Source organism: Benincasa hispida, chromosome 10 (assembly GCF_027475165.1).
Source record: "Benincasa hispida cultivar pf3 chromosome 10, pf3_genome.v1.1, whole genome shotgun sequence".
Taxonomy (NCBI): domain Eukaryota; kingdom Viridiplantae; phylum Streptophyta; class Magnoliopsida; order Cucurbitales; family Cucurbitaceae; genus Benincasa; species Benincasa hispida.
Window position 1 is genome coordinate 25,608,670 of NC_143487.1, and position 72,089 is coordinate 25,680,758.

The following is a 72,089-nucleotide window of genomic DNA, read 5'->3' on the forward strand; positions in this document are numbered from 1 at the left end:
ACTCAAATCCTATGAGATTAAGATATACACCTTAGGTCAAGTCAATTTCTCTATAAATTTAGCATTATAGCTCCATAGGAGGAAACTGAAACTTTTAACTTCTTTTCCATTACAAAGTTTCTATTCTGATTTTGGTCTCGGAGTCATTTTTTTAGGTCTTCTCTTCCCCAAATTATAAATTTATCATACGTTGCTATCACATAAAGTTCAAGTGCGTTTTCCTCTATCCAAATTTCGACATTAATAGTTGACACTGTCTGTGAGAAGAAAATGTTCTACTGATAATTAGCATACCTTGCAAAATATGAGTAAGAGGAAGGATGATAGGATTTATTTTTATTTTAATTTAAATTTTAAAATTAAAGGATGAAGTTATAACTCCCTCCTCTTAATTATCTCTCCACGAATCGTGATAGAGGAGGTTACATATTATTCATCTTCTTCCTCTGTCTTTTAAAAGTTGTAACATAAGTTCTCTCTGTGATTTTGCAAAAAGAATACACAGAAGAAAATTTTCTCTCTCCAAAAACCTCTAACCTTTTGATTTGTGATTGATTATGACTGGAGAAGAGACTTTCGTGAAGAAGTTGTTCTTCAAGGGTAAATTAATCTCTAACCCTTCTTCCTCCTTTTTATCTATCAGTATGCTGAAAATTATTTGTATATGCATAATTATATGTTTACTGTATTTAATTCTGTGAAAAAAAAAAACTGGGGATGATCCTGTTTCTACAATGGACCTCACGGTTCCTTCAATTGGTATCAAAGCCATGTTCTTGGTCCCAATTTTAATTTTCAGACTTCAAATTTCAGTTTAATGGTGGGTTGCATTCAGTAATTGTTGTTCATGTTGATGAATGATGTGCATGTATGGAATGTATGTGGTTGAATTCATGGATAATTTTGGGATTGGTCTGTAGTTTTTACTGCTTTAATTTTACATATTTGGTTTGTAAGGGCCCTTTGTTTTTGGACATTAATTGCAATCGAGTCTATATTATTAAAGTCTTGAGTCATTCATGTTGATTTCGGCAAGTTTCTAGAGAAAACAAGGCTCAAATCAGAGTAGAAACAATAAAGGTTGCTTTTGTAGAGTAGGCGACTATACGTTGCAACACTGCGATGAGGTAGACGAATCATCTTTCGGTTCGATTCGTGGCTCAGTTGGTTCGCGTCTAGTTCATTTGGTTTGAGTGGTTTGTGGGCGATTTGGGTTTTGGGCTATCCGATTCGTGCGATTCAAGGTTTGATTCACCTGTTTTGAACCGGTTAAGCTATTTTTAATGTAATAGTTAGTTTTTTTATTAATTAAATTAATATAAATGTTTTATATTAATTTAATTAATGGTTTAGGAGTCTAATGTCGGTCCATAAATTGCTGTTTAAATTATGCATTTGATATATGGTTTAATTTTAATTATATATGTCATAATGTATACCATATATTAAAATCCCACCATAGGTTATGCATTATTCATACAATATTTATATTATAAATGTTATAATATATAATTGCATGATTAAATTTTATAGCATGCTCATACATCATATAATATAAGTGTTATAATATATGTTTACAAGCATTTAATAACATAACCATGCATCATTTATATTATAAGAGTTATAATATATAGTTTGGAAGTATGGATGTATGTATGTTATTAATTCTTTCATTACTTTAGTATATATAAATGTTATGTAGGTTAAGTAATGAAATGGGAATTGCATGAAACATGACACTACTTTAGATAATTTTATAATTGTTATAATTTTGTTAAGTATGTCATTCAATGCAATGTATGATTTTAATTTTTTTTATAATTGTTATAATTAAATGAAATTAGAAATTAAAATCAATAATTCAAAATTGCATACAAACTTATGTTCAAATTAATTTTAAAATAGTTTTAAAATATGATTCGCATACACCTAAGATCACAAAATTTCTAATGAGATTAGAAATTAGTTTAATCTTTTAATCAATTTAATAGGATTAAATTGGTGTTAATTAAAAGATTAAATTTTTAGCAAACGTATCTAAGGGACATTTTGTCTAAGGCTAGCTCTGTCTGGGCTGGGTATTTAAGTTGTCGAAAATGGAACACTCCTACCTAGGAATTGAACTGAAAAAATGAAAATGAATTAGCAGTAATACAGAAATTGGATTACTTGACATTTTTCTAATGTCAAGTAAAGGGTATACATGACGCTTAGAAAAATGTCGAGTATTTGAGTGTCAAGTATAATGTGATAACTTGATTCCTAAAAAACATCAAGACAAATATTTCTTGATATAATTTCCGTCTCAAGAAAGATAATCTTGACAAGTTTATTGATTCTTGACATTGATTACGTATCATATATAATAACTCTTGACGTTTTTTATTTGTCAAATGTATGTCTTTTTATTTTTTATTTTCAAACTAAATACCCAATTGATATTCTCATTTTCTGCCTTGTATTCCAACAATACAATTACATCAACTAAATAAACATTATACATTTAAGATCTATCACCTCAATATATTCACTAAAAATTCCGTATGTTCAAATTACAACAATATTCTATTTCACATGTACATGCCTAAAATAAAATCTCAACTATTGTTTTTGTATACAAAACTCAACTTTCAACAAACACAAAAGTGACAAATGGTTTAATAAGTAACCTCTCAACAAAGTATATTAAATCTATACATTGAGCTTGGAAGTCTAAAGATCGAGAGCTAACATCAAATTTCAAAATATAGAAATAAGTGTTAAAATATAAATGACAAAAAGTCACGCACAAGGAAAAATGTAAATGATTGTCTAATTTGAGAAAATATAATAAAGAGGAAGAAGATTATCGACAACTAAAGCATACGCTAAAATTTAAAATAGAAGAATGCAGATAACTTTCCCCTAACTGTCGCAACTTTCACAACTTTCAAGCGAAAGCGACTTGAAACAGTTGTAATTCCTCTAAAAAGGCAATCAAAGTGCATCTTTAATAGAAAATTGATATAGGAATCAATGAGTACAAGAGAATATTAAAAGCCCAATCTTATCTACAAGCAATAAAAAATTTCTATGTATGCAACACTCATTTGTTAATCTTGCTAAAACTTAATCAAATACATAGAAATTTTACCCAATCATAATAAAAAAAAAATGAGTTTCCAAGAGTTGAGAATATAATTCAAACACTTACAATCAAATCAACTAAACTATGAAATCCAATGTCATACTCTAAAAGCATTTTTCAATACTTAGTGGCTAGCAATCTTTCATAGTAAAAACTGTTAGAAATAGAATTTTTTAAATCAAATTTTATAAAAATTTTGGCAAAGTTTCCCCTAAAATTTTGATAAACTACACCTGAAAAAGGAAAATACACTCCCAAAATATTTATTTAAAATCAATAACCAAGTGTGTCTCACCAGATACTCTTCAACAAAATCCAGATCACCAGATTAGAAACACATCATTAGAATCAAATAAAAGAAAACGTGCAAGTTTTCATTTACAAATAACTTGAATTCAAGGCTAGCCACTCTAGTTACAAATTTTTAAAAAATATATATGATAGAAAAATAACAAATACTAAAATTACAAATAATAAAAAAAAAAAGCTTCTCCTGTAAAAGTCTAGAATTATAATCTATAATCATAAATCCAAATTTAAGTTCAACCTCTAGGACCTAATTTCATTCACCAAAATAACCAATTAACTTCCAATAGATTACCTAAAGTGTGGCTTGATTCGAATGTCACTTCAAAATTAAAGTAAGTAATCTAATCTACGAAAAGTTCAATAATAATGGTTACAAACCCAAATTCCAGTAACTATGTAATAATTCTGAAAGAATTTCAAGGCCTCAATACCTATCAAAAGGTCCAAACATCATTAATTTTGTCAGACAGTATCTCCAATCCCTTGAAATCTTTGAATTGAACATCAAAAATTGAAAATAACTCAATTATTAAATCAATATTTTAATGGCTAACAAAGAACTATTAATACTAACCTCCAAACTTACTAAAACCTTGCCATCAACCTGTTGGACAACATATTAATTTTCTCCAAATATTGAATCTAAAGCCGAATTAAAAAGAGCATCAATCAATTTGCGTAAAAAACTTATGTGTATTAAAAAAATTGCAAAAAACCCAGTAAAGTAATCAAAGCTCACCAAACTTATCAAAACCTACCCAGTAAAATAATCAAAGCTCACCAAACTTACCAAAACCTTACCCAAAAATACAAGATTTCAGCGAGATAGAGTATAGATCTGGCAAGATAGAGTGAAGCCCCCGGTTGAACAAATCTGTTACAAAGCTGGATCTCGACGAAGACGTGGAAAACCTTGACGATGATGAGCGAATCTGACTGGACCGACTTGACTGGCGTCGAAACCAGTAGTAAACGATTGTAGATCTGGCGGCGAAACCCGAGAGGGAGAAGGACTGTAGTATTGTTGCATGTGAGTGGCCGATGACAATGAGATCTCCTGGATCGAGCTAAGAAGGGAAGTCGATTGGACGACAGCAATGAGAGAGAGACGATCGACAAAGTTGCTTCGCGTGAGGGAAACAAGAGATTGGATGAGGGAGGGAGAGATTGGGTGTAAATGAGAGATCGGGAAGGGGATTTTGGAGGCGGGCATTTGAGATAATTTTTAGGGTTGCTCTAGGGTATTTAACCGTTTTACTTCTTTAAAATATTAGGTCAATTATTCTTGGCATTTTATTCGTGTCAAGTAAGAGCTTATTATACTTGACACAAAAAACGGGCAAGTTATGGTTCACACGAAAATATCCGAAACATTCCGTCAATCTCGACCTTTATAACCATTTTACTTGACATTTTCTTTTCTAACAAGTCATTACTTGATGTTTTTTTTCCAAAGAAAAGTCAAGTAAATAAAAACTACAAGTGTCAATAATGTAGATTTTGTAGTAGTATAGATTGGTTTGCTACAAGCATGCAATTGTTGATTAAAGTTTAATAAAATGTTAAATGAACATTAGCCAAATTTGTTTAACTATCCAAAGTAAGTGTTACTTTTGGGCAAATTTAAACAATCACTAGTAAAATAAGTAGTCGTATTTTTTCTATGTTAAATTAACCTTAGGTAAAACACTCGGTGGGAGGAAAATGAGGTATATGATACTTCATTTTTCATTTTCACGTTACTCCTTCAAAGTTCATCGTGAGATCTATACTCGACCTCATGGCACCTTTGCTTGTGTCCGCCTACAGGTGGTGTTTGTATAGGTTAATACCAATGTGTTTATAGTAAGTGGGAGCCAGATGTATGTCAACACATCCCACGGTCTCTCTCTTATATCTCATAGACCTAGACTTTCTAGATGACTCTAAAAAACTTTAACCAGAGAGCCTTTGCAAATGGATCAACAACATTGTACTCCAGACAATCTATGTGACGATCAGGTCTCTTAATTACCCAATCTCCCTAATGATACTTGTGCTCTATGTGTTTACCTTTTTTATGACTCCTAGGTTTCTTAGAATTTTCCACAACACCACTATTATCACAATAAAGTGTGACGAGCAATGACATATTTGGAATGACTTCCAAATCGGTAAGGAACTTTTTTAGCCAAATAGCCTCTTTAACTGCTTCACAAGTAGCTATATATTTATCTTCCATAGTGGAGTCTGCGATGCATCCTTACTTGATGCTTCGCCAAACTATAGCTTCTCTGTTGAGAGTGAACACTGATCCTGATGTGAATTTCCTAGAATGCTTATCAATCTAAAAATTAGAATTAGTGTATCCTGTAAGGATCAAATCCTTAGTCTCATAAACAAGCATATATCCTCTTGTTCTCTGTAGATACTTGAGGATTGTTTTGATCATTGTCCAGTTATCTAATCCTAAATTGGATTGATATCTACTGATAATCCCTACTGTATAAAAAATGTCAACATAACATTGCATATATAAAGCTGCCAATAACCGATGCATAGGAAACTCATCTCATTTCCTCAACTTCTTAAGGAGTCTTAGGATACTGTTCCTTAAACAAAACAATTCCATGCCTAAAAAGTAATAAACTCTTTTTGGAATTATACATCAAATATTAGACAAGCATCTCATTAATATACGATGCCTTAGACAAGGCTAGCGTTTTATTCTTACGATTCCCACGTTGGGTTGTATGTCCTAAAACTCGGAATGTGTAAAGTTAAACATTTTCTATTATCAATGAAGGTGTTATTTAACATTTCTTCAATAAAGTTATTACTGAATTTGTAAATTGCACTTGTAAAGACTAAATCCAATAAACTAAGATCCATGACTATATATGAATATTTGAACTTTATGTGGAGACATAAAAGTGGATCATGTTCAAGTAAATAGTAAAAATGATCTATAGTATACAAATAAGGTTGGGTGCCTTATTCTGGTAACACTATCGGATACGACCCACTCTGTAGTTGTTAAATTTTTTTGTAAAGTGTTACAAATGAAGTGATCCTAATTCGTTCATGTATTGACATGAGGAGTGGGGGCATCCTATGCAATGAGTTTGCGTAAGATCGGACCAAGAAATAAGTCATTCTTACTTTATAACGTTGTTTACTGTTTAAGACTGACTATTTCACTTAGATGACCTAGTTAACTTGATCTTATTCCTAAGCTAACTATGAACTCTTGTTTATTCGGGATTATCCTTAGATTTGTATAGGTAAGGGTTGACTCAACAGTACTGGCTCAATAAGCCTCTAATTTCAACGGTAAAACTGGGTAGATAGCTAGGGACATAGGATGCAAGATGGAATTCACATCTACTCGATTTAGGGATAGGAGGAAGGTTGTACTCTTAAGTGCTGAATCCAGGTCTTGAACAAGGGCCTCACCCTCTCATTGGCCTGAGAGGAATTCGGTTTAGTGATTGAATCACAAACCAATTGTTCATTAGAGAATCAATGGAACTTAAGAGGCAAGACGTAATTTCGGGGGTAAAGCAACATTTGACTCGCTCATTATTACGAACAACTTGAGAAAGGTCAACTTACTGATTATGGTTAAATCAAGTTGACACAAATATATCTTCAGTGAGGAGAGTGCAACATCGAGCTATAGTGGTGTGACTTGATAGTTAGCGAATATTGATAGTCTAAAGAGTTTTAGTCAATTAATCTCAAATCGTTGGAGTTCATGATTTGTAGGTCCATAAGGTCCCTCTACTAGCTCATAAAACATGAACACCTTGAATTAGTAAATTGAGTGAATTTGGAGTGATATCAACTTGAAGTGTTCATATTGAATTTCAATTTGAAATGTTCAAATTGAATTTAGGGTTTGAATTTGAATAGTTCAAATTCAAATTAGGGTTTGTATAATTATATTCGGTATAATCAAATAACGTTTAATTTATCGAAATTGAACGAAATTGGAGAGTTTATAATATTTAAATATTGATTTAAATATTAATTACATGAATAGGATTAATGTTTAAAATTGGGTGTATGATTAATTTAATATTTGATATTAAATTACTATTTAATTAATTAAATTTGTTTAATTAATTAAAAATCAAAATTAATTTTCATTTTTATTTCAATTTCAGAAATTGAAATATTAGTTTTGATTTTAATTAATTTTGAATTAATTAAAATTAAAGATTGAAAATGGAAATTAGAATTTTGAACTTGGTAGTGGATTTTTCAACTTTTTTGTGAAGTAAGGAGGTATTTCTCCTAAATTAACACACCTTACCCATTAATTCCATGCATTTGAAGTGACATCGGTTGGTCTCTTGAGTGCCTGCATAAAAGGGAATGATAAAATTCTTCAATTTGGAGATTGAAGAAAAAAAGCTGCTGAAAACTAGTTTATGTAGAAACGTTTTTTTCTCTCTCTCTTCAAACCCACACCAAAACCTTCACAAATTTAGTCCAATTGTGAGTTCCACCACTAAAATTCAAGGTTGAGAATAGTAAAGAAGATCTCTTAGTGATCCACGACTTCAATTGGAGAATATTGTAGCTCAAATTCGTGTTTGAAGAAGATCTTCAAAGGTATGTATTGAAAATTTCTTAATACCTTATGTACATACTTATTTTGATGTCAAAATTAAGGAATTAGAATGCTTAATGATCTTGTTTTCTTCCACTGCTTGTTTTCGATTTCCAACATCCTGATGATCTGGATCCCTGGAACAAACTGCACCTCACCCAAATCTTTCATTTGGAACTGGGTGACTAACAATTCCTTTACATTTGTAAGAAAATCTACATTATTCCCAATGAGTAGGATATCATCCATATACAACACAATGAAAGCTATTGAGTTGTTGATGATTTTCTTTTAAACACAAGACTCATCAACATTTTGATCAAAGCCATATGATTTGATCGAGTATCAAATCTTATATTCCAAGATCGAGATGTTTGTTTCAGTTCATAAATGGATCGATTAAGCTTACAAACCTTTTGCTTTTGACCTTCTTTAATGAATCCCTCTGGTTGATTCATATAGATGGTCTCTTCAAGATTACCATTTAAAAAGACAGTCTTGGCATCCATTTACCATATTTCATAGTCATAATATGTGGCTATGTACAAGAAAATTCGAATAGACTTTAACATGATCATAGGCGAGAAAGTTTCTTCATAGTTCACTCCCTCAACCTAGGTATAAACCTTTGCCACTAGTCTAACTTTAAAGGTATGTACCTTTCCATCTACACATCTCTTTCTCTTGTAGGTTTACTTGCAACCTATAGGTTTTACCCCATCCAGTTGATCTACAAGCTCCCAGACGGAATTGGACTACATACACTCCATTTCTTGATTCATGGTTTTAATCCATTCATCCTTGTCCACATCTTCCATTGCTTTTTTGTAAGACAATGGATCCTCGATCCCATCATTAGATAGGATGTTTTGGGCTTCCGTTAAACCCACGTAGAAAACAGGTGAGTTCACAACCCTCCCACTACACCGAGGCAATCTCAATTCTTGAGATGGATTAGTTTGACTAGATGAATCGACATCAACAACCCTTGTTGATGTACTAGCCTCTTCAACAACTCTTGTTGAAGTTTCAATAGTATATTCAGAAATATTTCTTAAAACGATTTTGCTTCGTGGTTTGTGGTCTTCCTCCAAGAAGGTAGTGTTTGTTGATACAAACACTTTATTTTCATTTGGAGCAAAGAAGTACCCACCTCTTGTTTCCTTAGGGTAACCTACAAATAGACATATTTTCAAATGAGGTTTTAACTTTTTGGGATTTATCATGAGCACATGAGAAGGGCATCTCCAAATCCTGAAGTAGTGTAAACTACCTTTACGACCTCTTTATAACTCAAAAGGTGTTTTAGAAACACTATTTGATGGGATGTTGTTCAAGATGTAAATATCAGTTTTCACTCCCCATAATGAATTACAAAGTTGAACATAACTCATAATAGACCTAACCATGTCCAACAGGGTTCTATTTCTCCTTTCCAATATACTATTCTGCTGAGGTGTACCAGTAGCTGATAGTTGGGAAGTAATTCCATGTTCTATCAAATAATTCTTGAATCTTTAGTCCATATACTCTCCACCACGATCAGATCATAGTGTTTTTATCTTTTTACTTAACAAGTTTTCAACCTCAGTCTTGTATTCTTTGAACTTTTCAAGTGCTTAAGACTTGTGTTGCATTAGGTATAGATACCCATATCTTGAATAATCATCTATAAAAGAGATTAAATATTTGTACCATCATCTTGCTTTTACATTCATTGGATCATAGAGATCTGAATGTATAAGCTCCAAGGTCTCTTTGGCTCTATAACCTTTTCTAATAAAAGGTTGTTTTATCATCTTTTCTTCAAGGCATAGCTCACATATAGGTAAAAAAAATTTCTTCTAAACTATTTAGAAGTCCATTTTTAACCAATCTCTTAATCCCATTGAGATTAATGTGACTTAACCTTAGATGCTAAAGATGAGCATTTTCTTTAGAAGAAACTCTTGGTATCTTAGTAGTTGTTATCGTTCTAAACATTTCAGTATTTAGGACAACCTTTGTAACTAACGACCTTACTAAATATAAGTTATTTTCTTTTAAAGCAAATCTGATCTCCATTATGTTCTTAAAAATAAACACTTTATTACCAGAGAAGGAGAGAAGAATAATTTTGCTTAATCAAATAAGAAATAGAGATTAAGTTCCTTTTCATATTAGGAACTACATATACGCCATCTAATAACATATATCGTTTATTGTCTAAAAAAAAACTTAAACCTACCTACGACAACAACTAAAATGACCTAACCAATACTGACTCGAAGAGTTATCTCTCTAGCTTCCAATTGTCTCCAGGAATTAAATCCCTGCTAAGAAGAACATATGTGATTAGTAGCCCTTAAATCAACTACCCAGTCAAAATCATCATTATTTATAAGCACGACTTCAAGACAAGTAAATCATATTTATTGTCACTGGATCTCTTCCTTTCCTGGATAGTAATGGGATCAGCTTGAAAACCTTTATTATGAACTCTAAGTTTTTCCTTTGAGGTCAAACCTCTTTGATAAACTTCACCAGAGTTAGTAACATTTGTCTCCTTTATTAGTCCCTTAACATTAAATATGGATGGAAGTTCAAATAGAGAGCTGACATTATTGGTTTCGTTGATAACTACCCCATCCTACTTGAATTGTGAGGACACTCCCTCAAATAATTCTTGCATTGATTGCATGATCTGAAGTGTAGTGACCATGCTCTCAAATATTTTGGCTAAGACATCGGGTATGCTCGCCAAAATGTGAACTCGAGCCTTATGATTGGCCTTCGTCCACTTTTCATATGCATCATGAAAATTTTGTGTTGCATTATGGGTTGAAACTGGAGGACATTCCTCAGTCAAGACGAAGTTAAGGTCGTTAACCACAAAAATAGTTCTAATCGATTGTTTCCATGTTGTGTAATTAATCTCGGTCAATTTTTCAACTTTAAGAAGGTTCATTGTAGCGCTAGTCATTTTTGTTGATACAAAACAAATTACTTATTATAGACACTTATGTAAAAATTCATTTTAATCCATCAGCTTAGCAAAAGAAATAATGAACCCCAATCATCATTTTTATTTTCAATGACGCTTCAGTGATTTAGGACAAAAGCCACCGAAGGGTGGTCAGTCACTCCTTCACTGAATTGAGACACTCTCAACCAATCATTACACCAGAATAACTCTTATTCCTATAATGATTAGTCACCATTGATTTGGTCAAGAAATCATTAACTTGCCTAACAATTTCTTGTAAGTGTCCCTCCATTTTAGACCCTAAAGTTCTGTCCCAATGAGCTAACCGAAAGAAAAAATTGATTGGGGTAAAAACTAAAGCGATCCTATACATTTTTGGAGTTTGCCCTGATCCTAATGCACAAACCATCCGAAGGGGGACGCTTCTAGGGCGCCATGAGGCCATGCAAGAAGGTCTCACGATGCAAACCAATGAAGAAGATCATAGGACATGTTGACACACATCCCTCTCCCACTTACTATTAGTACTCTTTACTTATTATCAGTACTCTTTCCACTCACCTTGATATTGACTCATGCAAACATCATCCGAAGGGGATGCTTCCAAGGCACCTCGAGGCTAAGCATGATTTTCATGGTGTGAACATTTAGAGATAACATGGGTGGAAAAATTGACATATCATATATATCTTTTCTCTCCCACTGGGTATTTAAAAGAAAAAAAACTAGGGTTTCTTACTTAGATAAATTCGGCTAATTAATTTATCTAAGTGATTTTTAACTTTGCCCAAAGTAATTATTACATTGGATGGTTTAACAATAATGATTCTTGTTTATTAAACACTTTAATAAACCCTAATGATGTTAGGGATGTCGTAAAACTCGTAGCTTGTAAACATTAAACACATTCTATTCACAATAAAGCTATAATTAAAATTTCTATCAATAATGGTATTATTGAATTACGTTCTTTTATGAATCCAATAAACTACATGGCTATAATATGATTACTTAAAATTTATGTAGAGACATAAAAAAGGATCGAGTTTTAGTATATAACCAAAAAGGTCTATAAGTATATGGATAGAATTGGGGTACCATATCTTGAGAACACTATGGATGCGACCCTCTTTGTACATTGCTATAAACAATGTGATCCCAAAATTATTCATGTGGAGACACGTTAGTGGGGGCATCTTATGCAAAAGACGTTTGCATAAGACCGAGCCATGGAATAGTCACTTTTCTTTATAACAACCGTTCACTATTAAAACTGTCTTTTCAAATTCGATGACCTAAGGTAACTCGATCTTAATCCTGAGCTAACTATGAACTCTGTCTATTCGAGATTGCCCTTTAATCTACATAGGTGAGAGTGGTTCAACATTACCGCTTAATAAGCCTCCCATTTTAGGGATAAGACTAAATAGATAGCTGGGAAGTAGTTTTGCAAGATGAAATTCATTTCTACCCGTCTTAGAGTCAGCAAATGGGTTGTTCCCTTTAAGTACTTGATGTATTGAGGAGCAAGATGTATTAGAGGAAATCTATAGGTCCATTAGGTTCCTCTACTAGCTCATGAAAGAATTAAACCTTAGAATAGCGTGTTGAGAGAATTTGAAATATTCAAACACGGTTTAGGGTTCGGAGAATTATATTTGATATAATTAATATTTAATCAACGAATTAAATATTTCGGTTTTAAAGAGTTGCCAATATCTAAATATGATTTAAATATTTGATGAGATGTTATATATAATATTTAATATTGAATTAAATCAATTAAATTAGTTTAATTAATTATCCAAAATTTGAATTTATGAAAAAAAAATTATTATTATTATTATGAATTTTGTTAATTGTTTTTTGAACTTATGAAATTCAAATTTATCAAATTTATTTAATTAAAAATTGGAATCGAAATTTGAAATTTCAGTTTATAAATAAATTTTATATAATCAATATTCATAAAATTAATTAATAATAGAAATTTAATGGAAAGTGGGTTTATCCCACAAATTCCATTAAATTTTACTCCTCATGCCACTTTCCTTATTGGAATTTGAAGTGGCAACTTCAAATGTGATCTCATCTACATGATTTAGTACTATATAATGAAAGTGTGAGATCAGATTAAACTCTCTCTTGCAAGTTGAAATCAAAATTCTAAAAAGAAAAAAAGCCTGTTTTTTCCACTAGTTCAACTCTAAAAAATCCATGTTAATCTTCTCTCAATTTGAGTTAAGCTTGTTTTTTCTACTAGTTCAACTCTAAAAAACCCAGGTTAATCTTGAGTATAGTAGAGAAGATTTTGATGGTTGTCTACTGTTGAGATTGAAAAGATTCAAATATTTTTGTGGACTCTACAAAGGTTATTTATAAAGTCTATTTCTGGTTTTTCATTGAACATGCATGCTTTTCCTTCTAAATTGATGTAAAAATATTGTAGGTTGGGGTATTCCTTCAACTTAAAACATGCGCTTCATGTCAACTTCATCAAACCATTCATTGCATGCTTATAAAATATTGTCCTAATTCACCTTCCAATTCAATTTCCAAGTAGGAGTGTTTGGTTTCCGTCAACTTAAATACCCCAACCTAGACAAAACATTCCTAAGACAGAGGTCCCTTATAGGCGATTATTTTATAATTTAATATTTTATGAAATTCATTTTAATTCGATTAAAATGAATTTAAATATTAATCTATTTGTAATCTCATTAGAAACGCTTTTAACATAAGTCTAAGGGTGTGTTTGAGAATGATTTTGGCATGAAAATCAGTTTTTTCCTTATCAAAATCATTTTTCTACATAAACTTGATCACCTTAAAAAGTTTGGAACCAAACATAAATTTGATTGTTTATCAATTTTATAAAATCAATTATTCCAAAATCACTTTTTTTAAAATCACTACTCTAACAATCACTCCCAAACACATCCTAAGTGAATTAATTTTAAACCTTTTAAAATTAATTTGAACCTATGTTTGCATGCAACTTTTGATTATAGATTTTAATCTAATTCATTATACTTATAACCATTGTGAAATAATGAAAAAGAAAATCTATAATTTGCATCTATTGACATTGATCAAATATAACAATTAAATTTATCTAAGTAATGTCATGCTCAATGCAAAGTTTATTTTCATCTACAAAAATAACACTTATAATTATCATTCATGAAAATAAACATACATATTCATCATTCTACCATATATTATAACAATTACAACATTGTATGATGCATAAACATGTTTAATATCAATAATATAACACTTATATTATACTATTGACACTTCATTACACATGCATTTATAATATAACTCTTATATTAAAAAATACGTGGGCATGCTTAATCAATCATACAATCAAATAATATAACACTTATATTAAAATGATTTATCCTAAGGTGAGATTTTAAATCAATATGACATACAATATGCAACATATAAATCATACAATTTAAACATACATCTCATGCAGATTATATTATATAAAAGGCATTAATAGACTGATATTTGACGCCCTGACAAAATAACTAACTTAATATAATCGAATTATACTAATTTAATTATAAACAAATAAAATCTAAAAATCTAGATTTTAGGAAATTCTAAATAAAAAAAAACCTAAACCAGTACTCAAAATAACGAAACCATTCTGAACAAATTAAACCGTTCTGAACAAATTGACCAAATTGTAGTATGATCCAACGGTTAGAAATCTAGCCATTAACAAATTTGTAAAAGCTGTCCCTGAAAAATCAAATTGCACCACATTGTTTATCCCCATTTTTTTTTGTTTTGCCTTTGTTTTCTCGGGTTCTTTTCACATCAACTTCTTGTTGAAAACAAGATGGACTTACAAACTCTATTTACAATAAAAAGAATTTCCAAGAAACGAATCCTTACATGATCAAGTAAAACGAATCTATGTGCTAAATATCAAAAACGTTTATTAAGCAAAAAATACTTAAATAAAATTTACATTACTCATCTCATGATCTCATGAAAACAGTACACAAAAGCACCTACCATTACCATGTTCTCTATTTCTTATTTCTTTAAAAAAAAAAAAATAAAAAATGCAAGAATTGGCTATGATACCAATTGAAGGGATCAAATCCCGTGGAAGCGTGTAATTGGGGTGCAATTTCGAAATCGATTTTATGAAGAAAAAAAACAACAAATAAATCACCGTGAATAGAGGATAAACAACAATATTAAGCATGCTATTGCAAGAGGAATAGAAGGGAAAAAGCAACAAATATTTGTTGAATCCCAATCTTCATAATTTTCTCTCTGTCTTCTCACGAACAAGAAATGTGGTCTCTAGCACCTTGGAGGAGGAAGAGGTAGAGAAAAAAATGTTGAGAGAATAGAGAGAAATATTTTGGTGGAGGCTAGGGTTTTTCATACAAAATGAACCCTTGCCCTAAATGGGCCATAATGATGAATTTATATGAGAAGAGTCAACCCATTCTCCAAGTTTTTCATTTTCCACAATTCCCTTTATTTAAGTAATTGACTTACAAATCAAATAACCATATATTAAACATAATTTAATATATAGTTAATTAATTAACATAAATATCACATATTTATACTAACCTCCAATCTCCATCATTTCTCAATCAATTAATTAACCATAATTAATCAATTAAATAATTATATTAAATCATATTTAATATAGAGTTCTTCAACATATAAATATCACATATTTATCTGTGTACATCTCTTTATGAATCCAATTCATATAAATCTAATATTTGAATCTTATTCAAATATATCTTTCTTACATAATTTGGATGATAGATCACATCTATAATTAACAATTATTTATTAATCTCATTAATATAAAATTTTCTCAATTGATTTGAACCACTCAAATCATTTCTCATTATTATCCTTTATGGACCTACAGATTATAAGCTCCAATAATATGAGTTAATTAATTAAACTCTTTAATTAAATTAATCAGTATTTATTAGCTACCGTCACTCCAGTAAAGACCGATAGTTGCATTCATCACATTGCAAATATATTTATGTGTCCATGGATATAACCAATTAAAAGTAAGTCGACCCTTTATAAATTGCTCATAACTACAACTTGGTCAAATTGCCTTTTTACCCATGTGGCATCTAACCTTAGTACCACTAATTCTCTAATGAACAAACAACTTATAGTCCAACTATAAACTAACACCTTTCCAAAATCTAGAATCAGCTATCAAGGGAGCAATTAATTTACTTTCCCTAAGATTGTGAAAGAGTGAATTCTATCTTGTATAATAGCTCCCTACTCGGACAAGTCCCAAAATGGTAGGCTTGTTGAGTCGGCTAATATAGTCACTCTCACCCATACAAATCAAAGGATTATTCTCATAAACAGGAGTTGATAACTCATGCAGGATTAAATTAAGTCACATATGGTCACCCTAGTGAAATGTAAGTCTCATCTAGAAACGGTGTTATATAGAGACTATTTATTTCGTAGTCCGGTCTTATACAAACTTTTTGTATAAAATACCTTGCTCACATGTGTCTACATGAATGATCAAGATCAGATTATTTGTAACACTTTACAACAATTATCGCAACTACGGGTCGTATTCATAGTGTCACCAAGATAAGGTATTCAGGCTTATCCATCTACTACAGACCATTTAGGTTATTACTTAAATATGATCCACCTCTATATCAACCACATACATGTTTTAAGTTTCATAAAATAACCTTGGTTCTTCGTTTATTAGATTGAATTAATGTAGTCTAAACGTTAATAAAATACCTATTATTTTATTAAATATATAATTTATTTTTACAAACTACAAGATATATCTTCGTTTATTGGATTGAATTAATGTAGTCTAAACGTTAATAAAATACCTATTATTTTATTAAATATATAATTTTTTTTACAAACTACAAGATATATGAGATTTAGGACACCAAATCCAACATATTCATCATTCTAGAACTAAGCATATTGATATTAGGCATTATTTTATTAGAGAGCATGTGCAAAATGGTAATATAACTCTTGAATTTATAAGCTTTAATAATCAATTAGCATATATTGTTGCCAAGCCTGTGAATGAAGGAAGTTTTTGCAAAAATTGACTTGAGCTTGGTATTATTCGTTGTGATGCATCATGATTTCCTATCATATTATTATATAATGCATAGAGGGAGAATTGGAATCTTTGTATATGTCATATTTTTAGGGGAACACTTATATGTATATTTTTCTTTTTTGATGATTCCAAAGGAGGAGAAATATAAGAAAAATATGTTGTGATTATTTCTATTGAATGTATTATTTAGGGAAAAAATTAATTAAAGAGAAGAAGTTAATTCTTTTGAATGAATTTCAAGCATGATCTTTTGTGGTGATATATATACTTGATATTAAAATTACTTGTTAATCACATGTGTTGCTATGGTTATGTGTATTTCAAGTTATTTTTCTTCTATGTTTTGTCATCATAAAAAAACAGATATTGTTGGCTTTTGATCCTTAGTCTCAAATTAATTAATTAATTAATATTTTGATGATAACAAATCTGATTTTGTTTAATAATTATTTTATTATTTTGAATGGTCCATAGCGTAGAGCTCGAAAATGATCTTGAATCATCAAAATAGGAGTTCAGATGAAAAAGATATAGTAAAAAGAAGGAAAAAATACCCGAGATGTAATGTGCGGGCCAAATCATGATCAATTAAAAAAATGCCACTTGGAGCAATGGAGGAGTGATACGTGGTACTTTCGATTTTTGGATTGTTTAGAAAGAAAATGAATTTTAAAAAATAAATAAATTTAATATCATTTTATATTTTAATTAAAGACTAATTTTGAACACTTTTTTTCTTTTATATTGACTTTTTAAAAAAGTAAATTACATGAAATTAATTGCAAAATTAATTGCTCATATTTGTATATTTTGATTGGTAGTTCTTAAATTTATACATTCATTATCAATCTTGTTATAAAATCAAATTGAGTGATTTAGAGTAGTATTATTAACTTTTTGATTATTTTGAGTTTAATTTATATACATGAATTTATTGTTTAAATTATTTAATAGCAAAAATTTTGTTAATTTTTTTAATTGGGTCCACTTTGTTAAAAAGTTTTAATTAGTTTGATTAACCCTATCACCTCTCTAGGTCAGACCGATCCTAATTGTTTTATATCTTTTGAATTTCTAGTTCAAAGTGATCTGTATGATGATCAAAATGAGACAATACTTATGCAATTTGTCAAAAAAAATTTTCCAATATTGGAAAATTTGTCTCATTAATGATAAATATATCACCCGTTAGGGATTCAAAGTTAATTAATTTGAAATCAATTTCAACATAGATTGATAATCTCTTTTGAGGACTTATTTTATTTGCTCTATCATCTTAATTGTTATCTTGGAACAATTTAAACATTCATTACACATCTTACACATGAAAATATATTTGGCTTCGAGCTATAAGCTCATAACATAATTAATTTATTAACTTTAGGTGCATTGAATTAAAATTAACTTTAGGAAGAGTAATTAACTGCGTAACGTGTCGGAGAGAATTCAATCAAATATATATAATTACTATATATAAATTTTTAAATTTCACAAAATCCACATGAGAATAAACTAAATATTCAACAATAAAATAAGTTTCAATATTAGCATTTCAAACAAAAATTTAACTAATTCAACTCTCATGTTAGTTTAAGGATAAAGGTGTTCCGTTGCTATGAGCATAAATAGCTCAGCCTAGCCAGAAAAATTATTAGACAGAGTTTCCTAATTTTTTTTATTAATTTCTATTCATTAATCTTTTAATTAATGTTAATTAATAGATTAATGAATCTAAGTGAATTATTAAATTATATTTTTAAATTTGTTTAAAAAATAATTCATTTATGAAATAAACATTAATATCTTAAATCTTAAACCTTTCAAATTAAAATTAAAGATAATTCTGCTTATTTATTTACATCTTTGAGAGTTAAAATATAATATTAGTAGAAGAGAATCTTAACAAATAAAATATCATATAATATTTATAGGAGAGAATCTTATCTTTATCTAAAATAAACTCAAATCTTATCAAGAAATATACAATCTCAAATAAATATCCTAATTTAAGTTTTCATATATGACAACTATATTTAAAGATATAGAAAATATAAATTAATTAACAGAATATCTTAAAAATATCTTAATCAAATCTTTCAAATATAAGATTAAATTTAAAAACAAGATACTTGACTTGCCATGTATGGTAGATTTTAATATTTTATACGACAATTTTAAACATGACATACATAATTGATAGTCCTATAACTAAAATTTTAAACCTTCAAATCGTTTGGATTATTTAAAAAAATTTAGACTTTTCTCAACTTATAAACCATTGCTTCTAACTTTAGGTTTAAAACCGACGGCTTGATTTGAGCTAACTAAACTTTAATCTATAAAATAGCTTTTCACATGTATTTTAGTTAGTTTTTATAAAATTGTTTAAATAAAAATGAATTTTTTGATAAACATTTTTTTTTTCAAATCAATCCAAATAAATTAACTTTCAAGGCCAGCCAGATACATATCCACGTGAATACCACATTTCAAAATTAGTTGTTATTTTGTTCACAAGTTTTGTTTAATAGGTTTTTACCCACACAACCATATGTCTCAATTTTGACACAATTGCAGAGTATGGATTGTAAACCCAAATTATGACTTGTATCAAATTCAAATATTTATAACACAAAATAAATTTATCAATTTGGAAATCTCATCAAATTAGGATTTTTTTTAATTTAAATTATAATCTTAGTCAAATTTAAATCAAAATATAAGATAAATAAATCTTGAATTTGATTCAGCTAGAACTAAATTGATTCTGACATCTAAACCGGAAATGGAATAAAATCTGACATTTATCTTAAATTAAATTTGGACCTATTGGAGTCATCTATTCCAAATTAAGAAAATTTGTTAGATTTCTATCTTCAATCAAATTTTGGCTAAAAAAATCCCATCAAAATCTTAGTGAACTGAAAAAAAGAAATAGTTCTTTAAAAAAAGAAAATTAAAAAAAGTACAAAAAAAAAAAAAAACCGAAAAACTAGAAATCAGATTTTTTTTTTATTGAAACATAACATTTAATGGTATACGTTAGAAAAAAAAAATATTAAGAACATACAAATTTCAAAACTCCGTTAACTTCCACTAGGTACTAATATATAAAGTTAGAAAATGCTTAAATCTGAATATTGTTCAATTACAATCTCTAATTTTAAAAATTGTCCGTTTTAGTAATTATTTGATTTGTTTTGATTCATGTTGTTAAGATTATGTTAATTTTTAATTTGTTTAAAGATAAAATTGTATCTCACATGAGTTGAAGGTAAAATAAAATATCAACAATTAATGTGTCAAAATAATAAACAACCAAAATCTTGGGTGCAAAATGACTTTAGATATTCTACAGAAAATTGCTTTAGCATCTAATTCAAAATTGAAACATTACAAATTTTTTTTTATCTTGACTAACTTATTTGGCAGACTAATCCTAAAAAAATACAACTGAATAAAATCTTAATAGTAGAGATCAAAATAAATTATTTTTAAAGATTTAGGGACTAAAATGGAAGTTTTTGAAAATTTAAGAATTAAAATAGTTTTTTTATCTTGACTAACTTATTTGGCAGACTAATCCTAACAAAATACAAGTGAATAAAATCTTAATAGTAGAGATCAAAATAAATTATTTTTAAAGATTTAGGGACTAAAATGGAAGTTTTTGAAAATTTAAGAATTAAAATAGAATAAGATTTAAAGTGTAGATATAAAAAATAGAATTTAAACTGTGAAATTAATTAGTATTAAGATAATAAGAGGTATAATGGAATATTATTGGAATATGAAGAGTGAAAGGAAATAACTACCTGAAACGACATCCTCAATTTTGGCTAAGAGATTCAGTAATTGTTTGAAAATTTCAAACCCTATAAATCTTAGTCCTCACTCCCTCTCAATCAATTAATTAAAATTAATTAATAACTGATTCTTCTTCTTAATTAATTAACCTCAATCCAATCCCCTTCTCCTTCTTAACGACAATGGAGACCAGATCCGCCAGAAGACGGAGGCTCTCCAATACCAACTCCGATCTCCATAATCAAACCGGCGTTGATTACATCAGCCACCTCCCCGACGCCCTCCTCCACCACATTCTCTGTTCTTTGCCGATCAAAACCGCCGCCCAATCCACCACTCTCTCCTCCCGCTGGCGCTCTCTCTGGTTCACTCTCCCCGACCTCGACTTCTCAACATCTTCAATTTCCGATCACTACCCTTCTGACCTCACCATCACCCGCATTCTCAATTCCCGTCCCCACCATTCCAACGTCCGTCTCCTCCGCTTCTCCGCCACTTTAAGCTTCTCCCGTCTCAACGCCCTCTTCCGCACCGCCATTCGCCACCAAATCCAAGAACTCCACCTCCTCGTCACCACCAACGATTACTTCAACTTCCCTCGATGCGTCATCGCCAGCGACTCTTTAAAAGTTTTCAACCTACGATCGATTCATCCCGGTTTCCGCCTCCCTCCGCCCTCCGTCATGGGTTCTGGGTTCCGATCGTTGAATTCCCTTTCGCTTGCTCGAATGGTTTTCCATGATCGGCCGTCATTGTTGGATTTGTTCACGGAAACGTCTTTCCCTGTTCTGAAGAAACTGAATTTAGAGAGATGTTTTGGACTTGAACATTTGAGTGTTAAGTGCCCTGTTCTCGAGGATTTCAGTCTCCAGTGGTGCTTTCAGCTTCAGGGGTTAGATGTTTTTGGAGCAAAATTACAGAGCATCCATGTTTCTGATTGTTTTGATGCTTACACTACTCCCACTTTGGTTAAAATCGTTGCTCCTAATCTCAATACTATGATTTGGGTTTACAATGCCTTAAACGATGAAATCAATATCCATCAATTTACCTCTCCTCTCAATCGAGCCTCTCTGGGTTTACTTCCTCACCATTTTGTTACCAGCAAGCTTCACTCTGTTTCTGCTCTTCTCTCTGCAATTTCCCCTGTTCATTCTTTAACGCTTGATACTTTCTGCATCGATGTAAGTTCCATTTGATCATCTCTTCACTTCATTTGTTCTTTATTCGATATATTTTGGTTTAATTGTAATATGCTTTGCAGATTGTATCCAGCCCTAGTTACTTCGCATATTTTTTCCCTCCATTCAGCAATGTGAACTGTTTGGAACTGAGTACAGCCTTCAGAAAACAGAATGGTTTAGGCTTAGCTAATATATTCAGATCTTGTCCTGTTCTTCAAACTCTCACAATCAAAATCGTCAACGGTGGCAACATCGGAAGGAAGGTAGTAATATTAATTAACCAAGTTCAAACATTATTATTGCTGTTGTTCATGATTCTTCAAATCTTATGTTATACTTATTATGGTTTGTGTTTAGGATTGGCGTAGGGATAAATGGGAAAGGAGTGGTTCAGAGGAAGAACGATTCTGGGAAACTCAAATTGAGCCTCTGAAATCCTTTCTTCTTCATCTTAAGATTGTGAAAATTGAAGGGTTCATGGACTGCTTGAGTGAAGTGAGCCTCACCCAGTTTTTGCTAAAGCATGGCTCTGCATTGCAACAACTCACCCTTTTGACGACCAAAACCAAACATAGAGATTCCCTTATTAGACGACGAGAAATCAAGTCTCAAATCATGGCTTTCCCTCGAGCTTCTTCTCTTGTTAAACTTCATTATTGTTGACATTCATCACAACCCGATTTTGACATTTTCATCATCTTCTTGTAAAAAGAACCTCACAATTTTATTCATTCTTTTTCCTTTCACATACATTACATTACTATCTTAATATTAATGTCTATATTGAATGACTTTCATTTTTTAAGTACTTAAAAAGGTTATCTAAACAAGTCTTTTAACTTCACTCTTCATAGTGGACTATTCTTTTCAACTAGGATTCCAGTTGGGACATTCGACGCACGAGTTCAAAAGCTTGAGAATTGCCGCTTGTGTCACACAGCGAGGGGTTTTGTATTGGTTTATAGCATAGTCCATGAGTTTGTCGAAAGTCCCATTCTCAAACGATCTTTATCTTCAACGGACCAGTTGATTTAATTAAGACTCTTACTTCACGATTCACGTCGTTGAAAGATTCTTCCATTGTTAGGCAACATTGTTCAAACACCGAAGGAGGAATAGTGGTGGTTTCCTTTAGGCTGATTTCCCAATATATCACATAGTGGCCTGGAATTGTATGAATATCAGGGTAGCTTGTATACTCATGGACAAAACCGCCATATGGTATTAGGTTTTTAGAACCTTCCATTACTGCATTCTGAAGCTCAACTTCCTCTACCTTGTCCATATCAATGCTAAGAATGATGTTTCTCCTGCATACGAAGTTGAATTGCGGGGCATTGTTCTTGAATCCCGATACTTGAAGAATGTCGCCCACTCGGTATCGATAAAGCCCTACAAAATACGATAAAAGATCTATAAATAAATGAATTAATAAAAGCACTTTTTTTAAACATTTAGAGTCTACCTGCATACGTTGTGATAACGAGCTTGCATTCTTTTCCTAATTGGACATCTCAACCAATTGTTGTCATTCACAAGTGGATGAATTGGGAAATCCATGAGCCGCAGTAGTTGTCCTATCAAGAGGTATGAATTCAAAATATGCCATGTAGGGAATAAGGGTGTAAGAGACTAGATTTGGGTTACACAAGGGGTTTAGATTAAGACCAAAGTTGCACTCTGAAGAAGCATACATAGAACAAACAATAGGGAGGGAATTAGTATAGTAATCTAAAGTTGGGATGTATTGTGACATAGTACCTGTCACAATAACATCAATATACTTCGTATTTGGCCACAACCTAGTTATTATACCTCCCCAACTTTCCTTTCTACACTCAGATTCAATAAAATCAGGTTTAAGAATGTTCATCACAGATCCTCTCGCCAATGGGTCAGTGATTTTAGAGTTATTTATAGTTCCTGTTCTGATATCAGTAACCAAAAGGGGCCAATGAGTTTGAAGGAATTTGATGGCACGAATGAAGCCAGATGCAAAACTAGCACCAACTCGAATGACTTGGTTGCTCAAACACAGACCACAAAGTAACTGAGAATACATGCTTTGGTATGAGTCGGTGCAAGGAATTGTTTGATTAGGGCTGGTGTAATCACTGTAGGGATCATATGGGCGGTTTATAAAGGAAGGTTGTTTGAAGATGCTAGTAAGAACAGGACGTGCAAGTAAGCCTCCAGGAGTTTTAGACTCTGATTGTGCAAACAAAAAGTACATTCCTTTCCCTTTGTCTAATCCTTTAATAAATCGGTTCATCACAGGCTTGAAAAGGAATAAAAGAAGAAATCTTCTCTTCATATCTTCTTCGGTTGTTGGTATTAACTTCCTCTCTCCCCCTGATGTTCCTGAACTATAATTGGAAAAAAGAGAACATACCATAATATATATTAAACGGTTAATCATGAATCATAATCTACTTAATTACCTGTTAATATTATTTAATTAACAAGGCATTCCAACATGATCAGACTCTTCAGGCTTCTTTATGATATATATATATAAGTGAACAACAAAAAGTTGGAGGAGACAATATTATGTGTGTATCTATGAACTTAATGGTTTGAAAGAAATAACAATGTTTCAAAAGTTAATTCTGAGTGTATAATTGAAACCAACCGAGTATTTTTCTGAATGATTGGAATCTATTATTATTATTATTATAGACTCACCTGATAAAGAATTCGGAAATGGGTTGGGAGCATAGTATAGGAGAAGCATCACCATTTGCAATTCGATCAATGTATGGTTTTAAATCTTCATAAGAGACAAGGGGAATGGTGTTCTTGAAGGTCTTCCTATCCGTACATCCATTAAGGCCATGTCGCTTAAGGTACTCGACATCGGCGTTGCGAGATAGAATTTCAGTAAGAACTCTTCCCTGAACTTGATCGGCATGAGTTGTAACTTCTTCAATATGCTGTAATATTGACTGCTCATCTTTGGAGGTTAAGTTGTTTGAAACCTCTGTCCGCATCTCTTTCACTGAGGAAGAGGATAAGAGGATAGTGATGCAAAGGCAAATTTATGAAGCTATAAAGCAATTTTTTTTTGTGTAATTATGAATGTGTGGTGAAAGGGATCTTAAGCTATGTATATATCCACACAAGGAAATCAGGTTTGCTTGTAGAAACATTACAACTTGTTTAAGTCCAAATGTAAGGCATGTTTAAGGAAAAAGGGAAAAAAAAAAAAACCTAACCTTTTTGGTATATGCCTATTTCTCATTAATTTTGATCTTCTTGTTATTTTAGTTTAATTATAAGTTTAGTTTAGTTCTTGAACTTTCGATCGGTAAGTTTGATATATCATGTCAATAAGTACCTAAATTTTTTATTGTTAGATAACTTGAGATTTCATATCAAAATCTAATGATAACGAGAAGAGTAACTTTCTATCTTATAAACATCATAAACAGTAATTTATTGAGATAGGAGTCTCATTGAGAATATTCTTTTTGCTGAAAACATTGATAATATTGTACCATTTTGTAATATTTTTTTAGAGTAGAACAAATCTATTCATGCCATCGTATTTTTGACCTCTTCTTTACTCTAAAAAGATATTATTTTATTCTATCCTATTTGCCCTTTTTTTTTTTTTTTTTCTATCCTACCATTGCATACATTAAGTATTTATGGAATCTATTGTCAAACTTAAATTTTGATTTATTGAGAATTGAAATTAGATTTGAATGCAATTAGTTGGAAAAGTTATGTAGGGAAAAAAACGTGGCTAATAAGAAGCACATTATCCAAACAACTATGAGTGAACACTATTAAACATTCGAAAAAAAAAAGAAAAAAATGTCGATGGCATCTCTAAGTCACCAAAATGAATATTAAGACGAGAAAAAAACTAAGGGATGATTGATTGCTAATAATAACCACATATTCATGCAACTATGAGGGGACACCATTAAATATTAAAATTTAGAAAACAAGGAAAAAAAAAAAAAAGAAGATGTCGATGGCATCTCTAAGGAGTAATCAAAATGAATATTAGGACAAAAAAAAAAAAAGAAAAAAGAAAAAAAGAAACAAAGGGATGATTCACGAGAAGGACAAGAAAAGAAAGACAATGGGAAATTAACAAAAATAGGACAAATTTAGGGCTTAAAAGAGTTTTGGGATGACTTCTTAAAATAAAGAGTTTTGGGATAAATAGACATGAAATGTCTAAATTGTCCCTGAGTTAAACAATCCTAGTGCAATATTTATACATAAAAATTTGTAAACTTTTATTTTATTTATTTATTTTTTTATTGAGTTCACACATCAAAATGAGAGTTAAGAATATTTAGACGGAAAGTATGTAACATATAATAAAAAAGAAAAGAAAACCATAAAATGATAATTTTTTTCCTAGAACATTTTCTAACAAGAATTAATGCAAAATGAAGATTTGCTCTTTGATGATCCTTCGAATTTGAAGAAATTGAAAGTGAAATCATTGAAAAAATGTGGTGACGTTACATTAGTTGCTAAGATGATGGGGGAGATTCAACTAAAAAAACCATGATAGAATAAAAAATATAGAACAACAATGGGAGAGGAAGAAAAAGAAGAAGATGAATGAAATTCATGGAGAAAACTTAGGAATAAAAAGTTTTGATCTCTCTTTGGTTTCTCATTTTATTTAACCATATTTTTACAAGAAACGTAATAGGTTAATTGTTGAACATTAACCAAAAAAGAAAGAAAGGAAAAAAAAAACTTTAAAAATTAAAAGAAAAAATTGCAATTCATATTTTGTTCAAACAAAAATGGGTAGAATTATTGAATAAAAAAATTCCAAACAAAAATAGTAATTATAAAAGAAGATTATTTAGAGTTCAAAAAACTACATTAGATACACTTGTCATATAAATTCAACTCTGCATCTTAAACACAGATATATGTGAAGGAACTAGTGAAGGTCTTTGAGTAGAAGCATGCGATCGAGCCAAATACCCAAAATTTACAGAATATAAATTTGATAGCAAAAATATACAAATTATGCATTTAAAAGAAAATTGCAGCATGCTTTAAAACAGAGATTACATAAAAGAAAAAGGATTTAAGAAACCTTACCCTTGAAGAACTATTCTTCATGAGATTTCTTCTCTGAATCTTGTCACGAACAATTCGAATCCTCTAACCGTCAATGAGGACACCATCATGAATGTTTTCTCTATATTCTCTGGATGAGAATCCAGTAGTTTTGTGGGCTCTGGCTATTTTGGAAGAGAGGATTTTGAGAGTGTTGAGAGGAAGAGATGATATTCCAATTTTCTCACATAACGTTTTTGTGCATCTCTCTTGTGAAAACCACACCAGGAAGAAGAAGAACAACTACTCTTTTCTTCCCCACTACCACGTTTTTAGAGAGAAAATAGGGGAGAGGGATTTAGAACTCCCTCCTACAATAATTTTTAAAAAATAAAATAAAATAAAATAATTTATTTTCATAAATAAATTTAATATATATATTTATATGATAACTACCTTATCATATAATATATATTAAACTATATATTATATCAAATATAACACACAACCTATAGTTTTTATATTGTATCAAATACAATATAACCTATAGTTTCTATTATCTCATCAATGACATTTAATATAAATCTCATTTATATTAAATTTAATTATGTAAATCAAATTCATATAATAAATTTTATATTATAATGTATCAAAATACATTATAGTAATTATATCATATATAATTAGATTAAATTAATTATATCACATATAATTAATTCTCTCATTTAATTTAAACACTTTAAATTAATCCAAAAATTGATTCTCATTAATTCCCGTTGAACTACAAAGGGTACCACATGGACCTATAGCTTGAAGCTCCAACGATATGTGAATAATTAATTAAACTTCTTTTGTTAAATTATTCACCATCCGTTAACTGTCGGTCACTCTACTAAAGACAGACAACTATACTCTTCGCACTACAGATATATTTCTGTATTCATTGGATATAACCAGTCAACAGTACGATGACCCTTTACAAATTGTTCGTAAGTACAACTGAGCCAAAATTATCGTTTCGCCCCTGTAGTTAAGCTCCTTAAGTACCACTGATCCCTCTAATGAACAATAAATCATAGTCCAACTATGACCAAACCTCTCTCGAACCAGAAGAGGGTGTGATGCCACATTGTTCAAGCCCCAAAACTAGCCTTTAAGAGAGCAATTTATCTACTTACCCCGATGTTGGGGAAGAAGTGAATTTCTTCTTGTGTAGCTCTGTTCCCAACTCCTTAATCAGACGAATCCCCAAAATGGTAGGCTTGTTGAATCGACGATCTGGCCACTCTCACCCATACAAATCAAAGGATCGCTTTCATAGACAGAAGTTCACAACTCGCGTAGGATTTAGGTCATGTTACCTATGGTCATCCTAGTGAAATGAAAGTCACTATTATGAATGGCGTTATATAATGAGACTAAACATTTTGTGGTCCGATCTTATACAAACTCCTTTGTATGGAATATCCGCTCACATGTCTCCACATGAATGATCAGGATCAGATCATTTGTAGCACCTTACAACAATTGTAATATCTACAAAGTAGGCCATACTCGTAGTGTCAATAGGATAGAGTATCCAGCCTTATCCATCTACTATAGTACATGTTTAAACTACAAAGATAACCTTAGATGTTAGTTTATTGGTTTGTGGTTAATGCAACTAATTTTGAACTACAAAGATAACCTTGGATGTTAGTACATGTTTAAACTACAAAGATAACCTTGGATGTTAGTTTATTGGTTTGTGGTTAATGCAACTAATTTTGAAATAAAACATAATATATTTTATTACATAAATAAAATGTTTGTACATTACAATTACAAACTATGGGATCCTACGAGATTTAGGGTATTAACCGCAACAATATGAACTTTATGATAGGGTAAAGATGCAAAATACGGAAGCTAACAAAATCATTAAGCACTCTAATTACTCTTAATTTGAGTAAAAAACATTCTAAAAAACAGTTTTACAGAATAGGGTTTGAGAAATGTACAACCTTTGTCGATTTCTTCTTAGTTCTTGTTGAACTCCACAAATTCGATATCCAAATCCTTAGTACACCACCAAGAGGAGCTTTTCTACTATTCTCAGTTTTGGAATGAATGGTGGAAACTCAGAATTGAGAGGAATTGAGAGGGTTTGAGAGAGCTTGAAAGCAACAACTATTTCTACTTGAAATTTTCAGAATATTAGATTGCATCAATGCAATCTTATAAAATTTGGAGTATTTATCAAGATAAATCATGCAAGCACTCCCTTATTCAGCTAACTGAAATATAGAAAAATCCACTAGAAAACCTCAATGTTGGATTTTTTCACTCAAATTAAAAATCAATATTAATTTATATATTTTTAAATCTAATTAATTTTACTTTAAAATTAATTTAGATAAAAAAATAAAATCCAATTCTAAAATTGAATTTTATAAATTAGAATTGATTTATTAATTAACTATATATTTTTAATTAATTAAATAATAATTTAATATCAAATATTAAATTAATAAAATACCTAATTCAAACATGAATCCCTATTTATGTAATCAATATTTAAATATTTTAAACTCTTCAGTTTCAGTTATTTTAACAAAATTAAATGTTTAATTATATCAAATACAATACCACTATAGCTCGATAGTTGCACTCTCCTCACTGTACATTTAAATCTGTTCACTTGATTTAACCATAATCAGTATGTCGATTCTTCACAGGTCGTTTGTATTTACAACTAGGTCAAAAATATTATTTCACCCCTATAAATACATCTTGCTTCTTAAGCTCTCATTGATCCTCTATTGAATAATTGATTTATAGTCAAACTAATAAACTATGTCCCTATTAGCCATGAGAGGGTAGGGTCCCTTTGTTCAAGACCAAGAATCAGTGCTTAATGGAACGACCTATCTACTAACCCTAAAACGGGTAGGAGTGAATTTCATCTTGCAAGACTATATCCCCATCTATCTATCTAGTCTTATCCCTAAAATAGGAGGCTTGTTGAGCAGTGCTGTTGAACTACTATCACCTATGCAGATAAAAAGATAATCTCGAATAAACAGAAGTTCATAGTTAGTTCAAGATTAAGATCGAGTTATTCTAGGTTATCAAATTGAAATAGTCAGTTTTAACAATAAACGGTTGTTATAAAGAAAAGTGACTATTTCGTGGTCTAGTCTTATGCAAAACTCTTTTGCATAGGATACCTCCACTCATATATCTCTACATGAACAATTTCGGGATCACATCGTTTGTATCAGTATGCAAAGTAGTCCACATCCATCGTGTCCCTAGGATGAGGTAGTCAATCTCATCCATATACTTATAGACCTTTTTGGCTATGTACTATAATTTGATCCTCTTTTATGTCTCTACATAAAGTTAAAGTATTCATACTATAGCTATAGATTCGTTTATTGGACTTTATTACATAATAAAATTTTAGTAACACTTTTGTTGAATAAATGCTTCAACAATATTTTTATTAATAAATAGAATATGTTTCCATGATTATGAACTACGAGTTTTAGGACATTTCTAACAATCTCCTACTTGGACTAAAACTCCAGTGGGTTACATATATATACAAATATACAAATGTTAAGAAAAAGAAAAAATACAAAAAAAAAAAGGGCATCTATATACCCTTGACATTCTCCCACTTGCCCTAGATTTATGAAGCTTGTAGTCCTAGTCCGACCAGGTGACCCTCGAACACTTTAGTCGTGAAGGCCTTCGTAAATTGATCAACAAGATTATTTTCAGAGGCTATTTTTATGACTATCATGTCTCCTCTACGTACTTTCGCTCGATGTGTTTTTTGTGTTTGTGGCTCCTAGATTCATTTGAGTTAGCAACTACTCCACCGTTATCACAATACAGGGTGATCGATAGATGCATATTTTGAACCAATTTCAAATCCATCAGGAACTTTCTAAGCCATACTGCTTCTTTAGTTGCTTCACATGCAGCTACATATTTAGCCTCTATCATAGAATAAGCAATACAACTCTGTTTTATGCTTCTTCACGCTATTGCTCCTCCGTTAAGAGTGAATATTGATCCTGAAGTAGATTTCCTAGAATCTACATCAATCTGAAATTCATAATCAATGTATCCTGTAAGGATCAATCCTTAGGATCATACACGAGCATATAGTCCCTCGTTCTTCAAAGATACTTGTGGATGTTCTTAACAGCAGTTTAATGGTTATGTCCAGGGTAGGAATGAAACCTGTTGACGATTCCAACTACAAAGCATATGTCGGGACGTGTACATAACATAACGTACATCAAGCTCCTGACCACTAATGCATAAGGAATTCTTTTTATTTCTTCAACTTCTTAAGGTGTCTTAGGACACTGTTCCTCAGACAAATGAATTCCGTATCTAAAAGGTAGCACACCCTTTTTTGGAATTTTTCATGTTATATCTTGACAATATCTTGTCAATATAAGATGCTTGAGATAATGCTAGTCTTATGTTCTTGCGATTCTGAACAATTTGAATTCCAAGGACATATTGAACATCTTTCACATCTTTCATTTGATATTGCGATGCTAGCCATCTCTTTATGTCAGCAAGGAATCCTGTCTCATTCTCAATGAGCAGGATATCATTAACATAAATGACCAAGAAGGCTATTGACTATCTTCTTGTAAACACAAGGTTCGTCAACATTCTGTTCAAAGCTATAAGATTTGATCACAATGTCAAACCTTATATTCTAGGTTCGAGATGCCTGTTTAATCCATAAATGGATCTATCAAGCTTGCGAACTTTTTACTCTTGATCCCATGTAAATACTTTCATCGATATGACCATTCAAAAAGGCTATCTTGACATCCATTTGCTAGATTTCATAATCATAGAAAGTAGCAATGGATAAAAGTATTCTAATGGATTTAATCATGGCAACAGGAGAGAAAGTTTCTTCATAGTCTACCCCCTCTCTTTGGCTAAAAGCTTTTGCCACGAGTCTGACTTTATAGGTTTGCACTTTACCAGTTTGGTCTCATTTTCTCTTGTAGATCCACTTGCAACCAATAGGTTTTACTCCATCTGGTTGATCTACAAGTTCCCGAACAAAATTGAAGTACATCGATTCCATTTCTAGGTCCATGGCTTCTATCCATCGATCTCTATCTACATCTTCCATTGCCCGTTTTAAGGTCAATGGATCCTTTAAGCCATCATCAGGTATAATGATATGAGTTTCTGTTAAACCTATATAACGGTCAGGCTGTTAAACAACCCTCCCACTACGTCGAGACATTCTCATCTCATGAGAAGAATGTGATGGAGTAACAACTCTTGTTGAAGGACTAGTTTGATCAATAACTCTAGTTGATTTATCTATAGATTCTTTAGACATCTCATCTAATACTAGTTTACTGCGAGGTTGATGATTTTTTATGTGATCCTCTTCTAAGAATGTAGCATTTGTTGATACAAATAACTTATTTTCTTGAGGATCATAAAATCGCCCACCTTTTGTTTCTTTAGGGTATCCTACAAATAGACATATCTTTGAACGTTGTTCCAACTTTTTAGGTTTTTGCACCAACACGTTTGCCGAGCATCCTTAAATTCTAAAGTGACATGAACTACCTTTACGTCCTCTCTATAACTCATACGGTGTTTTTGAAATACTTTTTGAGGGAACCATGTTCAGTATATGTATGATAGCTTGTACTGCATACCCCCAAAAGGATAGAGGTAACTTAGTATAACTTATCATTGAACGAACCATGTCTAACAAGGTTCAATTTTTCCTTTTTGCTACACCATTCTGCTGTGGTGTATCAGATGCTGTGAGTTGGGATTGAATTCCATTTTCTACTAAATAGTTATGGAATTATAAATCCATATACTTACCACCCTAATATGATCGAAGTGTTTTTATCCTTTTATCGAACAGGTTCTCAACCTAAGTCTTATATTCTTTGAACTTTTCAAGAGTTTTAGACTTATGATACATTAAGTAAACATAATCATATCTAGAATAATCATCAATGAAATTGGCATAATATCCAGATCCTCCCCGAGCTTTAATCGAACCACATAGGTCTGAATGTATAAGTTCTAAAGGTTCTTTGGCCCTAAGACATTTTTCTGAAAAAGTTATTTTAGTCATTTTTCCATCAAGACATGATTCACATGAAGGTAAAGATCTATCTTCTAACTGATTTAGATGACCACTTTTAACCAATCTCTCAATCCTATTGAGATTTATATGACCAAGTCTCAAGTGCCAAAGATAGGCGTTAGAAGAAACATTTCTTTTCTTATTTTGAGTTTCTATCATTTTAAACATCTCTATATTTAAAATGACTTTTGCCTCAGTTGGTTTTAACATATACAAGTTATTTTTAAGTTTAGTTGTACACATTTGAACACCTTTTGAACTAATGAACACTTCATTTACATTAAAAGTGACGTTATACATATGTTCCAGCAAACAAAACACAGAGATTAAATTCCCTTTCATTTTAGGTACAAAATATACATTTTCAAGTAAAATGTAAGAATCTCCAAAAAAATAACTTGGTGTCTACCACTTCTTCTACTGAAAGGACTTCACATGTTCCCACTTTGAAATTCATTTTGTTTCCCGATAGCTACTTTCAGGAACTAGTTTCCTGTAAGAAAGTGCAAATATGATTAGTGGCGCCTGAATCCAGTATCCAGGTTAAGTGAGAACTTTACACTAAACATGTTTCTATTACAAAAATTAATTTTACCTTGATTTGCCTTATCAGCTTTCTTTTTTGCAAGATACTTAAGGCAATTGTGTTTCTAATGCCTTCGATGTTGCAATGGAAATATTTTCCTTTTATAACTTTCATCTTGCTTTTAGTAGCAGGAGATTGTTTCTTCCCTTTTTCCTTTTTCTTCATCTAGATACCTTTATCCACTTCTTTTCAGAAGGTTTTGAACTAGATGAAGCACCCTTTTGAAGTTTTCTTTAGGAAACAACATTTGCTTCACTTTCTTTATTTTACATTAAAGATTGGTAAGTCTGGAGTTCATTTAGAAGAGTTATCAAGTTGTAATTAATCTTATTCATTACAACATTTGTACGAAAGGTTAGAAAACTCTCCAGAAGAGATTCCATTATCATACTCATTTGGCTCTTCTCGTCTATGACAACCTCATTTGTCTTTGCTATATTGAAGTGGACCATCATGTCTAGGACATGTTCTTTAATAGAGGTCCCCTCATTCATACGTGAATTATAAACGTATTTAATAGCATCGTGTCGTGCTGATGAGGACGGTTTTCCAAACACCCCTTGCAATGACTCCATGATCTCTCTTGCAGTGACCATGGTTTCATGCTTTTTGGTAAGCACATCAGATATGCTTGCCAAAATATAGGCTCTGGCTTTTTCATTAGCCCGGACCTATCTGTTATAGATATCCCAGGTTGCGTTAGGATTGGGAAAAGGAGGACATTCCTTCGTTAAAATGAATCTCAGATCATTAACTACTGGTATTGTGTTTATGTTCAACTTCCAATTTGAGTAACACTCTCCATTGAATTTATTGAAGGCTAAGAGTTGTATAATCGAATTTGACATGCTGAAACATAAACAAATTCTATGAGTAAAGTGCATCTAAATCCAATTTTAGCAGAAGTAATAAAGTATCCATATTTCTATATTTATTTGCAACGATACATTAGTGGGTCAGAATAGATGCTATCGATGGGAAGTCAAATATTCCTTCATTAAAGTAAGACATTCTTGACCAAATACTATATTCAGAATAACTCTTATTCCTATAGTCATTTAGTTACCGTTTTCGGTCAAGAACTTACTAACACTTAGTAACTCTTGTAAGTGTGACCCTCTATTTTCAGATTTCATAGAATGGTAATATTCCCTCGAATAGGAAGACAATGTTCAAGTCAAAACTAAGAAACCTATTCATTTATGAAGTTTGGGTTGTTCCAAATCCTATGTTACAACCCTTCGAGGGGATCACCGTAAAAGACTAGTTAGTGCCGCCTAAAAATGACAGCAGGCGCAACATAAAAATCTCACGGTTCAGACTAATGGAAGAGACTGTAAGATATGTTGACACATTTCTTGCACCCACTTACTATGAACTACTTCCCCTATTCACCTTGATATTGACCCATGTAAACACTTTCCGAATGGAGCAGTCGTGATAAAAGCGACACGAAGCCGAGCATGGATCTAACAATATAAAGACTTAAGGATACGAGAGCTAAAAATAATATATCGTACATATTATAAAACTCCCATTGAAGTGTTCTAATTATTTGGGTATCTCTTGTGCTTAGGTATATTTCGGCTAAAAAACATCCTAAGTCTATGTGGTTTATCCAAGTATAACATTTATATTTGGATTTAACCTACGATGTCTAAGTGATAAAACCTTTTTATTACCTCAAACCGCTCACACATGCTCATAAAATCGGTTAAGAACACTCAGTAATTCGGCTAAAATCCCCTAGTAGGAGGTGTTTCATAAACCGTCAACTTAAGTACCTTCAGCCTTAGACAGGATTATAGACCGATTAAGTTTGTAACAGGGTTTTATAAGATAATGGCCTATTTTAACTATTAAATCAGGTGGTTATTATACCTAAGTGAGCATGCATCTTATCTTTGTTATAGATTTTAAATGTCTAATTCATTTTATAACTCTTATAAAAATATAGACATACTATAACATAAACTTAAGCATTCCACACATTAATATAATAATTATATTAATCTTATGAATCCCTACTCATGCATACCATATACATTATAACCAATTTATAACATATATCAATGCATGAAACATGCTTTCCTATAGTGGGATTTTAAATCTACATGGCAAACAATATGAAAATACATGTTTAATTTAAACATAACATACAACACATGCATAAAATATTTAAACAACACTGATATGGACCAACTTTGGCATCCTAAGCAAGCAATAAACTATTTTATTACAAAATTAAACCAAAAAGAAGTTGAGGAAGCCTTTGGACCATTCGAATCGACCCGAACCACCCGAACTGACCCTCCAAAGTTTAAAAATGGCTGTACCGGTCCAAAATGTGGTTGAATCGGACCCAAGGAAGCCAAAACAAGTTGAACCGGCCATCTCCCGCAAACCAGTCCTCGTGCACAAGAATTTTTAGGCTGGGATGAACAACATTGCGACGCTTCATCCCAGCGTTGCAATGCCTTGGGCTTCAGGAAGAACAACGTTGCAATGTTATCTGACAGTGGCTTTTTCTGCAGTTTTTGCTTCTATACTTGCTTACTCCAGACTTTAATTACAACCTATTTTCAACTCTATTGACTCCAATAAAATTACAAACCCTTAAACATATGTTAAGGCTCATCAACCAAGAGCCAATTACAAATTTAACAACTGAATCAAAGAGAATTCTAATGCCAAAGTTGAATTAAAAACCATATCAGTCACCAAACATGCATTGCTAGAAATTCACCCACCATACTCAAATTAATATTAATTGAGTGTTTAAATCGTGCTCTGATACCAATCGATAGAGTAAAGATGCAAAAATACGAAAGCTGTTTGGTACTCTAAGTACACTTAATTTGAATATAAAGCATGTTAAATAACAGTTTTATGGAATAGGGTTTGAGAAATGTACAACCTTTGTTGATTTCTTCTTGGTTCTTGCTGAACTCCACGAATTTGATCTCCAAATCCTTAGTATACTATCAAGAGGAGCTTATCTACTATTCTCAGTCTTGGATTGAGTGGTGGAAACTCATAATTGAGAGGGATTAAGAGGGTTTATGAGAGTTTGAAAGCAACAACTATTTCTGCTTGAAATTTTCAGAAAATCAGATTACATCAATGCAATCCTTTGAAACTTGGTGTATTTATCAAGATAAATCATGCAAGCACTCCCTTCAGCTAATTGACATTTCAATTAGTACTAAGTGAGTGGCTTAGGTATTGAAATATGGAAAAATCCATTAAAAAACCTCGATGTTAGATTTTCCCTATCAAATTAAAAATCAATTTTAATTTATATATTTTAAAATCTAATTAATTTTACTTTAAAATTAATTTAGATAAAAAATAAAATCCAATTCTAAAAATTGAAATTTATAAATTAGAATTGATTTATTAATTAACTAAACATATTTAATTAATTAAATAATAATTTAATATCAAATATTAAATTAATAAAACACTTAATTCAAACATGAATCCCTATTCATGTAATCAATGTTTAAATATTTTAAACTCTCCAATTTCGTTTAATTTTAACAAAATTAAACGTTTAATTATATCAAATACAATTATCCAAACCCTAAAAATTGAAATTGAACATTTCAAATTCAAACCCTAATTTTGAATTTGAACACTTCAAATTCGCTTAATATTCTAATCCAAGATGTAATATTTTATGATCTAGTAGAGGGACTTTATGGACCTACCGATCATGAGCTATTTGAGATTAATTGGCTAAACTCTTTAAATCGAATTAATCAATATTCGTTAACTACTAAGACTTACAACTATAGCTCGATAGTTACACTCTCCTCACTGTACACTTAAATTTGTTCACTTGATTCAACCATAATCAGTATGTCGATTCTTCACAGGTCATTTGTATTTACAACTAGGTCAAAAATATCGTTTCGCCACTGTAAATACATCTTGCTTCTTAAGCTCTCACTGGTTCTCTATTGAACAATTGGTTTATAGTCTAACTAATAAACCATGTCCCTTTCAACCATGAGAGAGCGTGACCCCTTTGTTCAAGACCAGGAATCAATGCTTAAAGGAACAACCTATCTGCTAACCCTAAAACGGGTAGAACTGAATTCCATCTTGCAAGACTATGTTCCAGCTATCTATCCGGTCTTATCCCCAAAATGGAAGGCTTGTTGAGAAGTGTTGTTGAACTGCTCTCACCTATGCAGATCAAAAGATAATATCGAATAAACAGGAGTTCATAGTTAACTCAGGATTCAGATCGAATTACCTAGCCAATTTTAATAGTAAACAGTTGTTATAAAGAAAAGTGACTATTTCGTGGTCCGGTCTTATGTAAAACTCTTTTGCATAGGATGCCTCCACTCGCAAATCTCTACATGAACGATTTCGAGATCACATCGTTTGTTTCAGTATACAAAGTAGGCCACATTTATAGTGTTCGCAGGATGAGGTACCCAATCTTATCCATATACTTATTGACCTTTTTGGCTATATACTATAACTTGATCCCCTTTTATATCTCTACATAAAATTAAAGTATCGATACTATAGTCATGGATTTGTTTATTGGATTTTATTACATAATGTAATTTCAATAACACTTTTATTGAATAAATGCTTCAACAATACTTTTGTTGATAAATAGAATATGTTTCCATGATTACGAACTGCGAGTTTTAGGACATTTCCAACACTCTACAGATATATAAACTCCAAACATCCTATCTCAACTCAACGCCCCAAATAGCCCTTAAAAATCAAATTGGTCTTCCCCGATTGAATCTCCCTTTGGTGCGACTACTGCCGCACCAATGGTGAAAACTTGCTTCCATCAAATGACAACACCACAATTGGACCATCAATTGAAATCAATGACTTGTGAGTTGAGCTCTATTGTGTCACTGTAGTAGTCGTTGAATTATAAATAAGTACTATGTTGTAAATTGCTTAACTCTTTAATATTAATGGATTATCTTTCCTAGGCACACTACCCCTCTGATGTAGGTGGTTTATCGCCAAGCTGGATTACTAACTCCTGCGTTTATTTACTTGTTTTCTTGTTGTTAGTATTTATTGTTTCAGTGCTTGTCAACACTTTCTATTTAACATCCATATTTTGAGTGACGACTCACCTAACACTTTTTCAATTGGTATCAGAGTAGTCACCTTTATCTCATGTGTGTCTATCATGAATGGAATCAAGGAAGGTGGCTTTACCACTCATCCCCCTATCTTAGATGGGACAAACTATTTATACTGGAAAGCTCGAATGACCACCTTTTTTAAATCAATTGACAACAAAACAAGGAAGGTTGTGGTTATTGGATGGTCACTTCCAACCACTAAAACTGATGATGGGAAGGAAATTTTGAAACCAAAATTATAGTGGACAGAAGTTGAAGATGAGGCATCCTTAGGAAATTTTCATGCCTTAAATGCCATATTTAATGGTGTGGATCGTAATATATCAGACTGATTAATACATGTTTTTCTGCAAAAGAGGCGTGAGATATTCTATACGTTGCACATGAAGGAACTTCAAAGTTAAAATGTCAAGGTTGTAGTTTTTGACTTCAAAGTTCGAGAATCTTAAAATGCAAGATGATGAATCTATTGTTGAATTCAATGTTCAGTTACAGGATATTGCTAATGAGTCATTTGTTCTTAGAGAGAAACTTTTATAAGAAAGACTTGTCTGGAAAGTGCTTAGGTCTCTACTTAAGAAATTTGATATGAACTTTACTACGATTGAGGAGGCTCAAGACATTACATCCTTGAAAGTCGATGAACTATTTGGCTCATTGCTCACTTTCGAAATGTCCCTAGAAGGAAAGCTAGAGAAGAAAAATAAGGGAATTGCTTTACAATCCTCAATTGATAATGGGCTTAATGATGCTGACAGAGAGTCTGAGGATTCCCTTGCTGAGTCAATTTCACTATTTCAAAACAATTCAATTATGTCCTTAAAGGATTTGGAAAGAAACTTGACAATTTAAATTCTAAAAATAATAAGTCTGATGGCTCTCTTTCACTCAAGCAAATTAGAATTCAAAGTGGTATGAAGGAAGTCGACAAGCCAAGTGCTTTAAACCTTAAAAAAGAAAGGTCATTCAAATGTAGAGAGTGTGAGGGCTATGGTAATTTTCAAGCAGAATGTCCTAATTTTCTAAAGAAGCGGGATTAAAGTACGTTTTAACCCTATCCGATAATGAGTTAAAAGACAACACAGATTCAGAAGAAGATGTGAAAGCTCTTGTCAGTAACATCTCATATAACACCTCCTCATGTGAAATTTCGGAGTATGATGTGTATGTTGAAAATGTTCACGATACCACCAACCATGGGTCTGCGGATCATTCTTATCAAGTTCTTTCTAATAAATGGCAAGATGATCAGAAAGTCCTTGATGTGCATAAAGAAAGAATTGAGACTTTGATGGCTGAGAATAAATAACTCATGTCTACTATTGCAGCTTTGAAGCATTAGCTCTCTCAAGTTAGAGCAGAGAATGACTCAGTGTGCATAAAGGTTAGAATGTTGAACACCGGTATTGAGCTCCTAGAGAAAATTTTGACAAAAGAAAAGACAACTAGCGATAACTCAGGGCTTAGATTTTCTAAAATTGGGAGTAAGCTTAATAGACACTCTCAGTCCAAAGGAAAACAAAAGATTGAGTTTATTAGAGTTCAGAATTCAGTTTTATGGCCTTACTGGTACATCTTCCTGCAATTCAGCACGGGAAGCCAACACTGTGTACAGACCCAAATGGATTTATCACTATAGTGGAAGAGTAGTCTTCTTTAACATTTTTGACATTTGAATCTTTGCCAAGCTGGTCTGACACTATTTCCATCTCCAAGCTCCCGCCATCATAGTCTTTTTTGACATCTTCAAACCTCAACGATCGTCTGCTTCTCTTTTCTCTATGTTTTCTTTTTGCATTTTGTCTTTCTGTAATTCTTCTACGGTTTCAGATTTTTCGTTAATCATCTATGGACGCCAATGTGGAAGAAATTGATTTCGCTGATTTTATTCCTTGATTTCTTCAGCGTCACTATTTTCTTCTTCTTCATAACTGTCTTCTCCCACATCTTCACCTTCATAATCTTTTGGGGACGATTTACATAATGTATCTTTATGAAGTTTTCCAAAATTCTTTGGTACAAAATCAAATGGGCGAATGTAGTATGTAGGATACTTCAGTTTATGTGTTATTTGGTCGGATGGTTTGGAACATCTTGATGAGATTTAGTAGTGTTGAACATGGTGATATGTGGATGAATATGGAAGTAATGGTGTTGGTGGAGTGTTTTGGGTTTGGACATACCTTGGAGAAGCAAATCCGGTCGTCCGCCTTCGATGTGCGGGTGGGGTCTTGTAATCCCCTCCGACAACTTCAGGTTCTAAATCAACTCCGACGGCATAAGCGTGAAGCTCGTCTTTCTGTCCAGTGACACTAGCGTCCGGCGAATCGGCCTTCGACCACATAGCTGTGGTTTCTTTTTCTTCTTTTACTTTTCCGATTTATTCTCCTCTGTTTACTTTTACTTCAATCATCCATGGACGCCAAACATTTCCAGAATAAGATTTCTTCCTTGCACTTTCTTTTTCAATTTTTTCGATGTCAGTGTCTTCATCTTCTTCATAACTGTATTCTGCTTCATCTTTGGCTTCATAATCTTCTTCTCTGGCCTTGTACTTTGCAAAATTTTTACAGAGAACATTTACCTTTTTGGCTATTTTTGAACCTGTTTGGCTACAAAATCTGATGGATGGGTGTGGTGGTAGTGGCTATATTTTGTTTTCTACTTTGTGTGGATGGATGAATTTTGATATGATTTCGGATTTCTGAATGGGGTGTGGTGGTGAGCTGTGTTGGGTTTGAGAATACCTTGGAGATACGAATCCGGCCGTCCACCGTTGATGTGTGTGTCTCTGATCGCCATACTTCTTTCCTTTGAAGGCTTCCAAGTTCAATTTCAAAATGGATGATCAAAACTCTTCTATTACAACTCTAAATCTAAATCGGTTATTTATAGCCTACGAGAAAATAACATAATTAATTAATTAATTCTAATTTAACTCTATTTAATCTAGATTAAGAACTAAACTAAATATTAATTAAAATATACTAATTATCTTATACTTACTCCTCATCACTCTCACAATCAAAATCGTTGACGGTGGCAACATTGAAAGAAAGACATTATTAATAATCTATTAATGATAGACATTGATAGAAGACTATCAATGATATAGATTATAAAATTTTACTATATTTTATAAATATTTTGATTGATTTTTCTATATTTGAAAATCATGGTAAGTTGAAATTAACATTATTATCATTATCATTGTAGTTGTTGGTCATTTTACATATATTATTGTTTGTGTTTAGGATTGGCATAGGGATAAATGGGAAAGGACTGCATCGGATGAAGAACAATTCTGGGAAACTCAAACCGAATCTTCATCTTAAGGTTGTGAAAAGTGAAGGGTTCATGGACTGCTTCACTGAACTGAGTCTCACCAATTTTTGGCTAAAGCATGGCTCTGCATTACAACAACTCACCCTTTTTGACAACAAAAACTAAGCACAGAAATTCCCTTATTAGACCACAAGAAATTAAGTCTCAAATCCTGGCTTTCCCTCCACAAAATTGTTCGACACTCTCAAATTTAAACTAGTTTTTCTTAGTTCATCTCAAACGAAATTAACCATTAAGATTTAATTTTAAAAAATTAACTTTTTCTAATTTATCGATTGTTTTGAATCTTCTCGAGATTTGAAAAATCAAGTAATTATTTGATATAATATTTGGTAAAGATAACTATATTAGGAAAAAAATATGACAATATAAAAGATTTGGTATAGAATGTGGGAAGATTACATAATATTTGGATAAATTACCTAAGATTAATCTAGTCGAGATGTAGTGAAAATGTCCAAAACAATCGATAAGTTAGAAGACATTATTTTTTAAATTAAATCTTGGTAGTCAATCTTGCTCGAAATGGACCAACAAAAATTAGTTTAATAAAATTTAAAAAAGCGTGCTAATTTTGAAAAGTGAAAACTTAAGACTATTATTGATGACCATGTCTCCTTTCCCTCGGACTTCTTCTCTGGTTAAACTTCAATATTGTTGACATTCACAACCCAATTTTAACATTGTAATGATCTTCTTTTTTAAAAAAACAGAAAACAGAAAAAAGAAAGAAGAAAAACGCACAATCTTATTCATTAATTTTCCTTTCAGACACACAGTACATTACTTTCTTACTAATAATAGTGCCTATATGCACGCTTTCACTTTTTCAAGTGCTTAAAAGTCCTTTCAAATGCGTCTTTTAACTTAATTTTCAGTAGACCATTCTTTTGGACCAGGAATCCATTTGGGACATTTTGGGCTGAAATGATTGGACACGACGCACGAGTTCAAAAGCTCGAGAATTGGCGCTTTTGTCACACAGCGAGGGGTCTTGTATTGGTTTATGGAAGACCCATGATTGATTGCATAATCCATGAGTTTGTCAAAAGTTCCATTCTCAACAATCTTTATCTCCAAAGGACCAATTGATTTAACTGAGACTCTTCCTTCACGATACATGACGTTGAGAGATTCTTCCATTGTTAGGCAACATTGTTCAAACACCGAAGGAGGAATAGTGGTGGTTTCCTTTAGGCTGATTTCCCAATATATCACATAGTGGCCTGGAATTGTATGAATATCAGGGTAGCTTGTATACTCATGGACAAAACCGCCATATGGTATTAGGTTTTTAGAACCTTCCATTACTGCATTCTGAAGCTCAACTTCCTCTACTTTGTCCATATCAATGCTAAGAATGATATTTTTCCTGCATACGAAGTTGAATTGTGGGGCGTTGTTCTTGAATCCCGATACTCGAAGAATGTCGCCCATTCGATACCGATAAAGTCCTACAAAGTATCAAATAAGATGGAGAAAAAAACCCAAACACTAGTTTATATTAAAACACTCTTTTGAACATTTAGAAAGTGTACCTGCATACGTTGTGACAACGAGCTCATATTCTTTTCCTAGTTGGACATCCACAAGATCAACCAATAGTTGTGATGAGTTGGAAAATCCATGAGCAGTAGTAGGTAAGAATTCAAAATATGCCATGGATGGGATGAGGGTATAAGAGACTTGATTTGGGTTACACAAAGGGTTTAGATTAATACCAGAGTTGCACTCTGAAGAAGCATACATAGAAGAAACAATAGGGAGGGAATTAGTATAGTAATCTAAAGTTGGGATGTATTGTGACATAGTACCTGTCACAATAACATCAACATACTTTGTATTTGGCCACAACCTAATTATTATACCTCCCCAACTTTCCTTTACACACTCAAATTCAATGAAATCAGCAAGCAATGGGTCAGGTTTGAGAATGTTCATCACAGATTCTCTCACCAATGGGTCAGTGATTTTAGAGTTATTTATAGTTCCCGTTCTGATATCATTAACCAAAAGGGGCCAATGGGTTTGAAGGAATTTGATAGCACGAATGAAGGCAGATGCAAAAACAGAACCAACTCGAAGGACTTGTTTGCTTAAACAGAGTCCACAAAGAAGCTGAGAGTACATGCTTTGGTAAGAGTCAGAGCAAAGAATTGTTTCAATGGGGCTAGTGTAATCAGTGTAAGGGCGGTTTTTAAAGTGAGGACTTTTGCAGAAACTTGTAAGAGCAGGACGTGCAAGTAAGCCTCCAGGAGTTATTGACTCAGATTTTACAAATAAAAAGTACATGCCTTTGCCTTTGTCTAAGCCTGGAACAAATTGGTTGATTACAGGCATTAAAAGGAAGTAAAGAAGTGATCTTCTCTTTTGCTCTTCTTCTGTTGTTGGTATTAATTTGCTCTCTCCACCCGATGTTCCCGAACTAAAATGGAAAAGAAAAACATATATATATATATACACACCATGGAAAGCTCAAAAGTTAAAATGAAGCTTTTCTTTTCAAAGTTTGGGTGTATGCATTTTTGATAACTTAACATAACACAAGAATAATTAGAATAGATTATTATTATTATTATTATTATAGACTCACCTGATAAAGAATTCGGAAATGGGTTGGGAGCATAGTATAGGAGAAGCATCACCATTTGCAATTCGATCAATGTATGGTTTTAAATCTTCATAAGAGACAAGGGGAATGGTGTTCTTGAAGGTCTTCCTATCCGTACATCCATTAAGGCCATGTCGCTTAAGGTACTCGACATCGGCGTTGCGAGACAGAATTTCAGTAAGAACTCTTCCCTGAACTTGATCGGCATGAGTTGTAACTTCTTCAATATGCTGTAATATTGACTGCTCATCTTTGGAGGTTAAGTTGTTTGAAACCTCTGTCCGCATCTCTTTCACTGAGGAAGAGGATAAGAGGATAGTGATGCAAAGGCAAATTTATGAAGCTATAAAGCAATTTTTTTTTGTGTAATTATGAATGTGTAGTGAAAGGATATGTATATATATAGGGACACTCCTGGAAAATTTAGAATTGGACATAAAATGGTTCTTTAATAGTACTTCATCCATCTTATAAGTATGGTGAACAATGATTCGTTGAGATAATTCTCATTGAGAATATTCTTTTTATTAGAAAGATTGATAATATTGTACCATTTTATCACATACTTTAGTAGTAGAACAAATCTACTCGTACAATGGTATCTTCAACCTCTTCTTTGCTTAAGTTTTAAGAAAAAAGGATCATGACGTAAAGTATGTAAATGTAAAGCTAAAATGACACTATATCGAGGAGTAAAAGGATGAAAAACCATATAATTTGATAATCGACGAATAAATAATTTGGATTGAAAACTATTTGAGTGCAGCTTGGACTCCACTCATCTAGCATCTATTGTGCAATCCCAGCTACGACTCCCATACTCTCTTTTTCTAGACACAAAGGGAATATTTTTTTTAAATATTTTTTAAAAATTAAAAATTATTAGGAGAAAATGAAACTAAGTGCAACCTATTACTGTTTACATTCAACCATAAATGTGCTCCACACTATTTAACACGTGCCACACAACCCCTCACTTATATATATTCTGTATTATTAAATAAAATTTACAGCCTGTATTTGTCTTCCGGTAGCAACTACTTGCTAAACTTTATCGCTGCCCTATGTCCTTTACGACACACCCAAACAAATGGTACATATAATTCACGTGTGCTAAAACAAAAAAAAAAAAAGCTGAATGTACGATTCTGCTCAGAACACCTCTAAATTTAATTTATTTAAAAATTACTTTATCTAAATTACTAATATAAGAGAGTTTGTACAGTTTAGGCTAAAATTTTATGGATGACTTTTAAAATGTCTTTCATCCACTTAAAAATCTAATTTTGTTATTAATCCTTAAACTATGATGTTATAGACCAACTTGGTAGATTATTTTACTCAATTGTTGTGCCCACCAAGATCGGCTTAAGCTAAATATGAGTGAGCTGATCGTCTAAGCCTCATTTTAGAAAGATTTCATATATATATAAATATTGGTATCTATTTAATTTAATTTTTAATGAAATTAAATTTAAAATATTAATACATATTACTTTTCATAATTTTTTTTTCTTATAATGTTGAAAATACAAACTACTAGAAAAATACATAATGAATTGACTCATAAACTCTCTCAATTTGGATTGATTGACATTTCAAATTTATTAATCTTTTATCTCTTTATTCATAATTTCTTTCAAATTTCATTAAAAATCTCAACCATTAATATAACTCCCTCAATTTATGTTTGGAAAGTTGAAGAACTTTTGTATTTCTTATTTATTTATTTATTTTTTTCAAAACTAAAACCCTTTCAATTACACTCGTAAATATATTAGGTATGGTTGGTTAGATATATTTTAAGTTAGTTCTCTTCCTCTCTCTAAATCTCTCTCAACTCTCAGATTTTCATTGATATTCTGTAGATGTTTGTGGCCTCACGAGTCCAATTTTGATTATCAATTGTTAGAGCAAAAATCATTTCCTCAACTCAATCCAGCTGTTTCAAAGTTCCAGATTTTTTCGTTCAAATTCTTTTACTTTTTCTTTAAAAAAAAACTTTATTTCATATTATTGATTATTCAATATTAACATCTAAGATTTTTGATTATATTTGCATACTTAGAATATCAATATTTCTACTAGAAAATAAGAATTTGATATGAAAAGCTCAAGAAGAAAAGGAAAGTAGAAAAATTGATCGAATCTCAAAAAGGTACTCTCGATAAATTTGTTATTGAAAGTAAAAATAATAAAACTGATGAAATAATAGAAAAATTAATAGGCATAGACAAATCAAAAGCTGAAATAAAAATAGTAGATAATTATATGGTTCAAAATGAGCATGTAGTCAAATAAACTTGAATGAAAAAAACTAGAGAGCGAGGAGGAAAGTGAAAAAAGAGAGAGCAATGATGATATTAGTAATGATAATGAGATATGTATGATGCATTCTGAATATAAAATATATGATCCAAGCAATAGAAAAATATTGATTGTAAATCAATTAACTTATTGATAGGAAGAGGTTTTATTAGAGAAAGTCATTCAATTTTTCCAAAAGATGAAAATTCAAGACATTTTTCTAATATTCATTATACTAAAAAATTATCTAATGGCGAAAAACATGATAAAAATTTGCTAGTTTACTCAAAGAATTTCACTAAAGATTATTGTTCTTGTTGTAAGTTATTTGGTACTAAATCTAATACAATTCAATTGGCTAATGAAGAAGTAAATTATTGAAAAAATCCTAGTTCTCGGCTTAAAAATCATGAAACTAGTAATGTACACATATCTAATATGAATGCTTGGGTTGATTTACAAATTATATCGTTAAAAAAAAAATAAAACCATTGACAAAAATGTTCAAGAATTTATTAATAAAAAAAATGAACATTGAAATAAAGTATTAACACAAATTATTCCTGTTGTTAAAAATCTTGCTAAAAATAATTTAGCATTTTGAGGAAGTAGTGAAAATAATTTATCAAAAAAATAATGGAAATTTTTTAAGCTTAATTGAAATGATGACCGAATTTGATCCAATAATGCAATAACATGTTTATCGTATTCAAAATAAAGAAATTCATTATCATTATCTTGGACATAACATTCAAAATGAACTCATACATCTATTACGACTTGAAATAAAAAATATAATTATTGAGCAAATTAAAGAAGCAAAATATTTTCGACTATATTAGATTGTGCACCTGATGTAAGTCATCAAGAATAAATGTCTCTTATAATGATGTGCGTTGACATTTCAATAAGTTCAATAAAAATAGAAGAATATCTTTTTAGAATTTTTAAAAGTTGAAGATATTATTGAAAAAGGTTTATTTGATGTACTTATAAATATAAAGATTTTAAACTTAATATATCGAATATAAGAGGACAAGAATATGATAAAGAATCTAATATAAAAGGAAAACAACAAGGTGTACAAAAAAGATTATTGGAATAAATCCCATAGCATTTTATAATCTTGTGGTTGTCATAATCTCAATCTAGTACTTTCTAACATGACTAACTCATGTCATAGAGCTATGACATTTTTTGGAGTTGTGCAACGTATTTCTTCTTTATTTCTGCAAAATGGTGGAAACTTTTGCTAGATCACTTAACCAACTTGACTATGAAACCATTGTTGCAAACACGATGGGAAAATCGAATTGAAGCTTTTAAAACGATTTCAAATGCCTCAAACAAGGGACGCTTTATTAAAATTAGGGGAAACTATTGAAGATTCGAAAGTGAAAAGTGAAGCTAGTTGTTCAAAGTCTGTTTGGTAGGCAATATAAAAATAAAAATTTGAAAATAAGAGATTTAATGAAAGCAAAATTGTATTTCATGTTTTCATATATGTGTTTGGTAGCAGATTCAGAAATTAAATTTCACTTTAAACAAATTTTCAAAATGTGATTGAAAATATATTTAGCTACTCTATAAATGCTAGGTTGAATATAAACCGGTACTAATTCATTTCTGAACTTGTTTCATGTTAAAATTTTTGTATAATTATTATTTTATAATATCATATAATATACGTAATATATTAAATATTTTAAACTTAACAAAAACAACTGAGTTTGTAACATAAAATAATATAATTGTCATTGATTTTATCATTTTCAATATAATTCTGTATTTTAAAAATTTGAATTCGAAATTTGGATATACTGAAAACATAAAATTCATTGAATCTGAAAACATAAAATAGAATTTGAGTTGTATACCAAATAAACCCTTAGTTACTTACAAATTTGAAAATTTTGAATTCTTGTTAGACATGACAATATGATATGATATCTTATTTGTTGTAATTTTGCGAGTAAAGTCTTATAACATAAAGATATGCATATTGAGGTTGCTTTAGATCACTTAAAAGGTTTAATTTCATTTTTAGAAAGTTATAGAGAAAATGGATTCACAGATTCTATGATTTCAGCTAAAGAAATTGCAAATGATATGAAAATATAACACGATCACCTGAAGATTCTTTTAGAATTGATTACTTTTACTATATTATAGATCAAGTCATTTCTTCACTTAAAAATAGATTTCAACAATTTCAAATATACGAAAATATCTTTAACTCCTTATTTAATTTGAAATTTATAGTCATTAGATGATGATAATTTGAAAAGATATTGTATTAGTCTTAAAAATACAATAAAACATGACATATTTTCTGATATTAACAGTTTAGATTTATTTTTTGAATTAAAAATATTAAGAGAAGTCTTACATAATGAAACTGATTGTCTTATTAAAATATTAAATTATATAAAAAGATAAATGCTTTTCCAAATGCGTATATTGCTTATAAAATATTATTCACAATATTTATAACGGTTGCTTCTACTGAAATAAACTTTTCAAAATTAAATTTAACTAAATCTTATTTAAGATCAACTATGTCGCAAAAAAGATTAAATGAATCAGTCATATTATCCATTAAAAAATGATATATTAATGAACTTAGATTATCAAAATTTAGCACATAATTTGGCATCTCAAAAAGTTTAAAAAAGAAAAAAAAGATAATATTTTCTATATAAAAGGCTCTCTATCAAAGTTTTGTCTAAAACTCGAGTCACCCCTAGTGCCTACAATTGATATCCACTAGACTATGGAATCTAAGGCCAAACTTAAATTTTGATTTCTTCGTATGTTTTAGTGGTAGGTTTATTTTATCCATTTTTATGAAGAACTTTATACAAATTTTTATGAATGTAATTAATATAAAGATTAAGTAATTATAAAATAATATTCCTAAACTATATAGCTGGTTTCAATTATACCTCAAAATGTTAAAAAAAAATTATTTTTAATACTTAAAGTTTAAAGTTTTTTTCCCTCAAAATTACAATTCTTGAAGGCTTTTGCTAGACATGCTCATGTTGCTTAAGTGAACAAAACTAAACATTTACGAAAAGTAAAATTTGAAGCCTCCAGGAGTTTTAGACTCTGATCTTACAAACAAAAAAGTACATTCCTTTCCCTTTATCCAATCCTTGAATAGCTTTGTTCATCACAGGAATCAAAATGAGTGAAAAAAAAGTGTTCTTCTCTTCATCTCTTCTCTCCCCCTGATGTTCCTGAACTATAATGAAAAAAGAAAAAAAAAAAACCATAATATATACTAAACGCTTAATCATGAATCAATAATCTACTTAATTACCTGTTAATATTATTTAGTTAACAAGGCATTCCAACATCAGACTCTTTATGCTTGTTTATGATATATTTAATAATTTATTCAAGTTATTTACACAACTTAGCACCAAATTATTCTACTTAATTGTTGTGCCTACGTTCAATCCACCAAATTATGGAATCTATTCTCAGGCTTAAATTTTGATTTATTTGTATGTTTTAGTTGTAGGTTTGTTTTATCCATTTTAACTAGGAACTCTATGGAAATTTGTTGAAAATTAAACATGTATTAATTAGATGACTTATAGATGAATTTATTTATGAGAGTTGGCAAAATTAAAGGACGGGAGTTAAATAAGTTAATGTAAGGTTTTATTTTTTTAAGTATAAGAGTTTCATGGATTGAAGTATTGGGGTTAATATGGGTTTTTATGTATTTAAGTATGAGAGTTAGGACCCATGAGAATCCTATAAATAGGATTGTTTTGTATTGTAAAGTATCCAAGTGTGTAGAGAAGAACACACAAAGAGCCAAGTTTGAAGAGTCTTTCAAACAAAATTGAAATTGTTTTCTCTCAAAGATTCTTTTGTTAATTATTTATTTGTGAGTGAGTGGTATGACAGCTTGAGTTTGAAAAACAAGAATTATTTTTGCAAATGACAAATAACAATTTGGTTTCGTTCCAAGTGCCTTGATTTATGAAAAAAATTATAGCACTTGGTGTATTCGTATGAAAGCTCTACTTGGTTCACAAGATATATGGGGCATTGTCAATAATTGTTATGAAGAATTAAAAAGTGATGCGGCTTTAAATCAAGCTCAATGAGAAGCTTCGTAAAATACAAGAAAGAAAGATCAAAAGGTTCTCACCATCATTTATCAAGCCATCGATGACCCAAATTTTGAGAAGATTTCTAGAGCAACTACTGCACATAAGCATGGAAAATTTTGGAGAATATATACAAGGGAGTAGATTGAGTCAAGCAGGTTTACCTCCAAAAATTGAGAAGTGATTATGAATCATTACACATGAAGGAGTCTGAATCAATTTCATATTATACTCCAAGATTGCTAGAAGTAGTAAATGAAATGAAAAGATATGGTAGGACAATAAATGATGAGCAGGTAGTAGAAAAAATACTTCACTCATTGGATAAAAAATTCAATTTCATCGTTGTAGCTATTAAAAAATCAAAAGACTTGAGTACAATATCCGTTGATCAACTTATGGGTTCCTTACAAGCCCATGAAGAGAAACTTCTCAAGAAGAACAAACAAGCAACTGAGCAAATTTTTTAGTCAAAGTTGTAGTTGAGAAATAAAAAAGATAGGCAAGAAAAAGGCAATCGAGGTCAAGAACATGGTAACAATCGTGGACGTGGTGATTTTAGAGGTGGAGGTTGAGGAAACTATGGTTGAGGAAACTATGGTCAAAGAAAATTTGATGAGATTAATTCAAACTCTAATTCATCAAGAGGTCGTGGAAGACAAAATTATTCAAGGTCAAATGCAGAAAGATTAAATAATGAAAGAAAGTATGATAAAAGACAAGTTGAATGTTATAATTGTCATAAATTTGGCAATTATTCTTGGGAATGTGGGAATAAAATAGAAGAAAATGCAAATTATGTTGAGAAAGATGAAGAAAGTAGTGAGTCATTTTACTTCTAGCATGCAAAGGTGAAGAAACATGTGAAAATAATGCATGGTATCTTGATGTGGTGCAAGCAATCACATGTGTGAATGTAAGTCAATGTCCGTGGAACTTGATGAATCCGTTGGTGGTAATATCATATTTGGTGATGCCACAAAAATTCCTGTTAAAGAAAAAGATAAGATTTTGATGAACTTGAAGAATGGGGAGCATGAGTTTATCTCTAATGTTTATTATGTGCCTGATATGAAGAACAATATTTTAAGTTTGGGACAACTCTTAAAGAAATGCTATAATATTTTGATAAAGATTTATAGTCATTCGATAAGGGATAATTATGATAATATGATTGATAAAGTGCAAATGATGAAGAATAGAATGTTTTTGTTAAACATTCAAACTGATGGTCCTAGATTTTTGCAGTCATGTTTGAAAGATCCATCTTGGATTTGGCTCTTGAGAATTGGGCATTTAAACTTTGATGGCTTGAGACTATTAGCAAGGAAAAATGTTATGAGCCATTTGTTATCTTGTTTATCTTGAGTTAATGAGTTACTTATGTGATAGAATCCAATATTTCATGCACATATTCAGCTCTAGTTGCGTACAAGTTTCCTTGAGATAGATATAAGTATAAATCTACTCAAGTTTCCTGGTAAGTCCAGGATCGAACAGAATGATTTAGTAAGCACTAATTCAATATGGTTAAGTGGACCTTCTACAGTGATGATTCAAGTGTATGTGTGCGTTGATGATATAAATGTTGGGAAGGGTGTCCTAAATCTTCTTGTAATCTCGTAGTTTTTAAACTCTATATAAACATATTATTATTAATAAAATAAGTGTTATTTTATAAGCATATACTCAATCCAATAAACTAAGATCCGAGGTTATTTAATGTAATTTAAACAAGTATGTAGAGACATGCAAGTGGATCTTGTTTAAATAATAATCTAAATGGTCTATAGTAGATGGATAAGGCTGGGTACCTTATCTGGTGAGTGACAATACAGATACGACCCGCTTTGTAGGTGTTACAATTGTTGTAAAGTACTACAAATGATCTGATCTTGATCACTCATGTGGAAACATACGAGCGGGGGTATCCTATACAAAGAGTTTGTATAAGATCGGATCACGAAATGATTAGTCTCTTTATATAAAACCGTTAATAATAGAGACTTACATTTTATTAAGATGACCATAGGTGACATGACCTGAATCCTGAGTGAGTTGTGAACTCTTGCTCATGAAGGCGATCCTTTGATATGTATGGATGAGAGTGGCCAGTTTTCCAACTCAACAAGCCTACCATTTTGTGGATTCATCTGATTGGGGAGTTGGGAACTCAGCTACACAGACGGAATCCACTTCTTCCCGATGCAGGGGCAAGTAGATAAATTGCTCCCTTAAAGGCTGATTCCGAGCCTTGAACGTAGTAGCCATACCCTCTCCTGGCCCAAGAGGACTTAGTCATAGTGGGACTATGACTTATTATTCATTTGAGGAATCGGTGGTACTTAAGGAGTTAGATGTAATTACAGGGGAAAAACGGTATTTTAACCCAACTATACTTACGAGCAATTTGTGAAAGGTCATCAAACTGTTGATTGATTATATCCAATGGACACATAAATATATCTGTAGTACGAAAAGTGCAGCTCTTGGTCTTTTGTGGAGTGATCGAAAGTTAACGGATGGTGGGTAATTTAATTAAAGAGTTTAATTAATTATCCAAGTACCGTTGGAGCTTCAATCTACAGGTCCATAAGGTCCCCAATGTAGCTCAACAAGGATTTAATCTTTAAATTAATTTGAAGTGTTGAAATTAATTGAGGGAATTAATTATATTTGATATAATTAATTATAATGTATTTGATACATTATAAGAGAAATTTGAATATGATTCAAATACCACTTATATGAATGAGATTCATATAATTAAATATAAATATAATTTATATTGAGAGTAATTAAATATTTAAATATGATCCAAATATTATTTATATGAATGAGATTCATATAAATGGATTTAATATAAATGTGATTTATATTAAATGTCACATATAGTTAAGAGAGAACAAAAACTATATAGTTTATGTTCTATTTGATACAATATACAACTATAGACTATATGTTATATTTGATATAATATATAGTGTATATATAATAAAGTAGTTATTATATATTTTATTTTATTAATTTATTTGAAATTAATAAAAGGGAAGGAGTGATAACTCCCTCCCCACATTCTCTCAAAGTATAACTAATAAGTGATAAAAAAAAGTTGAATAATCATCTTCTTCATACGGTTTTCACAATTGATTTAGAGAGAAGTCTTTGTGAAAAACTTCCTCTAATCCTCTCCATCTTCTTCCCTCTACCAGGGATTCAAGCAAAGTCCACAACTTTTGCTTAAATTCTTTAATCCCAAAAGAGAATACAGAGGGTTCTCAATTGATAGTGTCTGTGCGAGAATAAGAAGATCCAAGAGGAAGGTGTTCTATTTGTGATTGTTCGAGGGATTCAAGAAAAAAGGTTCTTCAAAGGTAATTTCTCTTGAACTGGTTTCTTTTTTAAAGCATGCTGTAATTTAATGTTAAAGGCATATCTTTTGAATGTTTGCTGTGAATTTTATACTCGACAATTAATGAAATTTGGACGATCCGCTTCCGCTCAAGGATCTCGTCATACCGAGATTTTCTTCAATCAGTATTAGAACCGGGTTGTAGTTCTGATTCCAAATTCCATTTCTGTATTGAAGTTATTTACAATTCTGGTGGGTTTTAAATTTCAGCATTGAATTTATATGATAAATCTTTATGGATGGTTTGTTGATGGATATTTACGAGATAGGTGTCTCTGTTTAATGGCTTTTTGTTTTGCAAAGTTAACTTGTAAGGGCCCCTGCGTTTTTGGGTAGTAATTTACAATTATGTCTGTATTTGTTAAGTTTTTGAGTCGCTTGTGAGGCTTCAAAAGAAGGGTTACACTGCGTTGCGATGGAGAAGACAAAACAAAGGAGCAAAGGTTGCCGCATCGTGTAGCTAAAGCTAAACAATCGTTTAGATTTTGTTATGCGATCATGTAGAATTTGTTACACGATCGTGTAGCATTTGCTAAAAGATTGCATAGCTAATACTACGCGATCATGTAGAGTTTGATACACGATCGTGTTGTGTTGGTTGCATGTTCGCATAGGCTGGCTTGATAGGCAATCACGTGGTATATGATACTCGATGCATACTTGCGTGCTAAAAGATCATGTAGAGTATCATGTTCATTACATAGTCATTAGCTACACTATCACTTAGTATGCAATACTCGACGCGCACTACACGATCGTGTAGACTATCATACTCATTGCATAGTCATTAGCTACACAATCGCGTAGTAAACGTTACTCAACGCATGTTACACGATCGTGTAGACTTACATGCTCATCGCATAGTCTTAAACTACACGATCACATATCAACGATCGTCTATACTCGACGCCTCCCTGCTCTACGATCAAGAGTATGCTACATGATCAGCTGCAAGGGTTCTTTGTGGAGCGGTTCAAGACCTGGTTCATTTGTTTCGAACCTGTGGACTCATTTTTGTATTAAGTTAGCCTTTAATTTCCCTTTTTTTTAGAATGTCTATCCCGATCGTCAACTTTAATTAAATATACATGTGATGTATGTTTATTTTATATGCTATAATGGTTGTCATATAGTTTTGAAACCCACCATAGGTTATGCATTTATTTTCATGCATCATTTTATATTATGTGTTATAATATATTAGTATGCATGATTTAAATTATATAAAGCATGCTCATGCATCATATAATATAAGAGTTATAATATATGTATGCATGGATCAAAACATATCCATGCATCATTTATATTATAAGTGTTATAATATAAAGTTGAATGGTTGTATGGAATGTATGCTATGCTTTGATTCATTACTTATTTATATAAATGTTATATATTATTAATTAATGAACATTGCATGAAGCATGATACTAATTTAGGTTAATTTATAATTGTTATAAATAACTTATATATGTCTTGCTTGCAATGTTGGTTTTAATTTGTTTCATTTACTTTATAAGGGTTATAATTAAATGAAATTAGAAATTAAAGTCAATAACCATGAATTGCATGGAAACTTAGGTAAAATCATTTTTTTAAATAGTTTTAAAATATGATTGAGATAGACCTAAGTTTACAAATTTCTAATGAGATTAGAAATTAGATTAATATTTTAAATCGGTTTAATAGGATTAAATTGATTCCAATAAAAGATTAAATTTGTAATAAATATATCTATAAGGGACCTTTTATGCAAGGCAAGTTCTGGCTAGGTTGGGGTATTTAAGCTGACGGAGACGGAACACCTCTACCTGGGAACCTACCTGGAAAGGTGAATTAGATAGATTTGTTACAAGCATGCAATTGTTGATTAATAGTTGTTAAAGCGTTCAATGAATGTTAATCAAAATTGTTTACCTTTTCAAAGTAAGTGTTACTTTTGGGCAAACTTAAACAATCACTTAGTAAAAATAATTAATCGTATTTTTCCTAAGTAAATTAAACCCTAGGTTGTTAAAATACTCAGTGGGAGAAAAAAAAAAATATGATATGCCCTTTTTTCACTCATGTTTCTCCCTTAATATTCACATTGTGAGATTCATGCTTGGCCTTGAGGTGCCCTGGGAGCATTCCCCTTCAGATGGTGTTTGCATGGGTCAATATCAAGGTGAATGGAGAGGGTATTTATAGTAAGTGGGAGAAGGATGTGTGTCAACATGTCCTACGGTCTCTTTCATTGGTTTGCATCATGAGACCTTCTTGCATGGCCTCGAGGGGCCCTGGGAGCATCCCCCTTTAGATGGTTTGTGCAGTTGGTCAATATTAAGACGAACTCTAGAAATGGATAAGGTTGCTTTAGTTTTTGCCCCAATCAGTTTTACCCTTCGGTTGCCTCATTGGGACGGAACTCTAGGATCTAAAATGAAGGGTCACACTTACAAGAAATTATTAAGCAAGTTAATGATTTCTTAACCAAATAAATGATGACTAATCATTATAGGAATAAGAGTTATTCTAGTGTAATGATTAGTTGAGAGTGTCTCAGTGAAGAGAGAAATTGACTACCCTTCTGTGGCTTTAGTCCTAAATCACTGAAGCGTTATTGCAAAATTAGATGTTAAATGGGGTTCATTTAGATTTTGCTAAAACTGATTTTTTTTTTGTTTTTGAAAAAAAGAGTTATGCTAAAATCTAATGTAGATCAATATGTTTGTTTTTTCAGCAAAATGTCAATTATTAATTTTCTGTTAGTTGCTTTTTCAAGTTCGACCAATTTTAATTACAATGACATGACGTGGAAAGAATCCATTAAAACATTTTTCGTGGTAAGCGACCTCGAAGTTTTCATGATTGAGGATTGTCCTGAAGTCCCAACCCCTGATGCACCACGGAATGTTCGTAATGCATATGAGGTGTGGATGAAGGCTAATTCGAGGGCCCGAGTTCACATTTTGGCAAGCATATGTATTGTCGAAAAAGTTTGAGAACATGATCATTGCACATGAGATCATGGAATCAATGCAAAAATTGTTTGAACGAAAGTTATTCAAGAAAAATGGGATTGATGACAGTGAAACCAGTAGTGTCAATTCCCAATATAATCTCCAGTCCACATTCAATGTTAATGGGCTAACAAAGAAAACAATTGTTGCCAACTCTGATGAAGTTCATTGATTAGGATTGTCCTCTGAGATGAAACTTGGAGTTTTTAATATGGGTTCTGGTACTGATCTCAATACTCTCCAGAAAAGGAAAAACTCCGAAGACAATAAATATGATTCATTTGTCTTGGAGACGTGCTTAGTAGAGAATGAAGATTTTGCCTTGATAATTGATTCAGAGGCTACTAACCACATGTGCTCTTCTCATCAAGGATTTAGTTCCTAGAAATAGTTAGAAGCTAGAGAGATGGCTCTTAGAGTCAGTACTGATGATTCCGTTTCAGCTATTGTTGTAAGTAGGCTTAAGTTATTTTTGGACAAGAAACGATATTTGTTATTGGATAACATATATGTAGTTCCTCATATCAAGAGGAACCTAATTTCTGTTTCTTGTCTGATTGAACAAAATTATTCCATTTCTCTGAGAATAAAGTGTTTATTTTTAAGAATGGAATGGATTTAGGTTTTGGTTCAATGAAAAATAACTTGTATGTACTAAGGCTGTTAGTCATAAAAGCTATACTCAATACTGAAATGTTCAAAACAATGACAACTGTAACAAGACCAAGAATTTCTCCTAAAGATACCCATCTTTGGCATCTAAGGTTAGGTCACATCAGTCTCAATAGGATTGAGAAGTTGGTGAAAAGTGGACTTTTAAATGGTTTAGAAGAAAACTCTTTACCAGTATGTGAATCATACCTTGAAGACAAAATGACCAAACGACCTTTTACTGGAAAAGGTTATAAAGCCAAGGAAACCTTGAAATCTATATATTCGGACCTTTATGGTTTGATGAATATAAGAGCACGAGGTGGATATGAATATTTCATCTCTTTCATAGATGATTATTCTAGATTTGGGTATCTATACCTAATGCAACATAAGTCTGAAGCTCTTGAAAGTTCAAGGAGTACAAGACTAAAGTTGAAAACTTGTTAGGTAAGAAGATAAAAACACTACGATCTGATCATGGTGGAGTGTATATGGACTTAAGATTCCAGAACTATATGATAGAACATGGAATCATGTCCCAACTCCCAATCCCAGGTATACCTCAGCAGAATAGTGTATTAGAAAGGAGAAATAGAACACTGTTGGACATGGTTTGGTCTATGATGAGTTATGCTCATCTTCCAAACTCGTTTTGAGGATATGCAGTAAAGACTGCAGTTTATATTTTGAACAATTTTCCCTCAAAAAGTATTTCTGAAACACCTGGAGACGTCATAAAGGTAGTTTATGCCACTTCAGGATTTGGGGATGTCAAGCCCATGTGCTTATGACAAACCCCAGAAAGTTGGAACCTTGTTAAAAAATGTGCTTATTTGTAGGTTACCCCAAGGAAACGAAAGGTGGATACTTCTATGATCCAAGTGAGAATAAAGTGTTCATATCAACAAATGCTACTTTCTTGGAAGAAGACCACATGAGGGATCATAAGCCACAAAGTAAACTTGTTTTAAATGAGATTTCTAATGAGATTGCAGAGACTTCAACAAGAGTTGTTGAATAGACCGATAGATCAATAAGGGTTGTTGATGTCAGTTTATCTAGTCATCCATTTCAAGAGTTGAGATTGCCTCTATGTAGTGGGAGGGTTATGAACCCATCTGTACGCTATATAGGCTTAACATAAGCCCAAAACATCATATCTAATGATGGTGTTGAGGATCCATTATCTTATAAACAAGCAATGGAAGAGGTTGGCCTTGTCTCAGGCATCGTATATTAACAAGATGTTTGTCAGATATTTGATGCACAATTCCAAGAAGGGTTTATTACCTTTCAGGCATGGAATTGTTTTATCTAAGGAACAGTTTCCTAAGACTTCTCAAGAGGTTGGGGAAATGAGACGGATTCCCTATGCATCAGCTATTGGTAGCCTTATGTATGCAATGTTATGTACTAGACCTGCAATTTGCTATGCAGTAAGGATTGCCAGTTCATATCAGTCCAATCCAAGATTAGATCACTGGATGGCAGTCAAAATGATCCTCAAGTATGTTCGGAGAACGAGGGACTATATGCTCATGTATGGAGATAAAGATTTGATCCTTACAAGATATATAGACTCTGACTTTCAGACTGATTGGGATTCTCGAAAATCCACATCAGGGTCATTGTTCACTCTGAATGGAGAAGCTACAGTATGACGAAGCATCAAGCAAGGATGCACCGTAGACTCCACTATGGAAGCTGAACACATAGCTACTTGTGAAGCTACTAAAGAGGCTGTTTGGCTTAAGAAGTTCCTTACTGATTTGGAAGTTATTCCCCATATGTCTTTGCCCATCACACTTTATTGTGATAATAGTGGTGTTGTGGAAAATTCTAAGGTACCTAGGAGTTACCGAAGAGGCAAGCACATATAACGAAATATCATTTGATCTCGGTGATTGTGCATCGAGGTGATATGATTGTCACAAAGATCGTGTTGGAGCACAACGTTGCTGATCCGTTTACAAAGGCTCTCACGGCTAAAGTGTTCGAGGGTCAACTAGAAAGTTTGGGTCTATGGGATATGCGGCACATTATCTAGAGCAAGTGGGAGATGTTATTAGGGTATAGTGTATGCCCTAGTTTATTGTATTTTGTACTTTATTTGTATTGTACATTAGTCTCCCTAAGCTTAAGAACAAGTGGGAGATTGTTGGAAATGGTGTCTTAAATCTCCATGTAATCTCGTGTTTGTAAACTCTATATAAACATACTGTTATTAATAAAAATAAATGGTATTTTATAAACATATACTCAATCCAATAAACCAAGATCCGAGGTCATTTCATGTAATTTAAACAAGTATGTAGAAACATACAAGTGAATCTGGTTTAAATAATAACCTAAATGGTCTGTTGTAGATGGATAAAGTTGGGTACCTTATCATGGTGACACTACGGATACGATCCGCTTTGTAGGTGTTATAAGTGTTGTAAAGTTCTACAAATGATCTAATCCCAATCATTCATATGGAGACATGCGAGCGAGGGTATCCTATACAAAGAGTTTGTAAAATACTGGACCACGAAATGATTAGTCTTATTATATAACACCGTTAATAATAGAGACTTACATTTCACAAGGATGACCATAGGTGACATGACCTGAATCCTGAGTGAGTTGTGAACTCTTACTTATGAAGGCGATCCTTTGATTTGTATGGGTGAGAGTGGTCAGATTGGCAACTCAACAAGCCTACAATTTTGGGGATTCATCTGATTGGGGAGCTGGAAACTCAGCTACACAAGACGGAATTCACTCCTTCCTCGATACAGGGGGAAGTAGATAAATTGCTCCCTTAAGGGTTGATTCCGGGTCTTGAACATAGTGGCCACACGCTCTCCTGGCCCGAAAAGACTTGGTCATAGTGGGACTATGACTTATTATTCATTAGAGGAATCGGTGGTACTTAAGAATTTAGATGTAACTACAGAGGCAAAACAGTATTTTGGCCCAGCTATACTTAATGAGCAATTTGTGAAAGGTCATCGCACTGTTGATTAGTTATATCCAATAGACACAAAAATATATATATATATATAGTGTGAAGAGTGCAACTCTCGGTCTTTAGTGGAGTGATCGACAGTTAACAAATGGTGGGTAATTTAATTAAAGAGTTTAATTAACTATCCGAGTACCGTTGGAGCTTCAATCTATAGGTCCATAAGGTCTCCATTGTAGCTCAATAGGGATTTAATCTTTGGATTAATGTGAATTGTTCAAATTAATTGAGAGAATTAATTATATTTGATATAATTAATTTTTATGTATTTAATACATTATAAGAGAAATTTGAATATGATTCAAATACCAATTATATGAATGAGATTCATGTAATTAAATATAAATATAATTTATATTGAGAGGAATTAAATATTTGGATATGATCCAAATATCACTTATATGAATGAGATTCATATAAATGGATTTAATATAAATGTGATTTATATTGAATGCACATATAGTTAAGAGAGAATAAAAACTATAATTTATGTTCTATTGATACAATATACAACTATAGACTATATATTATATTTGATATAACATATAGTGTATATATAATAAAGTAGTTATTATATATTTTATTTTATTAATTTATTTGAAATTAATAAAAGGGAAGATTTTATAACACTCTCCCCACATTCTCTCAAAGTATAACTAATAAGTGATAAAAGAAGTTGAATAATCATCTTCTTCATACGGTTTTCACAATTGATATAGAGAAAAGTTCTCTATGACAAAACTTCCTCTAATCCTCTCCATCTTCTTCCTTTTACCAGGGATTCAACCAAAGCCCACAATTCTTGTTTGAATTCTTTAATCCCAAAAGAGAATACAGAAGATTCTCAATTGGTAGTGTTCGTGCGAGAATAAGAAGATCCATGAGGAAGGTGTTCTGTTCGTGATTGTTCGAGGGATTCAAGAAGAAAGGTTCTTCAAAAGTAATTTCTCTTGAACTAGTTTCTTATTTAAAGCATGCTGTAATTCAATGTTAAATGCATATCTTTTGAATGTTTGCTATGAATTTTATACTCGATAATTAATGGAATTTGGACGATCCGCTTCTGCTCAAGGATCTCCTCATACCGAGATTTCCTTCAATAAACTAGACTAAATACAACACACATGCAAGGAGAAACAAAAGTTAGTGAAAAGGGTGTGTTGTCGAGATGGATTATGCGTTGGAATGGGGTGCATTGATTGCTTAGTAAAAAGCAACAAGCCTTTGTGAAATCAATAGAATAAAATGGGGTTAAGAAGAGTATCTGCTAAACTTCAAGTGTACATATGTGATGCGTTAAGGTTTTGTTCTTGACTTACGTCTATCTTCAACATCACTCATAGAGATATGATTGCCACACTTGTCTTATCTCTAAGATGCATGTGTTGGATAAAATGAATAGATGTATAACATGCTAACTCTATCTCTAAAGCTACTCAATGCTCTTACTCAATGCGTTCCATAGTTACTTCCTTTTCAAGCAGTTGACTTTCTACTTAAATCAATTGATCGGATGGATTCAAGCATGAAACTTTAAGTGAAACATCAAACAAGTTGAACTTCATACACATGCAACTTAACATATTAACATTTCGCTCAACCCAACCCACAGTGAATTTTGTTGCTCATAGTGAAAGAAAAAGAGTGAAAAGATGTAGAAATGCATGAAGTCATGATTGAATTAATAATGATGAAGTGTTTTCATAGAATCCCAGTTCAATAAAGTTTAACAAAGGAAGAAATTATTTGGTAAGGGAGAAGGAAGAGTCAAGCCGGTGGTTCAACGTCTTGCTCTCTTTGGCTTGTTTTGATGATTGTCGTGGCGACTAAGGTAAGGACGTGCTAGAGGTCATCTCTGTTGAGCTCTATCTTCGGTAAAACTTCTCTAATCAACGGTGGAAATGACAACTTTCTTCCTTTTCTTCTTGTAGATGGCTGGGAGACTAAGTATGTACAATGAAATTCTAATTGCCTAACTTTCTAAAAAATCCTTTTGCTTTTCTAAACATTCTTATCTTTCAAATTCAGAAATGTATTAGAAGGTTCACTCCTTATAAAAGTTCTTTTTCCAGTCTGTTATTGTTTAATGTTCTTCCATGCGTTGATTCAGGTAACTTACCTTCGTTTTGGCTTGCCCCCATGGGTGTCATGCAGTCATCCAACTACGAGAAAGTACCCTTCATGACTATACTTTTGTCTAATATATATATATATATATATTTTTTTTTTTCATTAGGCTTAGACATTGGAGTTGAGATGTTTTCTTATGCTTTATGTTGGTATTGATTACCTACCTTCGTTTTGGCTTGGCTTCAAGGGTGGCATGCGAACACCCAACTACGAGTAAGTGTCATTCTCAACTAAACTCATATCAAGTTGGATTTTCCTTTGCACTAATAGCGGAGTTTGTTATTTTTAAGATATCTCTGTTTTTCTTTTTTTGGTGAAATCATTAAAAGGATCTTTTATAAAAGTGAAAAAATTTCTGTTTGAATCTCTCCCCCTCAAATTTTGAAGGTCGGTAAGGTCCTAATTGTTGAAATAGAACTATAAGAATGCCTTAAAAAAATTCAAAAAGAGGTTTGAGATGAGGCTTGCACGCATGAAAAATCAAAGATATATTTTTTTATTTGGAGAAGTTTCTAAACTTATAATTCTAACGCCTATCATAAAGATCTTTGGGTTATCAAACATTGGTGTAATCATCGAGGTTTCAAGATAGGACGCAAGACAAAGGATTAATAAAGGCAACATAAAGGAATATTCACTACAAATGCAAGGAGAAAAATATTGATATTGCATTCATAAAGAAGATCAATACATCACTGTACAACAAATTTGTTAAAAAAAATAACATAGCAGACTTATTTACAAAGGCATTACAAACTGCAACTTTCGAAAAATTGGTGCACAATATTGGAATGCGGCGACTCAAAGATCTTAAGTGATGTTTTCGTGAGGAGAAGTAAATATATTGTATTCTTTTAAGGGTATATATTATATGAAATATATACTCCTTTTCCTTCACTAGGGTTTTTTTTTTTCTATTGGGTTTTTCCTAGTAAGGTTTTAATGAGACATATTTGACATATATATGTGGGCATAAAAGTGGGAGTATTATAAATATTATAAAAAATAGAAGCCCAATGCTTAGTGTCCTAAAAGCCATGTGTAAATCTTCATGTTGTCCATGTATCTTGGTGTAAGACCTCATCCTACTTATCACTTTTCCTATAAATAGTGGTATTTGGTGGATCTTAAAATCACACACATTTGTGAGAAATCCACTTAAAAATTCTACTCAGTTTTCATATTATCCAATTTTCATAATTTTAGTTATTTTATATTATATTTATTTGTTATTATTATATTTATATATTATAATATTACATTTTCTCCATATCCGTGTTTCCGATATGCTCCGTTGTGCTCCTCAGTTTCACAACGAAACTATCTTTTCAGTATGAAAAAATTAGGTGCACCCGTATAAAATAGGTTCATTTGTGTTATTATGGATGGAAAAATAAGTAGCATATAATCATTGCTCTTTTAGTATGTACATATTTTTCATTAATTTTACTCTTCTTATTATTTTAGTTTAATTATAGGTTTGGTTCTAAAACCACTACAAGAAATTTGAGCTTTGATGTTGATTGGAAAAACTAAAAACGAATGTACAATGTCGGTTTCTGATAACGGGTAGAAATACACGTTATGACAGCGCAAATAAGTAAAACAATGAGAGAATGCAACGGTAAAAATAAACAATATCATGTCCAAAAGCGCTAAACTGAAGAAATTGTGATCGCATGCACCCATCGCATAAAAGTAGTTAATTTGCTTATTTTGTGCAGGAAAAATGCGTTGGCGCAAGTAAAATTGCGATCCAAGGAATTAGGCGTCTGCACGCTTGAAAGATTGCGATCGCAAAGTCATATGATCGTATGCAATCGTGAGAGGTTGCTCAAGAAGGTGGCCGCATAAAGATTGTGCATCAAGGTGACAACATAATAAATCATGATGGGACAGAAAGCTGATGACGGTCGAATCTGAATTTAGTTGACAAGTCGTTAAAGCTACACTGTAACTAGTACATTCAACTTTCGGTGACCATTAATCAGCGCATCAGAGTAGGAGAGTTAATGACAGCCCATCATTTCAATCATTAGAGAGAAAGGCTACTTTGTCTTGAGCTCTATAAATACCGAAAGCCACCATTGCAACAAGGGTTAACAAGTTAGATCATATACAAGTTAGAGAGCCGTTAGTCTGTTCACATACATACTCATACTTAGAGGACGGAGACAAGCTAGGAAATGAAGAAGTTGAGAGATCATTCTCGGACAGATTGAGAGACGGCCGGAAAGCGCTACAAAGAGAAAGGGTCAACACTTGCGAGAGCAAGAATATTCATCTGGACAGAGTTAGAGCGAAAAAGACAGTGTAAAAGGCCACAGGAAGCAAGATATTTTGTATTCAACACTTTATTTATAGAAAATGGAAATCTCATTTCAATCTATATTCAATCTCTCCACACTTCGCATGAGTAGCTAAATTCCCGAATGGGTTGAAAAGTACTTAGCTAGCATGACCTAAGATTTACATTTTATGCGATCATCTTGTCTTATGTATGCGTCATTCACCCTACTTGAGAGAGTAGTATAAAGATAGAATCTAGATTTGAGAGAGCCAGATTAGAATCTAGACTTGAGAGAGTTAGATTAGAACCGCATAAGTAAGAAATAGAAGACATAAGTTCTATCTCTATTTACACATAGCATGCACCCTAGAAATAGGATATGATAGTGTGCGGTCATCTTATTTTATGTGTGCATCACGCATCATCGCATAGACAAAAATAGAGGCTTATAATTATAAAATGTAAATAAAGAAGAGTGATAAAATTTTAACATTTTAACATTTTAACATTTTAACATTTTCATGATTTTCTTTAAAGAAAAAAGAACTCACAATTTTATTCATTCTTTTACCTTTCACAAACACACATTACATTTATTTTCTTATTAATGGTGTCTATATTGAACGACTTTCACTTTTTTAAGTACTTTAAAAGTCATTTCAAGTAGGTCTTTTAAACTTAATTTTTAGTAGACCATTCTATTTTACCAGGAACACATTTAGGACATTTTGGGCTGAAATGATTGGATACGACGCATGAGTTCAAAAGCTCGAGAATTGGTGCTTTTGTCACACAATGAAGGGTCTTGTATTGGTTTATGGAAGTCCCATGACTTATAGCATAGTCCATGAGTTTGTCAAAAGTCCCATTCTCAACAATCTTTATCTTCAAAGGATCAATTGATTTAACTGAGACTCTTCCTTCACGATACATGACGTTGAGAGATTCTTCTAAGACCTGACCACGAAGTACTAATGTCTCGTTATATAACATCGTTCATGACAGAGACTTCACTTCACTAGGATGACCATAGGTAATATGACCTCAATCCTGAGTGAGTTGAGAGTGGGTGCGAGTGGCCAAGTCGCCGATTCAAACCTACCATTTTGAGGATACGTCTGATTTGGGAGCTGAGAACTCAACTACACAAGATGGAATTCACTCCTTTCCCGAGGCAGGGGTAAGTAGATAGATGGCTCCCTTAAGGGCTGATTTCGGGGCTTGAACAATGTGGTGCCACACACCTTCTCTTTTCCCGAGAGGTGTTCACACATAGTTTGATTATGTTGTATTATTCATTAGAGGAATTAGTGGTACTTAAGGAGTGAGATGTAACCACAGGGGCAAAACGGTAAATTGGCCCAGCTGTACTTATGAGCATCTGTGAAGGGTCATCGTACTCATGATTGGTTATATCCAATGGACACAGAAATATATTTGTGGTAAGAAGAGTTCAGCTGTTAGTCTTTAGTAGAATCACTGACAGTTAACGGATGGTGAATCTTGTGGCTAAAGAGTTTAGTCAGCCATTCACGTATCGTTGGAGCTTCGAGCCACAGGTCCATTAGGTCACCTGGGCAGCTTGGATAACGACAAGAACCAGTGTTTGGGTTAATTTGAAATGTTCAAATTGTCAAGAGAAAGTTCAATTATATATGATATAATTAGATTGGTTAATTATATATGATATAATTGGCTAAATGTATGAGATACATTATTTTAGAGGAAATTAGACATAAATATGATTTATATCAAGTAGAGGAAAAATACTATAGTAGATATATGATATCAAACTATAGGATATAAATATAATATGATTATATTTATTAATTAAATTAATTGATTAATTATTTAATAATTAACCAATTAAACGTTTGAATGTGGGAACGTGGAGCCGAGAAGGTTAAGGTAACCGGTGGGTTGAAGTATGAAAATGGTTTTCATTTTGAGATTTAATTCTATTCATGCATTCGATATCCCGCGCCCCAAAAGAAACCGTGAAAGAGCGATCGCTGAGAGCTTATACGATAGATTCTCATTCGTCTAAATGATCTTCTGGTTCACGTGTTCCCTAAACGATCGTATACCACTTTCTTAATCGATCGTCCAGTTTTTCCTAAACGATCGTGTAGTTCTACTATACGATAAGCGTCCCCGCTATACGATAGCAATGTTCTTCTTATGTTCGCTTGTCGTCTACACGAAATCCTCTCCTCCGTCCTCTACCAAACTCACCAGAGCCCATTCTTTGGGTTTTTTACGCTGAGGATACCTGGGTTTCCCTGGTGTTGTCCTCGAAGCCTTGTTCGTGTACATTCGGATCGTGCAGTAACAGTTGAGAGACTCGCCGGGTGCTGGTAGATCAGTGGAGTTTTCAGCTGCTGTGGGTTCACATAAATGAAGACCGTCTTCCTCTGGTATGAACCCCTTTCTCTATGTTTTATTGTATTCTGAGCATGCTGTTGATGTGTTTAATATGCATAACTGTTAGTATAGAATGTATATCTTTTATGTTTCGGTCACTGTGAAATCGGTGCGATCTAAGCCCGCTCATGGAACTCTCGATTTGAGATCCTTCAGCCTTGACTTAGTGAGAGGGTTTTCTGATGGCCTAGCCATAAAATGAGTTTAGTGGAAACTCAAGCCACCAATATTTGGTGATGGCGTCGAGAAGTAAGAAGTTGTGGGAATAAGATGAATTCCCTATTAGTTGACAATTAAAAAGCCCACTGTATATTGATATATTTACAGTGATCCTCTCAGCTAAAGTGTTTGAGGGTCACCTAGTGAGTCTAGGACTACAGGTTGTATAATCTAGAGCAAATGGGAGAAAAACTAATGGGTATATAATACCTAAGGTATATGATACCTAGTAGTGGAGACAAAGTATAGGTATATGATGCCCTAGTTTATTGTATTTTTCTCTAAGAAGCTCAAAACTCAACATTATGTATATGTATGTGTGTTACCACTAGAATTTTTTGGGCTTTTTGTTCTAAAACTCGTGGTTTATAAACAATAAAATTATTTTGTTAATCAATATATGTATTATTGAAGTTTAATTCAATAAAGTTGTTATTGAATCTATGAATTGCTAATTTCATTTTAGAAATAATCGAATAAACTAAGATCAATGACTATTACATGAGTACTTGAAATTTCTATAGTATACGGGTAAGATTGGATACCTTATTCTGGGGGCACTATCGGATGCGGCCCACTTTGTAGATGTTACAATTGTTGTAAAGTGCTACAAATGAAGTGATCCTAATTTGTTCATGTTGAGACATGCAAGTGGAGGCGTCCTATGCAAAGAGTTTGTATAAGATCGGACCAAGAAATAAGTCACTCATACTTTATAACACTGTTTACTTTTTAAGATTGACTATTTCAAAACGATAACCAACCTAACTTAACCTTAATCCTGGGCTAACTATGAACTCTTGTTTATTCGAGATTATCCTTAGATTTTCATGGGTGAGGGTTGATTTAACAGTAGCGGCTCAATAAATCTCCTATTTCAAGGGTAAGATTGAGTAGATAGCTATGGACATAGGGTGCAAGATGAAATTCACTTCTACATGCTTTTCGGGATAGTATAGAGATTATTCCCTTAAGTGCTAACTATGGGTCTTGAACAATGGACCCTACCCTCTCATTGGCCTGAGAGGGATTAGATTTGATGATTTGACCACAAACCAATTGTTCATTAGAGGATTAGTGAGAGTATAGGAACAAGAGGTAATCTCGAGGGGTAAAGCAACAATTGACCCAACTGTTATTACGAACAACCTATGAAGGGCACTTATTAATTATGGTTATATCGAGTGGACATAATATATCTACAGTGATGGGAGTGTAACTACTGGGCTTTAGTGGAGTGACTTGGTAGTAAACAAATCGTGATTAATTAGGTTAAAGAGTTTAGCCAGTTAATCTCAGATCATTAGAGCCCATGATCTATAGATCCATTAGGTTCCCCTACTAGCTAACAAATGGAATAAACCTTAGAATAGCGTGATGAGTGAATTTGAAACGTTCAAATTCGAGTTAAGAGAATTAGTAATTATATGTGATATCATTAGACGTTTAGTTACTGAACTAAACGAAATTGGAGAATCGGATAATATTTAAATATGATTTAAATATTAATTTCATGAATAGAGATTCATGATTGATGAACTGGTCGTTAATTTATATTTGATATTAAAATAATTAATTCAATTGTTTAATTAATTATTAATAATTAATTTTATATGAAATTAATTAGTGAATTAAATATATATGTAATTAAATAAAGTGTCAATTGATATTAATTAAAGAATTGATATCTTAAATTTATTTTGAAAACAAGTTTTCAAAATAAAAATAAAATGATTTTCCAAATAAAAAAAATAGGAAAATCATTTTAATTGGAAACTAATTTAGTGGGTTTTTTAAATTCTTGATATTTTGACTCATCTTCCACCCAATTTCCACTCAATTTGATCAAGCTAATGCTGTCCATCTCTTATGTAATTTGATTAATGAAGATTTGGAATAAAACTCAACTTTAAGGCTGAGTATCAGGCCATGCAAAAAAATAGTTTTGCTGAGAAGTTTTGGTTGAAGAATAGTTCTTCAACTTTAGTGGTGTTCTTCAATCTTTCTCTAAATTCAGTTCATTTTGAGTTCTCCAACTCAATCTAAGATCTAAAAAGAATAGTAGAGAAGATCTTTTTGTTGTCCACAGGCTTTTGGAGTCAAAATTGAAGTTGATTTCGTGGATCAAATGAGTTCATGAAAGGTATTTCTGAAACTCTCTTGATATTCTATGAACATGCTTATTTTGATGATAAAATTGATTAATTAGAGTGCTTAATGATCCTGAATTATTCTGCTAATTGCTTGCTAACTCCAACAATTTCAGCTAAAATAGTGAGAGATATAAAGTTATTTGTTGGAGATAGACAAATTTTACTTGAAAATGTTTATTACATTCCTTCTATGAAAAAGAATTTAATCTCTATCTCATGTTTGCTAGAACAAAATTACAAAGTCTCTTTTGAAAACAATGAAGTGTTCATCATTTTAGAGAACATAACTTATACGTGTTAAAACCAACTGAGGTAAAGGTCATTTTAAATATAAAGATGTTTAAAATAGTTGAAACTCAAAACAATAAATGAAGGATTTCTCCAAATTCCTATCTTTGGCACTTAAGACTAGGTCACATTAATCTCAATAGAATTGAGAGACTAGTTGAGAGTGGACTTTTAAAACAGTTAGAAGATAACTCTCTACCTCCATGTGAATCTTGTCTTGAGGGTAAAATGACCAAAAGATCTTTTTCAGGAAAAGGTTTTAGAGCCAAAGAACATTTAGAACTGTTACATTCATATCTTTGTGGCCTGATGAATGTTAAATCTAGAGGAGGGTATGGATATTTCATCAGTTTTGTAGATGATTAGTCAAGATATGGCTATATTTACCTAATGCATCATAAGTCTGGAACACTCAAAAAGTTCAAGGAATATAAAGCAGAGGTTGGGAACCAATTAGGTAAAAAGATTAAAACACTTCGATCAGATCGAGGTGTTGAGTATATGGACTTTAAATTCCAGGAATATTTGATAGAACATGGAATTCAGTCTCAATTCATAGCACCTTGCACACCTCAATAGAATAGTGTTGTAGAAATGAGAAATAGAACCTTGTTGGACATGGTTTGTTCTATGATGAGTTATGCTCAGTTGCTAAATTCTTTTTGGGGATATGCAGTACAAACTGCAATATTTATTTTGAAATGGTTCCCTTGAAAACTATTTTGGAAATACCTTACGAGCTATGGAGAAGACGTAAAAGTAGTTGACGTCACTTCAAGATTTAGAGATGCCCAACACATGTGTTGATGCAAAATCCAAAGAAATTGGAACGTCGTTCAAAATTATGCTTATTTATAGGCTATCCTATAAAGACATAAGGTGGTTATTTTTATAATCCTCAAGAATATAAAATATTTGTATCAAAAAATGAAACATTCCTAGAGGAGGATCACATTAAAAATCATCAACTTCGTAGTAAGCTCGTATTAAGTGTGATGTCTAGAGAAACTACAGATAGGTCAACAAGAGTTGTTGATCAAGCAGGTCCTTCAACAAGAGTTGTTGATG

General features: G+C 32.0%; 2 protein-coding genes, 1 long non-coding RNA gene and 1 pseudogene across 4 annotated transcripts; 1 reads left to right on the forward strand and 3 right to left on the reverse strand.

Annotated features, from left to right (window-relative positions):
• The first annotated feature begins 21,076 nt into the window (after positions 1-21,076).
• LOC120088069 (Protein with RNI-like/FBD-like domain) lies at positions 21,077-22,936 on the forward strand. Its single transcript, XM_039045109.2, has 3 exons — positions 21,077-22,131; positions 22,212-22,394; positions 22,489-22,936. Exons 1-3 carry the CDS (start codon positions 21,130-21,132, stop codon positions 22,792-22,794), a joined length of 1,491 nt encoding a protein of 496 aa, XP_038901037.1. The 5' UTR covers positions 21,077-21,129; the 3' UTR covers positions 22,795-22,936.
• LOC120088068 (indole-3-acetic acid-amido synthetase GH3.6-like) lies at positions 22,883-25,218 on the reverse strand (annotated as a pseudogene). Its single transcript, XR_016523726.1, has 3 exons — positions 24,817-25,218; positions 23,597-24,497; positions 22,883-23,523 (listed from the first exon to the last, which is right to left on the reverse strand). The product of XR_016523726.1 is annotated as an indole-3-acetic acid-amido synthetase GH3.6-like (transcript).
• A 10,735-nt stretch (positions 25,219-35,953) lies between these two features.
• Positions 35,954-41,907, reverse strand: LOC150033218 (uncharacterized). Its single transcript, XR_016523702.1, has 2 exons — positions 41,236-41,907; positions 35,954-38,105 (listed from the first exon to the last, which is right to left on the reverse strand). It is a non-coding gene; the product is annotated as an uncharacterized LOC150033218 (long non-coding RNA).
• Positions 41,908-43,124: 1,217 nt separating this feature from the next.
• On the reverse strand, positions 43,125-45,450 carry LOC120088067 (indole-3-acetic acid-amido synthetase GH3.6-like). The gene is made up of 3 exons (XM_039045108.2): positions 44,991-45,450; positions 43,936-44,822; positions 43,125-43,851 (listed from the first exon to the last, which is right to left on the reverse strand). Exons 1-3 carry the CDS (start codon positions 45,293-45,295, stop codon positions 43,265-43,267), a joined length of 1,779 nt encoding a protein of 592 aa, XP_038901036.1. The 5' UTR covers positions 45,296-45,450; the 3' UTR covers positions 43,125-43,264.
• Positions 45,451-72,089: the final 26,639 nt, after the last annotated feature.

What these genes read in the sequence shown, in the direction of transcription:
- LOC120088069 (XM_039045109.2), top strand. Translation starts at nt 21,130, where the DNA reads ATGGAGACCAGATCCGCCAGAAGACGGAGGCTCTCCAATACCAACTCC. An exon ending in TTGATACTTTCTGCATCGAT is followed by an intron (nt 22,132 to 22,211) that starts GTAAGTTCCATT and finishes TATGCTTTGCAG; the next exon opens with ATTGTATCCAGCCCTAGTTA. An exon ending in GTGGCAACATCGGAAGGAAG is followed by an intron (nt 22,395 to 22,488) that starts GTAGTAATATTA and finishes GTTTGTGTTTAG; the next exon opens with GATTGGCGTAGGGATAAATG.
- LOC120088067 (XM_039045108.2), bottom strand. Translation starts at nt 45,295, where the DNA reads ATGCGGACAGAGGTTTCAAACAACTTAACCTCCAAAGATGAGCAGTCA. An exon ending in ATTTCCGAATTCTTTATCAG is followed by an intron (nt 44,823 to 44,990) that starts GTGAGTCTATAA and finishes TTTCCATTTTAG; the next exon opens with TTCGGGAACATCGGGTGGAG. An exon ending in CGTTGTCACAACGTATGCAG is followed by an intron (nt 43,852 to 43,935) that starts GTACACTTTCTA and finishes GATACTTTGTAG; the next exon opens with GACTTTATCGGTATCGAATG.